This window comes from Pseudochaenichthys georgianus, chromosome 8 (assembly GCF_902827115.2).
Source record: "Pseudochaenichthys georgianus chromosome 8, fPseGeo1.2, whole genome shotgun sequence".
Classification (NCBI taxonomy): domain Eukaryota; kingdom Metazoa; phylum Chordata; class Actinopteri; order Perciformes; family Channichthyidae; genus Pseudochaenichthys; species Pseudochaenichthys georgianus.
This window is the reverse complement of record NC_047510.2, coordinates 17,843,124-17,906,263: the sequence shown is the minus strand read 5'-3', so window position 1 is coordinate 17,906,263 and position 63,140 is coordinate 17,843,124. Positions and strand designations below refer to the sequence as shown.

At 40.5% G+C, this 63,140-nt stretch overlaps 3 protein-coding genes across 4 annotated transcripts; 1 reads left to right on the top strand and 2 right to left on the bottom strand.

The window, feature by feature from the left end:
* Positions 1-3,548: 3,548 nt before the first annotated feature.
* akt1s1 (AKT1 substrate 1 (proline-rich)) lies at positions 3,549-15,323 on the top strand. Its single transcript, XM_034089398.2, has 6 exons — positions 3,549-3,690; positions 4,207-4,942; positions 7,097-7,364; positions 7,446-7,529; positions 7,613-7,785; positions 13,718-15,323. The coding sequence occupies exons 2-6, from the start codon at positions 4,550-4,552 to the stop codon at positions 13,853-13,855; spliced, it is 1,056 nt and encodes a 351-aa protein (XP_033945289.1). The 5' UTR covers positions 3,549-3,690; positions 4,207-4,549; the 3' UTR covers positions 13,856-15,323.
* A 162-nt stretch (positions 15,324-15,485) lies between these two features.
* LOC117451214 (tripartite motif-containing protein 16) lies at positions 15,486-23,077 on the bottom strand. The gene is made up of 5 exons (XM_034089402.2): positions 22,977-23,077; positions 18,315-18,341; positions 18,158-18,220; positions 17,900-18,039; positions 15,486-16,257 (listed from the first exon to the last, which is right to left on the bottom strand). Exons 1-5 carry the CDS (start codon positions 22,996-22,998, stop codon positions 15,844-15,846), a joined length of 666 nt encoding a protein of 221 aa, XP_033945293.1. The 5' UTR covers positions 22,999-23,077; the 3' UTR covers positions 15,486-15,843.
* A 17,185-nt stretch (positions 23,078-40,262) lies between these two features.
* On the bottom strand, positions 40,263-49,560 carry emc10 (ER membrane protein complex subunit 10). 2 transcript variants are annotated; one of them, XM_034089400.2, is made up of 8 exons: positions 49,425-49,560; positions 49,230-49,296; positions 48,800-48,912; positions 47,471-47,584; positions 42,532-42,716; positions 42,130-42,223; positions 41,056-41,153; positions 40,480-40,571 (listed from the first exon to the last, which is right to left on the bottom strand). In XM_034089400.2, exons 1-7 carry the CDS (start codon positions 49,515-49,517, stop codon positions 41,067-41,069), a joined length of 753 nt encoding a protein of 250 aa, XP_033945291.1. In that variant the 5' UTR covers positions 49,518-49,560; the 3' UTR covers positions 40,480-40,571; positions 41,056-41,066. The 2 variants fall into 2 exon arrangements, with proteins under 2 accessions (XP_033945290.1, XP_033945291.1); XM_034089399.2 differs by lacking the exon at positions 41,056-41,153 and having other exon boundaries at positions 40,263-40,571.
* Positions 49,561-63,140: the final 13,580 nt, after the last annotated feature.

The following is a 63,140-nucleotide window of genomic DNA, read 5'->3' as shown; positions in this document are numbered from 1 at the left end:
CCGGCCATGTCATCCAGAGAGGGGTAGGAGTCGTCCGACTCCTGCCCCCCACTCGCCTCCAGAAACAGGCTGTTGTCCCTGTTCTGGATGGGCCAGTCGTCCTCCTCACCCGCAGCAGCTAGAGCGTCCGCACTTTGCTTCCTGTCGGATGATGGGAGACGAACACAATGTGAACATGCGATCTGCTGGCTGAGAGCCGCGTCCGCGTGCTCTGGCCCCAGGCAGGATGCGCATATTGGGTGCAAATCGTAGCTCATGATGTATCCCGTATTGCACGAAGGACACATGCGGACACGATCATTGCTGCTCATGATTTCTTCTTGTGCTTCAGTACTGCTGGTTGCTGAAGAAAAGAGGGAGCAGATTGCCGGGCCTCCTTCCTATTTATACCGGAAGGAAGCCCGAGGGTGGGGCCCACCTGGCGGGTGGGCGTGGACTACAAGTGTGTCAGTGCTGCGCGGGGGCGCAGAGGGATAACCCAATAGCGATAGCCTTAGAGGGCGAAGCCATATACGAAATAGAACAATAGCCGGTGTTTCTTGTGAGGGTTTCCCCGGGAAACAAACACAATACACACAAATGCGTCACAGATTATATCATCTTCGCAGCTCGCGACGTAACTAGGAGTCTAGTGGACGGTATCAGTACTACAAGTACAACAAATAAAATATATATATATATATATTTTTTGTATTAATTACGTTGTTTATAAATTAATCTGAGGGCCGCAAAAAGAGGAGGTGGGGGCCCATCCCTGATCTAGAGAATTCGAACGGCACTTATCATGGCTGCCACTGAGGGACTTCCGGGTCATTTCACTCGGTTAGGAAGGTTCCTAAGCTAAATGGACTATTCGACTGCAGCCCTGCTTTTGTTTGTGTCTTTTTTTATTATAATAATAGTATAATAAAAGAAATTGCAAGTCATTTTATGTCAAATAGTGATACTTGTTCTTTGTAGTTTTGCTGAACCATTTACATTTTTATAAAGAATATATTTTGCAGTTAAAATTACTGCATTCAAAACCGTACTCATACTCATGTACAAAAGTAATGTCATAGTATTTCAGAATAGTATTATGGCTATTGTATAATAATTGTTGTTAGGTTATTGTATAATAATTGTTGAGACATTAATGTGTTAATTACTTGATGTTGCAAATGGTAAACATTTAGCTAATTCTACTCTATTTTTTACACACATACGGTCTAGGCATTTGCCTTGTTGTTTTGCTGTTTTGGCAAATTACAATAAACAGATCAATATAAACGCATATATAACTATGTCATCCTGATTGTTTAAACTGTAGTTTATTATATTTCATATTTAGATTTGTCGTTGCATTTCTGCTGGCCCTAGGAAAGGGATCCCTACTCACTTGCCCTTCATCAGGTTTTTCCCATTATCTCAATATAAGGGTTTTTCTTATCCAAAGCGAGGGTCTAAGTAAGACATAGGTTTTGAGGACAGGGGGTGTCCTATCCTTTACAGACTGTTAGCCACTTGAGGCAAATTCCATAATGCTAAATGTAGAGCTTATTAATCGATTACATGGACTCTGAACATGAACTCTTATAACCAGAGTTATAATTACTGCTGTTAATTACATGGTAATGAATACCATACTCATGTGACTGAACTTGTGAGCAGCTGGTAGGTGGGTTTGAGCGAGGTGGAGGTACACGTGCACAAGAACAAGGCGAGTACGAGCACGCAATCAAAGCTCTGTCACGTGTTCAACGTGCCTCCGATTGGAAGCGGAGACTCAGTAAACAGGTGATGTCAAAACTGCACCAGGCATCAAGTTATTCGCATCTAACTAACCCGGATGAGAGCAGACGGCATTCTCCTTCAAATTAAAACCATTTAATCACATTAATTGTATGATCAAGTACGTCCACTACGTGACGATTGTGGAAAGAAATCAATGGATAGTAATATTTGGTAGACTTTGTTTTGGTAGACTTTGTTTTTCCAGGTATTATGTTACACTCATTATATAATAACATAGGAAACTGTCTTTTTCTTGTCAAAAATGGAAACAACAGTGAATACAAAAGTAACGGAACATAATAAAATAATATTACTTTTATATTGTGATACTCCCAGCCTATTACCTAATGTTTTATATACTCAAATTCGTTATCATCATATGTTTACCAAATACAGAGACTTTGCTAAAACAATGCTTGTTAAACATGCATAGCCAACAAACAAAAGAAAAGCATGCCTGTAAAGGTAAAAATAAGAATCTAAGACATCAAGTCAAAGTCAGTGTTACGGATGCTGTCTGTCTGCTCTTTAATCTGCCTGTGAGTGTTTTCAGCTGTGTGTGTGTTTATGTAAATGAGCTGTGTGGTTGCGCCAACATCATTGGCTGCCCATCTCCTGGTCCGCCTCTGAAGATGGTGATTGGAGTGACGTCGGCCAATCGCAGCGCACAGCCGGCGCACACCTGCTGGGGAGGAGTACAAAGGCTGCAGACAATCATCACTCTGGAGGCTCTGTATTGTGTGACAAAGCCTTCGTTCTGTGATTCTGTAGACTGACTAGCAGTGGGTATTCTGTGCTTCTGTAGACTGACTAGCAGTGTATTCGGTAGGGTTCTGTGCGAGCACACTGGTTAGCAGTGTGTCGTGGTATTCTGTGTTTAGTGTAGGGTTTGTGTGTGTGTGTGTTGCGTAGATCCAGGTTGCTTAGCTCCTGTAGAACCGCACTTAGGATAGTTACATTGTGAAACAGCTTAGACCCAGGTGATTAGCACCTGTAGATCAGCATTCCTGTGTGTATATAGCATAGATCCAGGTGATTAGCACCTGTAGACCTGCACCAGCTGTGTGTTTCCACAGTCCCGTTTTGTTTATTGTTTGTTTAGAAGTGAGGTATTTTCTTTCCTTTGTATAGTACTGGGCTACTCTCTTTTGGAGACCCTTTTTGTGAACTAGTGACAGCTTGACCCGTTGTTGGGCCAAGCTGTTTGTGTGCTACGTTTTGCTCAGTTTGCCGTTACAAATAAAACTACCGGTAACCAATACCAATTACAAACTGGTCGTGTCGTTTCCCTTTCTTACCCCTAGCAAAGAGGGAACGTAACAGTCAGCTTTGTCAAAATTATTACATGTGTTATACATCCAGAAATCTCGAGATATCGTTTCCCGCAGTCCCACAGTGTGATATATATATATATATATACATATATATACATATATATACATATATATACATAAAACAAACAAAGGGCCTAGATAAACGGGGTAGCCTATACAATTTAAAAAAAAAAAAAAAAAAAAATATATATATATATATATTTTTTTTTAAATTGTATACCCCGTTATAATATATATAATATATAGTGCAAGTTCAAATACACACATTAATACATGTAGGCTAATATAATATGAGTGGTTGATAGTATTGCAATTGGGAAAGTGTATGTAAACCGATAAATAATACATATGGTGTAAACAGTTTTTGAAACAGTAAGTGAAGTATCACAGATGTCATTTTCACGGCTTTTATTTTGTAATTCTTAGCCGGAAAAGCCGTTGTTAATTCTTGCTAGCTTGCTGCTGGTGTAGAGCCTAGCTAGGGGAGAGAAACCGTTGGAGAATGTAGAATACGTTTGACAAAAAACAAGTAAAGTTTAGGATTGATAAACATCTGGCAACGTTGCAGAAAGAAACTGAACAGGTAAGTCCTGTAATTTATACTTGATCGTCTCGGCTCCTGCTGAAGCCTGAAAAAATTGAGGTGAAGTGTGGGTCCATCATGAGGAGGATGCACACAACACTAAACAACAAGATCCACAACAACAGCTGCAGCAGCGACACTTACTGTGCATACCAAGTCCGAAGCATGCAATCCTAAAACAGACAGAGACGATTGCACAAATGGCAATATTGGTGATCAATCGAGCCTGGTCATTTAAGAGCTACAGTTGCTAACGTTACAGTAGCATTAGTTAGCATAGATTTATTGGAAGCAGTTCACGGAGGGGTTGAGAGCATGGTTGAGAGCTGCGACAATCCGAGGACAGCTTAGGTTAAGCAGATTGTTTTTATATGCTTATCTGCACATATTCAAATGGGCAATGTCTATCAACTCATACATCTTTAGTAGGAGGAATCATCTCACTTTTACAATGAGTTATATTTATCAACATTTTACAGCTAACCTTGTTTTGTGTCTTTTTTTTTTTTTTTACAGGTATCACCAGCAACTTGGCAACATCTCTTCTCTCCCCTGGCTCTCAAGTGTTTAGTGACACTGGCCAATTGATCATATCTTAAAGACACCCAGTGCCTCTCTACCTGATAGATCATTTCTTATCCTTGCATTTGCTGAAAACTAACACCAGCAGGACAGAAAAAACACAAGTTAGGACATTTTTCATGCAAAGTCAAATACACCTCAGCTACCAAAGTTACCTGTTAATACTGTATTACGTCCAACCTTATCCAAGCTAAACCTCAAACTCTTTATTCATCAGCATTAGTTTTCTCATCAGGTCTGGCTATATTAGAAAGTTGTAACACTACTTTGCACCATTATGGCCTCCATTACCCAGTCATCTGAGCCTGAGATCCCAGACAACCACAAAGAAAGCTGGCTGGCACTTCTTTCTGCTGCAGAAACATATTGCCAAAAGTCTGGCTGTGACCTGGCCATACTTACAGCGTGTAAGAAGTTCCGGTCATTGGGTGAAGGTGAAGATGGGATGAGGAAACGGGAGAGCAGCAGTGCCTTTCCTAAGGAGTGTGATTTCTGCTACAATGTATGGGGTCAAGGGTTTCTTGCGGAGTCGGCTCGGCGCTACATGGATGACATCGGTGTGCTGCACTCCACCACCATGCTAACAGCCCAAAAGCACACACGCCAAGCGGGGGGAGAGCGAGGAACCAAACTGGTTGTTGACCTGACCTCTGACCTCGGACACAGAGGGGTGAGTTCCTGCACGTTTTGCCTATCACGATAGACTATATTTTGTCCCAGAGAGAAAAATATCCACACATCAATATACACAACCATGACAATAAATAAAACGACCTCTCGATCTCTGATTCCAAAAATAAGCAATTTCTGTGCTATGTCAATGTTTTTTTTATAAATTGGGAGACCATGCTGTTTATTCTTGCATAGTGTTTGCTTAAAGTGCAGCTATCATGCTATTTTTAGGCAATAGCATAGGTCTTAGATATATACTGTTACGCCCAGGCGAACCTAGGCGCAGCACAAAGTTTGCTCTTTTCCCACTCTCAAGACAAAGGACGCCGAGACAGAGAATGTCGTTTGGTAAATTTAATTGACCAAATCCAACAAAAATATATACAACAAAAAAACATGTTGAAAGTCTGATACAAAATAAACAGGAGTAACAAAACCACACAAACGAACTAAACTTTAACACAAAATCTTACCGAATAGAGAAAAAATAAATATACAGACTTCTTACCTACTCTAACATAAAACAGGCGAAAACGAACAGTCCAAAAAAGAAAAAGGGGTTTGCACTCCTGAGAAAAATAACCCGTCTACAAAGACAGGTAAAGTAAAATAGCTCACAGCAAGCATAGAAGGACAAGATACTCTCAAAGTGCGAACACAGCGCAACAGGACAAAAGATCTTAACACGCACAGTATTGGGAGAAGTTGAGTCAGAGAGAGCTGCGAGGAACTGCACGGCTGCAGCTTAAAAATGCCCCTGTCTCCTCAGGTGTACACACTAGGGGTGTAACGGTTCACAGAAGTCACGGTTCGGTTCATACCTCGGTTTGGGGGTCACGGTTCGGTACGGGTTCGGTACAACAAGGCAAAGCAAAAAAAAAGTCCCAAATGCATAATTTTTTTTTGCTGTTATTTATTTTTAACAGTAGTGCGAGTTTTGGTATGAAAATAAGGAACTCTAACATTTGGAATCATTAACTGTATTACACAGTTAAAAATGTTTCTGATAGCAACGTTTCTGATTGTGCCGTGAGTCCATATTTCCGATATTACGTCATATCGGAAGCAAATCTGGATCAGCTCCGTTGTACCCCCGTTTTTAGAGATTTGGGTACGGAGGAAAAGAGAGAGGGTTTTATTTTCTGACACTGCGTGAGTTCCCTGACACACCGGGGACACATATGTATCAGGGTTTCCGTTAGCCGGTAATTACCGGTTTTTAGCTGGTAAAATTTATAAAAAAACGGTAAATTCAAAACCTGACGGTCAACATGTCTGGTAATAATTAGGGAGGCTCCGATCGATCGGCCGCCGGTCATTATCGGCCGATATTCACTCTTAATAGTTTGATCGGTGCTCTCTATAAAGGCCGATCAGGAGAGCTGGGTCTGATCCATATGGACATGAACGCGAGTGAAGTGTAACCGGACGCGAGAGAGAGATCAGATCAGCTGCTGAGTCTGACCGAGACACGCAGCTCTGCATGAACACCTGAAGCCCCGCCCTCTGTTTAGCGGGCTGCAGGAGCTGCTTGAGAAACTGACGTGCTGTCAGGAGAGAGAGGGAGGGAGAGGGGAAAAGAGAGGCTCCGTTTCTCCCGTGTTATTATTCAAAGTTGATGTAAACTTCTGAATAATGTACGTTATCTACTACAAGTAGTTTGTTTGAATGTAATAATTATGTTGTTTGTTGTTTGTGGAATCATTTATTGAAAAATGAATCTGAATTTTTCGATCTGTTACGATTATAAACTGAAGCAATATAAAAATGAGCCCCGTGAACTGAGTTTTAAACTGAAGCATATCTGCTCATAGTCCGGTAATTACCTGCTAACGGAAACTCTGCTACACAACTATTATTATTATTGAAATATGACCGGTAAGTTTCAAATTAGTTTAAAAAAATCCTAGCGGAAACCCTGATATGTATGTATAAAAGACATCAAAAAGTGAATTTTGCATGATAGGTCCCCTTTAAGTATTGGTGACATTCTTATGTAAACTGACGCATGTAAACACAACGGGCATATAAAGGTCAGCAAAACTGATTGTACGAAAAGTTGATAGAGTAATTATTGTGACAGTTTTCTGCCCTGTTAAGCTCATTGAAAATGTTTATATCCATAACATGATGGATTGTTGTGTTCTTCCAGAGCTTCCAGGGAGACGGAGGGGTGGGCGGAGTCAGTCCAAACAACAGGCTTTATTCGCAGAGCTATCCGTCAATCTACAACTCAGGAGCTGCGACCGGGCAGGCGGGTGTGCAGAACGACAACGGAGAGAGGGAACGGGAGAAGTTTGAGCTGGAGGCCGAGCAGGGGAGACAGAGGTCTGTGATTGAAGATTTGGAAGAAGAGTGTGAGGACGAGGAAGATGAAGAGGAAATGGATGAGAGGAGACCATATGGGCATGAAAGCGCTGGTGAGGAGAGAGTCAGTTCATTTGTCCATCTAAATGCTCTGATGTGCATCCATTCTGAGGTTTTCTCACTTTTTGCTTCAGGTGTTTTCTCCATGGATGAGGACTCTCTTTCTCGGGATTGCGAACCATTCTTCGAGTCCGACGGGGAAGAGGAGAGCACTGATGGTAAGAGTCTGTTATGCTGACTGAAAGTAGCCACATATGCGCATAGATCCACAGATTGACATCCACTTTTCCACCTGTCCTAGGCTCTTTGAGTGAGGATGCCCCTCCACCAACGCGTGGCATGGCCATGGGTCAGTCTGCGTACTCGCTCCGCCACACCCACGCCATGGCTATGGCCCGCTCGCTGCCCGTCTCTGTGCCTGTGTGGGGCCTCAAAGGAGGCAGAGCTCAAGGAGAAAACAACAGTGGAGAACGGGTGAGTACATATAATCTTAAAAATCTGTTAGTTTGCATGCACAGATTAAATTGTTTGGGTGAAATAGTGGGTCAGGCAGCTGGCTTTGCGCTCAACTCAAGGTTCCAGATAGCATGAAGCTGGCTGACTGTTTACTGTTCAGGCCAACTTACTCTGGAGCTGGTTACCATCAGAAATTAACGGCCACAGCCTCTACTCTGCTGTAGTAGCTCGCGCTGAGACCCGCAACATGAAGAATACACGCAACAACCAGTACTTAGTAAGCAACATTTATTATTATTGAGCCGTTTTATCATAAAAGGCCAAATGAGAAAGGAAGAAGGTCTGGAGGACTGGCCAAAAAGAACAAAATGAAGAAGGGAGCCCGAGCCAGCCACACCAGGGGCCGTAGGACCCACAGCTCCCCCTACCCAAAAGTCTAGCGTAAACTAAATAAAGCCGCAAAAACTGGACTACCAGGTCCTCCAGGCTAAACATAAACACAAATCTACAACATATACAAAATAGCTCAAGCCTCACTACACAACAAAAGGGGTCAGAAAAGGCGAGAGATCCTTCTCCTCCAGCTTCTCTTTATATATATATATATATCCAGGACTGAGTGGAATTTGGAACACCTGGGCAGAGGCGGAGCCAGGGGCAGACCAGGGTTGCGGTCGAATAGTCCAAAAATCATCTCCTAAATTCTAACCCTATCTCCTATTCCTTGACCTCTGAGTGAAACGTCACGGGGTTAAGGGATAGTGGATAGGAGAATTCAAAAGGATTTAGGAGAAGAGAGTGCTGTACTTTAGAGAATCCGAATGCACTTTCACTATCCGACGTGTTTATGATGCGCCAGCGGACGTCCTGAATGTGCGTCTGCTGCTGTGGGGAAACTATGGAAACCACAGTTTTCTATACAGCGGACTACAACATGGATGTTTAATAAGAACGAGGGACTGCTGTGAACTCATCTAGAGACTCTGCACCGTGCTCTGATGCTGCTGCTTTGCTTTATGAACGTGGACAACAGAGAAACATATTCTTCATGACCAAAGTTGGAATTTAAATAAAAAAGGAAAGTGAAACTTATGCTCGTCACCCTCTCCCTCCGGTCCACATTAATACAAATGATCCCAATACCTATTATTGTATGAAAAGATCTTAAAATCAATACAAATGTATTTATTATAAACGTTAGTCCTTAACATCTATCACTGTGTATATCACCATTCAAACATCTTTTAAAAGTTGAACAAACCCCACACAGCTCAGTAAAGACTGTGAAATGTTAGCTTTATTTGATCATTTCAGTAAAAACTAACATTCATATTTCTCTTTTTCATTATAATGCTGATGAACGTTCAGAACAAAGCACTTTGGCAAGTTACCACCTACGTTTTAAAATGCTTAATAAGCACCGTAACTTTCATGATATAATTTCTCTGTCATAATCGGTTGTTTCCGTGAACGGCCGACTGTTGTGTGACGGCAAATGCTGCGGCTGCAAGGCATTGTGGGGCAGCATTCTCTCCTCTCCCTTCGTAAAGGAAGGTCCAGTGGTACCTAGGCTAAAGAAGGTTATAAAGGAAGTTTGAAACCTCCTATCATCTAGAGCAGGGGTGCCCAACCAGTCGATCGCGAGATATGTCTAAAAATAGAACAACAATATTCTGTTGTATCGTTAATGTCCTATAACATAATCTTCCTGTGCTAGAATAATGCACTTGAACGCATCAAAGCTTTGTGATTGGCCGGCGTGACCCCATGTGTCGGGGCGTGGCTGGTGGGCAGTGGGCACTATTTCGCTGAGGTTGTCCGTGTCAACCGTCAACAGGAGTGACAGTCCGCACACATACAAGACCGCAATTATGGCAGAAGCAAAAAAGCCCAAAATATATAATTTCTTTCGGAGTGGGAGGATGATTATTTTTGTATCTATTCCAATTCAAAGTCCATCTGTCTCATCTGCAATGCGAGCGTGGCTTTATCGAAGAAGGGTAATTTAGGAGCGGCATTTCAAAACAGTGCACAAACGCTACGAGACGGAATTCCCTCCTAAAATTCTGCCCTACGCTCCAAAAGGGGAGGGGCCTGAAAGGACAGCTAATTGCACAGCAGTCCATTTTCACCAGGCCCAACAACAAGAGCAGGGCTGCAGTCGGATAGTTTAAAAATCAGCTCCTAAGTTCTAACCCTATCGTCTATTCCTTGACCTCTGACTGAAACGTCACGGGGTTAAGGGATAGTGGATAGGAGAATTCAAAAGGACTTAGGAGAAGAGACTGCGGTACTTTAGAAAATCCGAATGCACTTTCACTATCCGACGTGTTTATGATGCGCCAGCGGACGTCATTGTGTGCGTCTGCTGCTGTGGGGAAACCATGGAAACCACAGTTTTCTATACAGCGGACTACAACATGGATGTTCAATAAGAACGACGGACTACTGTGAACTCATCTAGAGACTCTGCACCGTGCTCTGATGCTGCTGCTTTGCTTTATGAACGTGGACAACAGAGAAACATATTCTTCAGGACCAAAGTTGGAATTGAAATACAAAAGGAAAGTGAAACTTCTGCTCGTCACCCTCTCCCCCCGGTCCACATTAATACAAATGATCCCAATAGGCCTACGTATGATTGTATGAACTAAAGATCTTAAAATCAATACAAATGTATTTATTATAAACGTTAGTCCTTACCATCTATCACTGTGTATACCACCATTCAAACATCTTTTAAAAGTTGAACAAACCCCACACAGCTCAGTAAAGACTGTGAAATGTTGACTTTATTTGATAATTTCATATTAAACATATTTCTCTTTTTGATTATAATACTGATGAACGTTCAAAACAAAGCACTTTGGCAACTTACCACCTATGTTTTAAAAAGCTTAATAAGCACCGTAACTTTCATGATATCATTTCTCGGTCATAATTGGTTGTTTCCGTGAACGGCCGACTGTTGAGTGACGGCAAATGCTGCGGCTGCAAGGCATTGTGGGGGGGGCAGCATTTTCGCTTCTCCTGTCGGTTAGGGAGGTCCAGTGGTTCCTAAGGTAAAGGAGGTTATAAAGGAAGTTTGAAACCTCCTTTCCTATCATTCTCATCATTCTAGAGAATTCGAACGGCACTTATCATGGCTGCCACTGAGGGACTTCCGGGTCATTTCACTCCTTTAGGAAGGTTCCTAAGCTAAATGGACTATTCGACTTCAGCCCAAGGCTGCTACCAGAGCATCTTATCGTGTCAGTCATGTTCTTGCGATACACATGAAGTATTTCAAAGACGGCGAAGTTGTGAAAGAAGCATTCCTGGAGGCTGCCGACGCACTTTTGGGGGACAGTAAAAATAACAGAAGCATTTCAACAGGTTTTTGATATAATAAAAACTCAAGTTAGATACCGTTATTAATCAGCTGTAAGTTTTAGTTTGTTTGAACTTATTCATTATAATTATTGTACAAAATGGTATAAGAATGCAAACTTAAATTGATTATAGTCTATTATCAATTCAGGTTAAGAAACTAGTGTTGCTTGCATCCTATTTTAAAGGCATTTCTTTTTATAATCAACTAAAATGCTACAAAAAAGGGTTTGATTCTATTAATTTTGTCTCTTTTATTGCACTTTGGCAGCAGATTCCTGAGTAGCTTCAGATCTGAGTTGTCTTATTAGTAAGCCTAATTTATACTTTTGTAGCAACACTATTTTTATATAATGGCAAAGAAAGGGTTCAGAGTAGGGGTGGGCGATATTGAAAAATATGTTATCACGATATTTTCAGGCAGTATCACGATAGACGATATATATCACGATATTTTTTCATGTCGGTTATTATGGTTATTTTTCAAGTTACTTAACAGAACAAGCACCTACAAGGTAACAGCAACTAAAACAAAAAGGAGTAACAGACCAAAATAGCATTTCAAGCTGGTTTTATTTCAGAAATGAAACCCTGAATGAACAAGTGAGCAGTGAACATCAATAAACATGAAAAGGAGGGTAAAACATAAAACATCAATGAGGAAAAGTCAGTGCCAAACAATTAAAATGTAAACTTTAGAGTAGACTTGAAGTGTAATAAAAGACTTTAGCATAACTGAAGGGAAAAACATAAAACGCCACAGCGTCAGTTATGTCTTTCCACCGTTTGCTAGTCTTTTCATAAGGAGCCCATTTATGAAATGCCTGCCCTATGGTTGCTCGCTGCAAAGAAAGGGGGCGGGGACTTTGGGAGCGTGTCAAACAACTCGGACTGAACGAAAGCAGAGGTGCGCTGACATTATGAAATCGATCGGGCTTGATATATGGTGAAATTAAAATCAGTAGGTGAGGCTGGGGGAGCGGGAGGGGAAGAGGCTCTCCGTCCGCTGTCATAGCCCCCTGCGCCGCGCACGGAGAGCCTCTTCCCCTCCCGCTATTTTTTTTTTTTTTTTTATCACGATAGGACGATATCTCTGAAAAAGCATATCGTGGAGACCTAATATCGTCACGACGATATATATCGTCATATCGCCCACCCCTAGTTCAGAGTCTTTTCTTTTTTCCTGTGTCACATGTGGCAGCACTGTTCAATGTTTCTTGAAAACATTACCCACTGTAGTGACGTGTGAATATACTCCAACTGTATCAACAACACTGTTGTGTAACTTCAGTTAAATACTTGTATGTGTGTAGATTAGAAAGAGGTGAGATAAAGGATCTGCAGTATTTTATGAAGTATTAATCGTACAAAGGTCAGTTTTGTACAAGTAGAAGTGTGTGTTTACCTGGCAGTAGGCTGTCAGTAATGGCTACGCCTCTCTATTTGGACTGGTAGATCTCGGCAGACTGGCAACTTTAAAAGTAGCTCTCGGTTCAACAAAGGTTGGGGACCCCTGATCTCTAGAGAATATGAACGGCACTTATCATGGCTGCCACTGAGGTACTTCCGGGTAATTTCACTCCGTTAGGAAGGTTCCTAAGCTAAATGGACTCTTCGACCACAACCCAAGGGCAGACAGAAAGACAACACAGACTATTGATCAAATCACTGAAAGAATGTTTATTTTATAGCCGGTTTTTCAAAGCCAGCGAAAAATACGATGATAAAGTAATTGATAATAAAACAAGCTGGTTTTAGATTTTTATGTTTTTTTATTTCAGTTGACATATTTCATGCTATCTGAGGACAAGGTATACTGATGCGTCAACTAATGACCATGATGGCTCAATCAGTCCATGTGTCCAAATATTTTACAAACTAAAAAATATTTTCAATTTTCTAAGAGAATGAAAAGCAACCCTACTAAAGTAAGCTTAAACTATTAATTCTGTCCAGATTTTCTCTTTATTTACTAAATAATGAGAAAATCAATAATATTTACCCTAACCATACCAACTGAGGTCCCTGTAGGACTCGAGTATATACTTTCTGTCATAGCCCACATAAGCTCAATTTATCCTGACTATATCAATTTGAGTCATCATAATGACTTAATATCCTTGATTTCTGTTATAATCAGTGCTTTTTGAAGTATGAATGTATTTTCATTCAAAAGCAATAGATTAAACCATTTTTTAAAGTTCATAATTTCATAACGTTCATATTTTCCATGGTTCTAGTTTAAAGTCAGACAATCACAATCATTGATTGTTGACAAACAGACACAGATTGAGGCAGGCAACTTCCCTTGCGTGCTTGTTCTATATTTATTTCACACAATCTGCAAATCAATTGAAACTTTTATTTGACCTAAGATGAAAGAAATGACATAAATAATATTTTTTTGACAAGAACTAAGTTAATATTTAGCTTTGAATGTTGTTCTTTGCAGTGTTTGATACTCTGAGCCCCCTGTCAGGAGTTCTTGTTTGTTAAATATGTTGGTAGCACGAGGGTACCGGTGATAGTGTGCAGCCTCTTGTGCCATGTTTAACTTTCAGTCCCTGTGTTTGTCTATCAGGTGGGCTGTGCTGACCTGGAGCACATCGCTGCCAGTATGAAGGCCCTGCTGGCCCCTGGAGCCAATGATGGGACAGAAATGTTTGGAGCCCTGCCTCGGCCCCGTCTCAACACAGGGGACTTCTCCCTCAAGCACTAAGAGAGAGTGAGGCCAGTGGAGAGAAAGAGATAGAGGGGGATAAAGATAAAGGTGGTATTGACGACCGGAGTTGGGTTGGCTGGCAGATGTGACGTGCAGTATGTGAAACAATGTAAAAGCTATTACCTCCATTTATTTCTCACTAACCAAATTTGAACTGCACATGCTTTGAGGAAAATGTTGTTATGAACACTAACATTTCAACACTATACCCCCACCAACCCCGTCACTACATGTCACAACACCAGCAACTACACAACCCTCAACACTACATTAAACATTAAAACGATGTGTGTAGGAGTCCAACTGGCACGGCCAATTGGTAATTGTTCAGCACTTAGTGTGCAAGGCTTGGAAGTGTGTCCTGTGGTAAAATTACCTGCGAAGTGAAGAGAGTTTGGAGAGCAGCATCAGGCTGGTTCAACATTCACGGCTCCAGTACTACATACTAACGCCCTAGCAGACACCATTTTGAGCTATAGCTCCAATATTATAATGTGTAATAGCACTAAAGTTCAGTTTCTCAGTTTCCTTAAAAAACTACTACCAGTTTACAAAAACAAAGAGTACCAGCAGCGGAGCAGAGCATTGCACTGCTGTGGGCCGGAGCAGCAGCCAAATGTAGTTAAGCTACCTAAACGAAAGGCCCATCAACATTTAATTTGGTTCGATATCTGTTTATGTATTATTACTAGGTGTACACTATAGTTAATAACTTCAAAAAATACTGTACTCTTCAAAGCCACCAGACTTTTTGAAATATTGGTACTGGTGCAACAGGAGAATATTTATTTACTTCAGTACTGGTACTTCTATCAGTTTCTCCTAATTCAACTCCACTTAAACAAATCTGAACTATCCCTTTAAACAATTAATGCTAAGAGAGGGAGTCAGTTACTTTTCTGAAACATGATATCAAATCTGTTTACAAGTTGAACAGCTTTTATTTCACTCTTATGTCTATGCATGAAGTTTGGAGCAAGACTCGCGAGATGGTTACCAAGTTAACATCCTGTAACTATAACTGTCTCCCAGCCTAGCCCTAGCTCATGGCCCTCTGCATTTAGCCCAGTATATACTGGATTTTAGTATGAAGGACCAGAGCCAGTGATCTCCCAGACCCCATGGATGTTTTCAGGCACACATGGGAAAAAGGTTGTCTTTTCAAAATGTGAGCGGAGGACACCAGTTCCTCCTCATAACTGGCCTATTTGAACTTTTTCTTTTGCCAATGAATGACTGACTGATAGTATGATTGTAAATCAATACTGAGTTATAGGTTGTTATTTTTTCTGCTCCAGATATCTTGTTGAAATGACCGAGTGAATGAAAAAGTGACTGCGTGAGAAAGAGAGAGCTGAATGAGTGGATTTGAAAGGAAAATGTCCATCTTTGACATTTCAAAAACAAACAAATGTTCCGTTAAGTACGTTAAGTTTCAAATAAAGGAGCAACACCGAGAAAAAAAGACTCATTGTATGTTTATGTGTGAGGGTATAATTATATTAAAGGCCACTAGACGGCGTCAGCACACTACTGAAGTGAATACAAATATATGCAGTCGATGGTTAATATCTGATCTATGGTCATCCCTGATATGCAGTATCAGACAAACATAATGCAACATCAGTGTTATTACACAATAGTTTAATTTATTACTACATTCAGCACATACAAAATATGCAGACTCCTAAGTTAAACAAGCACTCAGTACAGTCCTGCATGTTACACAAACATACAAGACCTAGACTAAAATACTAAGTTAAATAAAATACAGAAAAAGATACACAATAGTAAATTAAACAAGTAGCCATCTTGGATATAATATGAGATGAATAATTGTTCGTCATGCAACCAGAGAAAGCAAACTACAGAGATGTCACAACGTTCTGCTTTTACAACTCCAACATTTGTTCCCCAAACATTGTCGCCCCCCCACCCCCTCTCAACCCCCCCTCATTACTATTCATGCTCAATCCTCTTCTGTGTCACTGATCCTTTTTCCGGATAAGGCAGAATGAATTTGTGCCAACCCAGAACGCGGGGTAAATCTTCTCTGTGATGTTGGCCTTGAACTTGTGAATCAGCCGCACCTCCTTGTTCTCCCCCTCTCCTTCCACGGTGAGCAACTTGATAATGCCGGCGGGCTGGTCGACGTACATGCCCATGGTGGAGGTCAGGGGGAGGGAGACATCCACGTTATCGCTGTTGTGCCACACTTGGTAACAGGATCCAGACCAGCCGGCCCCCCAGGAGACACTGTTCTCCCCGAGGCCGCAGGGGCCACGGCCGTCCTGGACCTTCCGGGGCGCGCTCTCAAACACGGCCCCAATGACCACCCAGCCATCGTAGTCCACCTCCCAGTACGCTCTGTAGCCCATCACACCCTCCTTACATAGCACCTGATGAGGAAGGAGGCACACAGAAGGAAATGAGGCGGGCTACAGTCCAAAGTTTAGAAAAACGTGTCCCTTCTGAATGTATCAACCTTCACATTACAAACATGTTGCTTTTAATGGTTATATATGCTAGCGAACTGAATATGTTCGGTTTTTAGACTGGCTAGATATTTTACGTGCATTTTTCAGTTATTTCACAGAACAAAAATAATTAATTAGTATATATTTATAACGTGACTATTCTCAAACAAGCCCCTAAAATATTTAGTAAAGACTGAAGTAAATACATTACATTTATTTAAGTACTGTATCACTTTGAAGATGGGTGATGCGAGTATTTCTATTTAAAGCAGGGTTTCCGCTAGGATTTTTTCTCGACGGTCAAATGTCCGGGCAGATTTTATTTTACCGGACAAATTTGAAACTTACCGGTCATATTTCAATAATAATAATAATAGTTGTGTAGCAGAGTTTCCGTTAGCAGGTAATTACCGGACTATGAGCAGATATGCTTCAGTTTAAAACTCAGTTCACGGGGCTCATTTTGATATTGCTTCAGTTTATAATCGTAACAGATCGAAAAAAATTCAGATTAATTTTTCAATAAATGATTCCACAAACAACAAACAACATAATTATTACATTCAAACAAACTACTTGTAGTAGATAACGTACATTATTCAGAAGTTTACATCAACTTTGAATAATAACACGGGAGAAACGGAGCCTCTCTTTTCCCCTCTCCCTCCCTCTCTCTCCTGACAGCAGTCAGTTTCTCAAGCAGCTCCTGCAGCCCGCTAAACAGAGGGCGGGGCTTCAGGTGATCCTGCAGAGCTGCGTGTCTCGGTCAGACTCAGCAGCTGATCTGATCTCTCTCTCGCGTCCGGTTACACTTCACTCGCGTTTATGTCCATATGGATCAGACCCAGCTCTCCTGATCGGCCTTTATAGAGAGCACCGATCAAACTATTAAGAGTGAATATCGGCCGATAATGACCGGCGGCCGATCGATCGGAGCCTCCCTAATTATTACCAGACATTTTGACCGTCAGGTTTTGAATTTACCGGTTTTTTATAAATTTTACCAGCTAAAAACCGGTAATTACCGGCTAACGGAAACCCTGATTTAAAGGTCTCCTATACTGTGTTTCATCAATATATTATAGGTCTCGCCATCTCGGATATATACAAAACATGTCTCTGTTTGGAAATACCAAACAGATCTTTGTAGCATCCCGTAAACCCCTCTGTTTCAGCCCTGTTTAAAAAGTGCTGATTCTCTGTCTGTTACTTTAGATGAAAATAAGGAGCCACTCCCCTCGCCCCTCTGTGATATTTGGTTAAAAATAACACAATGGTGCTCTAGGAGAAGATTCAGGTGATAAGGTGGCGGGGGTTGGTTATTGGCTAATGGTTACACAAGCCAAAAAATCGGTATGACATCATAAAGTGGCAAAAATCCGATCAGCTCATTTTCAGACAGGTTATTATAAAAATGGAGTGAAAAGTGAGAGAATATTTTTTCCTGAAACTTTCAGAATCTCTTTACACAGAGGGGACACCTGTTTATGTATAAAATACATCAAAAAGTGAATTTTGCATAATAGGTGACCTTTAAATACTTAAATATAGTTAACAGGCCTACCTGTGGAGAGTGTTCATATCTCTCAGGCCTGTTGGGATACGGGCAGACGGCCTCTGAAGTACGGGCCACCTTGGACCCTGCCTCTGAGATCCACAACAGTTTCTGTGCCGTTTTATCATCGAGAGAGATGGGCAAAAAATCTGAGAGAAACAAATACAAGCAGAAAGTGGGAGACACAAGGTGAAGAAGCAGCAAGACAGGTTTGTTTCTTATAGATACAACATGTTAAATGGTTATAATACATTTAAGAAGACTTACGTTGGAGGAAGTCAGCCCTGGTTGTGGGCTCAGCAAGATTTGGATCATATGGCGGCAGCTTCTCTGAGGTGTCAGACAGGAGAGAATTATTAGGAAATGCATACAACTGGATCATAAGTGTATTATCGCATTAAGATGACACTATGTAGCCCTTTACCTTCTGGAGCATTGTTGTTTTTTCTTCCTGCAAAAGAAGAAAATAGCTTGTCATTTCACTGCAAAAATAATATATAAGACATTGAGATGTATACAGTGGTGGAAAGTCCACTCAGTTTTGAGGTACTTCTACTTCAATGTGTGCTCTTTGAATGGTCCTTAACTACATTTCAGAGGGAAAGTATGTTGTGCTCTTACTCCACTACATTCATCTCACACTTTTAGTTATACAATATATATATATATTTATTTATATCAGGATTTCACAAACAAAACATATAGCTTTACTATGGAAGTCAATAGAGGACTCAAATAAAATGATGTAAAACTGTAATTTCAAAATGTCAGTATACTGTATAATATAAAGCACTTCAATGACTAATGCCCTTTTGATTTCTAAAGGTTAGAAATGTCATCATAATTTCATCTGTGGATTAGATAATGCTTGCACAGATGTGACTTCTACATAACAAGTAGCCTATTTTTACTTTCATTATTTTCTAGAAATACTAAATACTTTTTTTGAGGCAGGGCTTTTACTTTTATTGGAGTGTTTTTATACTATAATACTTCTACGTGTGTGAAGGTTCTGATTTCTTTGTCCAGCACTGTTTAATATGTTTGATGGCCTCTCCTTGCATGACAATCTTTTGTGTGACACAAACTGATAAACTGCATCCAGCATCTTTAAAGCTTCTCATCTTCATCAATGCTTCTTTTAGGCTGCCATTCACGGACGGTAAATCAGCTTTAACTCTCAATATACAGTTCATCACACGCAGGAGCCCTCAGCCCTGATTCATGAAGTTTAAGGTTTCGACATAAGGAATCTGGAGGCCAGAGCATACATCCGAGGACACGCATCATGGCCACTGACAACATGGAGTTTCATTCTATGAATATTTCGGTAAGATGATGTTACTTCAAACCGCCAAGGGCATGTTTGTCACTGTGGGCGGGTGTATAATCTCTGTTTGTTCCTCCTCCAGTTTGTCATTCAATGTGTCTTCTGACATTCGGAGAAAACTGCTATCCAATTCTGGCTAGTCAGGTCATCATCATCATTCCATCTAAGTCAGCCACGCTCAAATTACTGTTCCTCATATTTCACACGGACAACTCATTCCTCATCCTTCTTACTCACCTGTCAGACTGGGACATCACCACATCACATTATTTTGTGTGTCCTTTGCTTTTGCCATAATTAGACAGAACATCATCTATGTTTCTGATTCCATATATGAGGATGCAATTTCCATACAGCTCATGGCTCTTACCGTATACGCCATGTTGACCTCCAGGGTTTCTAATTGATGTTCCCTTTAATGTTCAAAAATAGCACTGTTCTGCTGAGTTTGAGAATATCACATTCTGTATAAGCAAGTTTCAACTAATTCAATTGCGAGAAATATTTAAACCCAAGATTACATAGCTGTATCATACTGGCAAATGGAAAATAAAATAGTAATAATCAAGTACTAGTAAATATTTAACACTAGAAATGGGTCATTTTAAGTTTTGCATTTTTATTTTGTCTTGTGCTTCATCTTTTTAAAGTACAACTTGTTTATAGGCTATTTATAGTTCTATTTTGTATTTTATTTGATTGTTTCATGAAAAACTTGAACCCAACCAAACCAAGAAGATCTTTAAAGTTAATGTTAGCATATGTTAAACCTATTGTGTTCATGAATCATTACCTTAAAAGTAAATGCACTGAATGCCCTTTTTAAACATGGCGGTTGGTCTTTGATCAAAGCAGTGACAGTGCTCATTATGTCCGAAGAGGGAGCCAGATCTTTAAGGTGCAATGGTTTGTCCCGGGACATGTCTTAGGAAACATAACCTCTCCGGCTTGCGTTACTATGCTGAGGGCGGACATATTGAGTCTGGTGTAAAATCTGCAGTCATTAGATGTGATGGAGGGGCTTGCATTGCTTTGCATGAACCTGCTGTTCCTCTAAGTGTGCCTCATGTGTTCTGAGAGGGGCGCCTTTAAAACGGTTGGCTTTGAAGAAAGAGATCCCACCGATCCTTTAAAGTCAGAAATCTAAATATATATACAGTATTAGTGTATTGTTATGCTGGAGAACATAGTGTTGAAGACAATTACTGGACTGAAGCCACTAAGACCGGAAAATGTGATAATTGACTTGGCATGCAGAAATATTAAGCCTACTGAGGCTTGGGGTCCAATAACACAGCATACTTCAGTGTTGATAATGTCCGCCATGTGACCTTACTGACTTCGGCAGCAAGCCTGCTCGAGTATCGTCGATCTGACCTTCAGATGTGCAGAGCAGACAGCGAGAGAGGAGAGCGTTGGCCATGTTGCCTTCTTTTGATATTGGTGTTGTGAAAGACGCTGGTGACAGATCACTTCATTCATCTTGCCTCCCCTACGTTCCCTGATCTCATCTCAGAGGAACACAGCAGGTGAGCAAGGAACCCGATGAAAGCAAAGCCAAGTGGAATAGTGCTGGGTTTGTCCAAGCATTAAGAGGAATGACTGAGAATAGATTTGAGGACAGACGTATAACATTGCCAACTTGAAATCTGCGTGATGTTTCTGGCTTGTATTCAAGGGGAGTTAGGCGAACAACTCAGTAACGTTGGAGTAAGATATCAGGCTGGCACAAAGTGTGTTGGGATTGGAGATGTGCCAGCTCTCTGGCTGCTCTGTCGAGGTTAAACCCTGCGGATGCTCAGCTGGATCAACAGGAAAGCCCCGAAGAGATAAACAGATAGCTAAACAGATTGATGGCTTGACATCGCAGCTACAGAGACATGAAGGAGATGGAATGGGAGGAGGTGTGAGACATTGAAATATTTTAGGTCAGTGGGACCATAAAATAAGACACCTCATAAATCAAGAAATATTGGCTGAATATCTGGATGAAGCTGTTGTGGTTGAGCAAAGGAGCTGAGCTGGAGTTGTCTAAAACATCAAGCAGATGACAGGTGGATTTGGGTATGGATTCACCCCAACAACAAAGACAAAGTTTCGTCCTCATGTTTAAAGGAGTGCACAGTTCAGCAAGACCCCACCAAAAGGTCAACATTGGATCTTTTCCACCCAGATTCCCATCACAGTGGGATAGAGCTACATTATCTGTGTAGATCAAGTTCTAAACATCCCACTGAGGCAGCAAGATTGAAATATAGTGGGATGAGGTTGAGGGAATGGGATGAGCATGGTTGGCTCCGTGCCAGGCTCATCCCTCTTCCCTGTCAAGACTGACTGGCTGAAAGCCCAGTGCACATGTGAGGTGGAGACGGTAAGGAAATAACACGGAAAGACAGATGCATGAAGGATTCTGGAATAATGGAAGCCATTTAAAGAGCTGGTACAAAAACAAGAGGGACCCATATTTAAATAGTGTATCCTCCTTCCCAGAATTACCACTTTGAATAGGTAATTCACTCGTGTTTAGTTCGGTCTTTTTATGGCGACAAAGTCAACTTTTGATACATCAAAGCTCAGAGGACAGGGTGCCGTATGTCACATATTGGCTGATTTATATAGCCAGGGCTTTCACATTTTCAACTGGAATAACTGTAACTGCAGCAATTCACAACTGTGACCGACCGCCGGAGGAGGAATTAATAACATTTGGGCTCAGAGCTAGAAGGGAGAGTTGGTGGGTGTTGTGGAAGCTTGTATGGAATAGGGAAACACTCTGCATAGATTATAAATATCCCCAAAAAGCAGGAAAGAGACTGGAGATGTTTTTACGAAGAACTACCAGTAGTGACAGAGTGGAGACAGGTGTGTCATTTTAGAAGGGAAAGAAATACAATCTCTGAAATTGTAGATTAGGCTTTGACATTAAGGGGAATTTGATAAGCAACGACACAAGTGCAGAAGAAACCATAACCGCCATGGGAGAGGATCATTCGTGCACTTGAGACATGAGTAATGGTCCGAAGGAAACACGCCGAATCCAAGGTGAGGGAAGGTTTTGATATATGCTGACATACTGGGAGGGTCAGCACGAGGTAACTTGACAACTTTAAATCAAACATCATATGATACACACACTTAATTGATAATAAAACAATGTGCCAAGTAATAAATACATTTGATCTGCTTGATGACATATTTTGAATAAACTAGAACTTTGCTAGATTAACAATATAGTACATCTCTGTGTTCTCTGGTTTTTATAGGGTTGCATTGCAAAAAGAGAGTGAAAACTTATTTAGAACTTAATAGATAATTACGATTTTGATATAACATTTGAAACCCTGAAGCTCTGATTCTCCTTCAACTAAGGAATAGTTTGTCTTTTGCAAATGACTTTCAGTGCAAAATAGAAAGAGAAAAAGCTCTGAAAGGTTACTTAGATTGGAAACAGAGATGTGTGTTTAGACGTCACACGGTATTATGCAATATAAATCAGAAAATATCACACATTTAAATCAGATTAAAATGTCCAAAATCTGAGTGACAAATTATAAAAACCCTCTTTAAAGGTATAAGCCATTTTAACTTCCACGTTTGCTTAGAACTATTAGTCCTACTTATACCTGAATTTTAATTGATGAAATAGCAAAGGCACATTTAAATAAATCAAAACAGGTAAACAGGAGCTGCTTTCACTCTAACGGCACATGGTGTTTGCCCTCAAGTCCCCGTAGGAACTCAGGTATGGTTTCTTACCTGCTTTCCTGGGGGCAGGCATGATTCCCTTGGTGCTCACGGCGCTGATTGGGATCAAACGGGGAGGTCTTGTGATAGTGTGCCTGTGCGTCTCTGGGGGTCTCTTTTATTGACTTCAAATGAGGTAGGGGGGGGGGGGGGTGGAGAGGGGTTGCATACACTTTGGTTGGATGTAACCGTGACCCAAAGGGATGGTCCACCTGTCCTCGTGTCACATGAAACTCACGATCCTTTCCAGGGATCAGATAGAAAGAGACAAGCAAATACCCAGTATATTCCATGCTCACTTGCGCACACATGGACTGAGCATGTGCGTGAGGCACACGCCCCAGATGTATCAAACACAATTACGTGACATAATGACAGAAACGTAATAATTAAACTCAAGAAAATGTTGCATTGGGGGACAAAGGTGATGCACACATGTCTAGAATATGGTCACACATGCAGAGCACACAGTGAAATGTGTTCTCTGCATTTAACCCATCCTAGCACCAGGAGTCTAGTACTAGGAGCAGTGGGCAGCTATTGCACAGCGCCCGGGGAGCAATGGTAGTGAGGGGGGAACGGGGGTGTCCGGTGCTTCGCTCAAGGGCACCACGGCAGGGCAGGAGGTGAATTGGGACCTCTCCAAGTAGCAGTCCACACTCCACATTTTAGGTCTGGTCCGGGACTTGAACCGGCGACCCTACAGCTCCCAGTCCCAGCCCCTACTGACTGAGCCACTGTCGGACTTATTTGGAGATGTTGGTGCCTGAATTGACATGTGCACTTTATTTCTTGTGCTTAGTATGAAGCCTTACCAACACGATGACATGAATGGCCACTAATGCAAAACTACCTCTTAAAACTGACACTGACACAAGCTGTAGGAGTTTGTGTCTGTGTGGGGCGCAATGGGGGCCGTCAGTATTTAAGATGGCAACTAGCTTCTCACTGGTGAGCTGTCGTCAATCTCAGCTCTCATCAGTCAGCAGCTGCTGTAAAGGCACTCTGGGAGAGAAGTAGGGCTAAGTGTACTTAAGTGCTGGTGTGGTCATAGCTTGAAAATAACAGGAGCTTTTGTACACAGATGGATTACATTCTTTTAATTGAATACAAAGTACAGGACAGGCAGGCCCTAAAGATATGATTGAGCGACTCACAGTCCAGCCACATATTTTCTTCTGATTCTTTGTCTGAATATTTGAGTTTGGGATGTAGACAGCATTTTAACATTTAGAACTTTGATATTACCCATCACGAATCTTAGCAAGAGTAGGCGTACTGCAGCCCGGACAAGATAATATTTAAAACATGTTTACTTTCCGTGCTGTCCAAAAATAGAGAATCATTAGTAAGACAGGAGCATGTCTGGGTTAAAGTTCAGGTTCAGGTGCAGGTTATAGAAGCTTGAAAGCAATAGCAGGCAGCTAGAAAGCAACATTGATACTTACAAACGGACAATGAATGTGAATGAATAAGGTGGGGAGAAAAGGAAGCTCAGGTGAGGAGAATGAGGTGATGCAGAGCAAATGGGAATGTCAGGATCTGGGGTGTAGGGGGAGAAAAGTCTAAGGCCATCTGATGGATAGTAAAGATTAATGTTGGAGTTTGGAGTAGTGGGAATGTGGCTGGAAGGATGGACAGAGTGGTAGAGTGAAAGGAATACACACAACAATAGTATGTACTGTGAGCAGCATTTTATTTTTGAAAATGGTAGTTTAATTATACCTTATTTTTATATTGTTTGCTATTTTAATCAACAATTATTTAAAAGAAAACACAAAGACACAATACGCACATCAAATGTTTATTCCAATAATAATCTAATTAAAAAAAATAAAGTAATTTAAAAGCAGATATAATTTCTTTATATGATTTGATATAATATGAAGCTATTCACCATAATTTATAAAAAATAGTATTATAGTGATAACATACAAATCTGTAATAAAGTAAGTGATAACTATAACAAATATACAAGTACAAATATGTTACATTGTACTTAAGTACAGTACTTCAGTGATTGTCTTGTTCCTTTGTTATTAGCAATAGCAACCACAGTAATACATATTCACCAAATGAAAAGCAATACATTATCAGACAATGTTTGGAATATTTCTTTTACTGGCACATTTTAATTGACTTAAAGGGATAGTGGAAATCCGCGAATTTTGGGTTTAACTTATGTATTTTTATTAAAAATAAGCATAATAATTTTTTTTAATTTCATGCGCCTAGTTTCATTTTATTTTCAATTTTACTGCTCCCGACCACGCCCTCTCAATGAAACGAAATACTTCGGGAATCTTCGGGTGATGACGAAAACAAAGGAAGACGGGCACAAACATTGGACGAGGCACGAGTATTTTTATTATGTTTTCTGGCTGATTTAATGCATCATTAGCCTGTACCATTGTGTACAACGCCATTTATTGCCTGTCGATTAAGCGACCGGAGGCCTCGTCATCCGATAATCCGGTACACAGTGTCGAATGTGTACACTACAGTCATCATATAGACATGATAGACTAACAGTACTGTGAGTACAGCCTACACTTGACAGGCAGCCTGGCTAGCCTAGGATTAGGACCATACTACGTCAAAAGACCGATTGGCTCTAGCTGTATATCATGCTAGTATACAATTCATTTAAATGTATTCATGTAATTAATGCCCATAAGGCTGTTACATATACAATAATAAATGTGACAAGATAATTTATGTGAACCTGACCCTGGTATGTTATGAAATGTACCCTACATGCAGTCATCCTCGCGCATAGCCATAGGCCTACAGTGCATGCATGCCAACTTTTGCAATATATAATATAGCGCCTAGCGTGAGCTATGCTTGGGGACCTACCAGTCAAGATTATTTGTGCGTAGGGGTGCATCATCTGGCGCCTGGTCCTGGTCATCCTCGCCATGGCCCATGCCGTGAACTAACTCCATCTCCTCGGGCTCGAACAAATAAGGACGTAATGGTCCATCGTCTGGCTCAATATTCTCACCATCGTCGCTTACTGAACCGGATTCAGATTCAGTTCCTAAAACTACATTTTCGCAGGAAAGCCGAGAGGATGTTTCTGACTCGCTATCATCACTGGATACCTCGTACAATCCTTCTTCTTTGTCTGGTATATTTGCCCTTCCACGTTCATTCTGCATAGACGCCATGGTTTGTTATCGTTTCGTCTTCCTGAGTTTTCCTCACTTCCGGTTTGGCTGAATCGATCATTTCGTTTCTAAAAAAGTTCGGGGAAGCTGCAATAAAGTGCTTCTAACATGCGTAAGGCAATTATTATATTTTTTTAATTAGGTGTGATTGTTTTGGTACGTAATTATGCTTGTATATAAGTTAAAACGAAACTATTTGTGGTTCAATTTCCACTATCCCTTTAAGTTAATAGGAAATAACTCCCTGTCACAAGACAGTATCTCAATGCTATTAGAAGAATACTTTAAATGAAGTGTAACTACCCGCTTAACGCCCGCTCCTTTAAACCTGTTAAGCCCTGAGCCTGTTGTTCAGGTCTCAGGCTCGAAAATGACATTCCAAGAACAAATGACCATATCTTCCCTTCTAAAAGGGTTAAATTAATAATCTTTTTTCTCAAAGTAATGATAAACCTGTGAGTTGGATGTAGAGAAGTCAGAATCAATATAGATTTTTTTTATTTTAAAGAAAATTCAGATTGAACATGGTAAAAAACTGTAAATTATAGAGTCCGTCCAAAAAATATTTTGTACTTATAGTGAAAACTAACCTTGGATGATGGGTTAGTAGACTAAAAGCTTTAGGAATCCAAAGTACAACATATAATAAGTACCCTGTATCAAGATTGATGCAAAACAAGTTATATTTGACCTTTTTAGACAGATTTAGCAAAAACAACCTCTCCTGGGGCCATTTGGGTGGATGTTCCTTATCTCTGGCCCCCCTTCTTCGATTTTGACATGTGACATCTCTTTCTGACCGTGGCACCTGTCGCAAAAGTAGAGCAATGTTCTACTTTTGCCGCCTCGACGGAGGCGTCAGCCAATCAAATCCCGCGTATGCAAATCTGACAGTACAAGCACTAGCCAATCAAACCGCGTGTATGTTGGGAGAGCCATAGATAAATAGATACATCTCAGTGCGCTGTGATAGGCATCTAACTTGTTCAGGCAATAGGCAGGTGCATTCATAACAAATCACCATAGTCCAGCACAGGTAAACAGGTCACAGTGACTAGCCTTTTCCTGGCTTCAAATGAGAAACAGGACTTGTTTCTGTAAAAGAAACCTAGTCTAACCCTCAGCTTTTTAAGCAGGTTATTGACATGAAGTTTAAAAGTAAGACAATCATCAAGCCAGATACCTAGGTATTTATAACAGGTAACCACTTCAAGTACTTGTCCTTGCATAGTAACAATATCTAAAACAGGCTCTGGTGTCTTTTTAGCTTTTGAAAATAGCATTACCTTGGTTTTATAAACATTTAAAAGAAGCTTAAGCTCAGCGAGCTGAGTCTGAATAGTGTTAAAAACAGCCTGTAATTTAACACCAGCCTCCTTAATGGAGGGACCTGCACAGTACATAACGGTATCGTCCGCATTAAAAATGTAAAGTAGCTTCATCCACATTTTCACCTAAACTGTTGATATATATGGAGAATAAAAGTGGACCTAAAACAGAATCTTGAGGAACACCATTCGCAATGTTTAACCACTCAGAAGACAGCCCATCAAAGTGAACACATTGGGACCTTTCAGATAGGTTGTTCACAAACCACCCCACTGCATATGCCAATACTGAGTAGCCTCTGCTTTAAGATGCGATGATCGACGGTATCAAACGCTTTGGAAAGGTCAATAAATAGAGCTGCACAACTCTGCTTATTATCTAAAATACTCGTAATGTCATTCACCACTTTCATTGTGGCAGTGATGGTGCTGTGTTGCTTTCTGAAGCCTGACTGATGTTTTACATAAAAACTCCTTTATTTGTTCACTCACTAGGCGTTCGAGCCAGGGCTGGAGTTTAAGGACGTCCCGTCGTCCCGGGGCCGAACAAATAGTGTCAGGGAGGATACAAAATAATTTTGGGACGAATTTGGGACGAGAGTTAAAATAAAAATACCCTACTAACTCTACTACAAACGGCGATGAAAATGAAACTGACTGCACGTTTTGTGTAGCACATTAAACCTCCTTGTCAACATAAACACACACGCACAAAACATTTAGAAACCCGCGAAATACACACATGTAGCTACAGTTGTGCCGCAGGCTGTCAGCCAGCCGCCCAGCTGGCTGTTCCCGCGAATTCCTACTGAGTGTGTGTATTTCGCGGGCTGAGTGATGTACAATGGCATCCCGTGGAGGAATTCTGAAATGTTTTACCGTTACATCACAAAAACGCACAGCAGAACCTGACCCTGGAGCGCCGGCCGCTTTATTTACTTACTCCTCTTCATCCCCTATGGGTAATAAGGCTGAGATGAGAACTCTCCATGTATTTAGTCCTTAGCAATATGCTGCGCCTCTCCCAATGTAGGGATGGGTACCGAGCCCCGGTATTAAACGGGCCGGAATTATTAAAGACAGTGGTAACGTTAAGCTCCGACTTTATCAGACTTTTTATCGGTACTGGAGACATTTAAAAAATATATGTCATGTGTTTTAGTTTCACCAACTCCGTTTCTAATATGCAATAAGACTACAACATGCGTCTATGATGTATTTTCGAGCTTTCCAATCCAGACGAGATCTCTCTATCCCGTCTGTGTGCGAGGGGGCGGGGCCGTTTGTAAAGGTCTCCTGACTGTGTTACAGACTGTCATCCTAGTTAGTGGTTACTCTGGGTCCTGTCTTCAGGACAGAGGCTGCTTCTCAGGTCGACTATTTTCCTTTCCTCGCTCCTCGGTCCTCGGTCTCACCGGAAGTTGATTTGCCTGCGCCATCTTGAGTACCGTACCATGGCTCTTATTTCTGCCGGAGGACCGAGGATCGAGGAGCGATCATGGAGGAGCGATAACCGAGGAACCACCAGACCATCCTCCGATGAAATCCTCAGATACTCACCCCGCCCCCCTTACTGTGTATCACTCACTGATTGGACGAGGCAGTGCATGCACTGATCTGATGCTTCTTGACATGAGAGCAATACCCCAGCGGAGTGAAGAAAATACATGAACCTCACAGGACGGGAATTTTATTCCTATTGTGCACTCTAATCAATATTAATCAAACTATTGTTCGTTTAAATACATTTTAAGAATGGCGTTTATCTTTTTTGAGAATGACCTCTTATTTTATTTCATGTATTTGGATCTACAACAGATGATACTAATGTTTATGTCAGTAAATGTGCACTAACAGAGGCGGGGGTGTTTGTGGAAATAATGGGTACGGAGCTGGCTGCTGCCAGACGAACAGCTGTGCAGCGTCATCACAAACGGACGTCGCTTCACGTGACGCTCAGGAGGAAAGGACGTCCCATTGCTCTTAAAACTCATTTCCCTGCTTCTCGTGGTTTCCTTGTGTCCCTCCATGCTTCCCTGGTGGTAGGGACTAAACGCAGGGAAACGACGAAAGTGAGGGAAGCAAGGATTTCATTTAATCGACCTGAGAAGCAGCCAGAGTGTTGGATTTTTTTGTTAATTGGATGGGACTTGATTGGATTCAATATTAGAGTAATTTTCTCGTTTGTGTGTTTGTTTAAATATATTTGGCCTTTGTTTATGTGATTGAATGATTTACTCAAATAAAAAGGTTGATGAATTATCATCTAATGATTTGTATGATGTTTTATTTATGTTAAAGGTCACTTTGAATGATTTTAACTAATGATAATGTAGAGAAAAAACATTTTAAATTCGGGACGGTCCACATTAATTTCGGGACGCCGCAGTACATTTGCCTAATCCTCCCCCAGGGACTTATTCCGGTGTGAACGCGATCTGTTCATGAGAACTCTTTAGTTCTCATGAACTAAGTTCTGATGAACCTTTGTGGGAAACAAAAGGTTCCCACTTTAGTTCCGATATAGTTCCGAAATGTTGCGTTCACACCAAAAAGAGCCGGAACTAAAATTAGTTCATGAGAACCTTTTCACCCCCTTTTTTCGTGGGAGAAAAAGGTTCCTATGTCTGATTGGCTGGGCGGATTGCAAACCACGCCCCGTAAAACTCCCAAAAAGTTTTGTGAAGCCGCCATTTTATTATCCTCGCATTAGCATTAGCATTAGCCCAGCGCAGAAACGCAGAGAAACTAACTTATGGCAACACAAAATAAAACATGGGAGCGGTGGAGATGAGGAGGTGTCGGGGTTCTGGCGATTTACTCGGAAGGTTTCAGTAGAACCTGCTGGGAGTCCGAGCAGCTTCTACTCAGATCTATTTAATAGAAGAGTTACGACATCTCCGTTCACTCCAATGGACCACTTTTTTACAGCAATGGCGGATCGTGGAGCCTCTCAATCGTTCCCTGGAAGTTAGCGCCAAGGCTGGCAGAGCTGTGGAGTTGCAGCATAATAGACCGTTCGTGACGGACTTTTAAAGGTAAGAAGAAGTTTAAAGATTTATATTGCGGATATTATCAGTACATCTGATTCAAATGAACATGTGTATTAAAGGATGTCAGTGGATTATCCCTAAATTAGTAGATTTAGGGAACGTTTACAGATAACAGATTAAGCTAGCATACCGAAGCAAGTTAGCAACACACGTTGAACAGCCTTTTAATTGTAAATTCCGTTCTCTTAATGTCATTTCGTCCAACATGTTGAATTAGAGAAGAGGGGCTTCTAAACGGGATTGTATGCGGGGGTGGAGGGAGTTAAATATTAGATAAATATAACTTTGGTGCGTGTAAGAGTGAGTGTTTTTAGCAGAGCCATATTGTGTCCTTGTGATTCTGTTGATTATTACCTGTCTGTATAATGTTGCAGCCCAGCTGATTCTGGATTGGTGGCAAAGGGAGAGGGACTTAAGTGAGAGTGAAAACACAAGGTACGTTTAATACTGTTTTATATAAGTAAACACCTTATCTCCCCAAGGCATTTCCCATCCAATAGGTTTGCTGTGTGTGTATAACCCTTTCTCCTGTCTGTTACTCCCTCTTTCAGCACAAGAACCAGAGGGGGATTCAATGGAGCCTGAATACCTGCACTGAGACCCTCACCCTGCACCATGAGTCTCAATTCTCAGTGTTTTTCAAGCCTTTCCCTGTTTTTTTGTATTAAACAAAACATTAAGCTTTCCCAATGGTGTGGTTTTCGTTTTGTGAAAAAGTGCAAATGCAGTGTTTGTATATAATTACATCACATATTTTGTTGCTGTTGGTCGCTCCTGCTGACTTGAGCCAGCCATTTTTTCCTCCGCTCTGTGTCAGTGGGGAAGCCGTACATTCGTACTCCTTTCTCTGAGCGATTTGAGCATCCCCAGGCAGCACAGCAAACCATGGTGGCGACTAGGAGGCAGCACAGCAAACCAGGACAACACGGAGGAAAAGGCACAGACAAACTGCATGATATGCTATTCAATGTTTATTGAATTCCATGTATTTGCAATGGATGTTCCTAAAACAACACATTTAACATCATCATATGCTGCTAGTCCTGCTGCTGCTGCTAGTCCTTTGATAGTCACCTGTCGGTCTCCTGTCCTTTCTGAAAGCCATACAGATGACATTAGTCATTTAGATAACTTGTGTCCTCAATTACCAGGGGATTACTGAAACTACCATGAATTTAAGAAAATGGTAGAAATGAATCCAATCTGAATTTTAAAGCATTACTTTAGATCCCCTCCCTCTAAATGTATCAATAAACATTAGAAAGTGATGCTCCTGACTACCATACAAGTTTAAGAAGATAATATTCGTTTGAAAGAATTCAAAGCTATAAATAAACAGCAACAGGCTCTTTAACAAGGCACTGTTAGTAACATGTAAACTAGTTGTTCACACTAATCCTAATATTATCACTTAATATTAGCAAATTCGATTTTATTTTTTAAAACATATTGATGTAAATACATACATATCGATTTGTTGTATAAATATTGCAAATCAAAACCTTTATTCACTAATAATTAACAACAATCGTAGTTCTATCTCCTGTTATCAATGCATTCACATTGCCCGCCATGAACTTCCGGGGAACGATCCTCGTCTACATGAACCACGTGACGATAACCGTTTTTGGACTTCCGGTGTCGTAACTCTTCTATCTATTCTAGAGGCTTCTCAATACTCAAATTTCCCCTCCTCAACTCCTCGACTCCTCGGTCCTCCGGTAGTGACCCGGAAATGAATTTCAGCGCGCCATTTTGAAGGACGTCTCATTTCTCTAAATGCACACCGAGGATCGAGAGTCGAGGAGGCTCTCTGGAGGAGCTATAACCGAGGATACACTGATGGTTCCTCCGCGGATGCATTTCCGGGAACGGTGGAGGCGTGACGCACGGCCGGACTTATCTCAGCCAATGACAGCTCTGCATGCATCCCCTGGATATTATTTTAGAAACTGCTCTCATCGCAACGCGATGTTTACAGTGAGAACAGCTGTGAGGCCCTGCAGAAAGCAAAGCAGAGCAGTGTGTAAAATATATATCACTCAGTATAACAGACCTACTCTCTTTATTTGCTTTAGTTTAGTAGATATCTACAAAGAGTCGATATTTTTCTAAGACCATTTAGTGCTTCACATAATAAAATACACAACGGCTGTAGCCTGATTATGCGTTAGGAGCTGTAAGTGTGTGTGGTACAGTGTGTAGGTGTGTGTGTGGTACAGTGTGTAGGTGCGTGTTGTACAGTGTGTAGGCAGTGTTGGGAAAGTTCACTTTCTACATGAACTAGTTCAGTTCACAGTTCACACATTTTAAAATGAACTAGTTCAGTTCATAGTTCATAATTCAAAATGTTGAACTAAAGTTCATGGTTTCAAAAATGAACTAATTTATAGTTCATAGTTCTTTTTTCAATACGTTGCTGCGAGCTATTATTTGTCTCCTGTACGATGTTAATGGGCCATTTCAATGTTTACAATATCCTCAGAGGGCCGTACAAGTTATTGACCTCTGCTTAAAAAAACTAAAATCACAACTCATTCATTTCATTCTGTGCAAAGAAAAAGCAACCTCTTAATCCAGATATCTCACCATGACTCGCGTATGCATGCACGTGCAGGGTGTGACCACCAAAACAGAAAGATATGGACACAAGATGTGTGCAAATGTATTTAGTTTCCTATCCATGTGAACATGGTTTAAGTGTGGGGGACCTAACCTCCTCTAGGGGGGTCCGGGGGGCATGCTCCCCTGGAAGATTTGTTGCACTTTGAGAGCAACATTAGGAGATCTATGGACACATCTCTCAACACCCAAACACAACTGTAAGCAGATTTTCTTTTAATTTATGGATATTTGACAAATCACTCCCCTTTCAAACTGTATTCTTCTTTATTAATAACTGTCATATAGTATTTTATACCTGTTTACTTTATTCTCTTGTTTTTTTTATAACTATAATGATCATATAAAGATGTGCCTTTACCTCACTGGTTGTAGACAAAGCTTCTTATATTCGTTAGCATTGCTAGCTAACCAGATGCTAATGATAACAACACAGTTATTGACTGTATGACAGATGAGCAGATCGCCACTGGGCTTTCAACTAAAGACACAGACACGCAGAAACTGCGGCATGTGTATGGATGGACTTATCGGTAATGCAATTTCTGAAGTGCTGGAGTGGCGTTCTGGTGCTCTCCGTCAGAACTGCACCCCTGTCAGTCGAGACATATACCACGTGATGACACGTTAGGCTCGTGTTGTGTTCAAGGACCCTGACCTTGGCCAGGAAAAACAGGCACTCGCTTGTTTAATTTTTTTGCGGTCTAGATTTCTTTCATTTTTTTATTTTTTGCGTGTGTTTATAAATTACCTCGAGGGCCGTACCAAATTGTCTCGCGGGCCGTATACGGCCGGAGGCCGGAGGTTCCCCACCCCTGCCGTAGAGTCTCACTCTGAGCGAGTGCTGCTGCAGCTGCTCTCGGCTTCATCCATACTAATTCATTCATTCATTCAATGCTCGCCGGTTCCGCGGTTCCACATTGTTTGTTGTGAGGAGTCTGATATATTTAGTATATTTATATTTTAGTGCGACAGCCAGGGGTGACAGGCGCGTACGCGTCACAGGCAGCTTGCTGTTGCCAGATTGGGTGGTTTTCCGCATTATTTTGAAGCCTGTTTACGGTGTGTTTTAACTGGGTTTTCGGCTGAAAGGCATATGAAATCTGGCACACTTTTGAACGCCGTTATAATACAGTGCTGAGAATGAACGCAGTTTTGAACGCCGTTATACAGCGCTGAGAATGAACGCGTTCTCAATTACGTTCATCTAGCGGAAATACAGTACGTTCAGTTCACGTTCGCCCAAAATATGAACGCGTTCATGAACGATCGTTCATTGAACGCGTTCAGGTACATCACTGTGTGTAGGTGTGTGTTGTACAGTGCGCAGATGCGGCGGACAGACAGGTCTCAGTTGGTTTGGTGTCCTCTGCTTACTTTTAATACTTGCAAATACAACTTTTGGCCCGTAATTTCAATTCCCCATTTCAGCGACCAGAGAGAGGGGGGGATATATCCAGTCTCTGATTGTGTTACGTTATTATGAGAGTGCTCTCATACTTTAAATTGCATATATTTATATAAATATATTTGTGTGTGTGTGTCCGCATCTGTAGCCTGTTATTGTCTCATTATACCGCACTCTCAATTAATTAAAAGTACATATGTGGGGGAACAATGTTCAGCTGATCTAACAGAGATTATAAAATATGACAAAACACTCGACAGCTGATGCAGCTGTTGCCAGTAAAATGAACGGACGTCGCTTTAATATGACCGCTCAGAGGAGAGGAGTTCTCATTTCTTTAAACGTCTGCTGCTTCCCCTCCTCTCTCCTCGGTTCCCCTCCTCGGTCCTCCGCTCGCATCTCCTGTGGGCGGGTCTAAGTATCGAGGAGGGGAGTCGGAGGGAAAATTTGAGTATTGAGAAGCCTCTTCAATATGGCGCTGCTTCTACTGAAGCCAGTCCCCAACTCCGGGGACTTCCGGCCGAGGACTTTGGGCAGCAGTATACGCCCTGAAGTGGTTTGCGGCCTGCCAGTAAACCCAAAGCAGAAGAAGAAGAAGTGACGTCAGCGGCTTCATTTGCCTAATCCTCCCCCAGGGATTTATTCCGGTGTGAACGCGATCTGTATTTAGTTCATGAGAACTCTTTAGTTCTCATGAACTAAGTTCTGATGAACCTTTGTGGGAAAAGTACTGCGGTGTGAATGCGCCTTTTGATACTGGATAGTTTTTGTTTTATTCTTATCTAAAAACAGAGGAATGATAGCTCATACATGAGACTTCAAAGGTCTTTTATTTTGAAACTCTACATCAGATTGTCCTGATTTTATCTGATTGACTAGATGGGGTCTCCTGCTATCACCCTGAAGTGAAATAAGTATTTAATTGACTTCGAATGACTCTTTGATTATGGATGGTTTCCATTAAATAATAATCAAATATAGATGGACAATAGATCTAATTTGAGATTTTAAACAGCATACATTTTAAATTGTGCTTCAGAAAGTAATATTATTTTAGGAGTGTTGTGAGATGGTGTCAACATCAATTGAAATTAGTCACCCAGTGGATATGTCTTCATAACTGTATCCTTACATTTGACATTCACTCATATATAATGTAGTAGTTATACATAGTTTGTTTTAAATTATTATTGATCACATTATATAGTACATATTTCTTAATTTAAGCGCCTCCAGTATATATGAATATGTTTGGTGTGTTTTGTAGGTATATTTGTTATTGACCGAGTAAACGCTTTTATTTTGAAGGCAGTTTTTACAGGCCTCTACCGTAATCATGCATAGGATATTCGCGCACTGCAATAAAAAAACAAAACACCTGCTTCTTACTGCTGTCAGTGAGAGGGCTTAAATAGTATTGTACCCTGACCTTTGGGTGTGTTTAGGGTTGCTATGTTATACAGTCAAGGATATTATGTAATATTCAAGTGTATATTACCTTCTATTGTAGCTTGGCCATTAAAAATGTCCTACACGCTAACATGGTGGTGCTATGGTGACATGTATAACATGATTGGGTGTGGGGGATATCATAAGTGTGAGCCTGAAATCTGCGAAGGCCTGCTGGGATCCTTTCAGAGACTTCGTGAAGTCTTCTTGGCTCTCTGATTGACAAAGCAGGTGCTTCCTCCTCTCACTTCTGGCTCACTGCTTGTTATCCTTGTGTGCTCAGTGGCTCTCAGTTTGAACACCGTGGGGTGTTTTTATTTTAGAGTAAAGGACACAACTGTTGTTTGATACCAACTTATTGTGAATAATGCATTGGTGGAATACATTATATAATTGACTTGAGTTACAAAAGATACAACATTGTAAATATTAAATTACGATTAAAAGTCTGTGATTTTAAATCCAGCTAAAGTACTCTCAGCCAAAGTGAAAGTACAAATTGTCCCCAATAATTGATTGGTTATATTTTATGGCATTTTAGATTGTTAATCCTGATAAATGTATAAGCAGCATGTTTTTATTGTAGTGACTTATATTGAGCAAATGTTAACTTATATACAGACAGGTCGTTTATTGAGAGCATCAGATAAATCTGAGGATCATAATGATTAATGGTGGAGAAAATAATAAGAATAAAACTTGTATATGTTTTATGGACTTTTCTGGAATATGTATTCTATGATGAGTGGGGCTTTTAGTAATATATCAGTTATAATGAGACACGCATAGTAAAAATGTCCAGATTTACAGTGTGATAATGACAGGCTAAAATCAACTCTCCCCCCAACACTTTAGTGCAACATAAACTGCTTCTAAATCATAGCATGTCAAGAGAGGGGGGGGGGCTGTCCTGCCGATCATATGGTGTCATGCTGACATTGGTGGTGTCCAGGCGACAGAGCCATGAGATCTATGGGTAACTGCTGCTAAGCAAGCGGCTGTTTCATGTATGAAGCCTCCCCTCTACTCCTCACCCTGCCCCCCCCCCCCCCCACTCTCTGCCATCATGTGTACTCCTGCTAAATTGCTCTGCATTACATCATTTACCTTCTAACCTCTCTCTATGTTATTAAAACCACACGAGCAATTGGATAGCTTGTCAATTAACTGTTGAAAGTGCTAGTACATCATATTAATAAATCATCACATTTGAAATGATTTACAGCCACTACTGGCCTCTTCTGCATTTTAGTTTGTATATCACACTATGAATTCCTTTATGACACAACAGGAAGTGTGCTCTTAACACATTGATGCACTTACCAATGACAGGTGCCTGGAGTGAAGGGCAAAGCATCAATTGATGTTCATTTAGATTAGAGAGTAGATAAGTAGTCTTATCTGTTTTGTGAGAGGAGTAATACCAATACTGATGCAGCTGGTACTGTATGGTCAAAGCTACCAGTTATGTTAATAACCACAATCTCGTTTGAAGTCTGATTTAACAGAGGTTTCACAATAACCTAAAGCCAAATGTTAGTTTTTAGCTTGTCCTGGTTATGTTATGTTAGCTATGTAAGATTTTTTGTGGGCGGCCACACAAATGGAGTAAAGAGCCAGACTTCGTAGAGAGGTGCAACATGTGACAGTCGTTTGAATATGCTTATTTAGGGACCATCCAATAAGAAAGGAACTTTATCCAGAGTTTACTAAACAGGCGGATAAATACACAGCTTCAATAAAAGTGTGAATGACTCAAACTGGCTCTAAACTGACCTGGAACAGACATGTTTAAAGAGATTTATCAAGGTCTTTGAAGACAGTATTGAAGCACAACAAGAAGCGGAGGTTTCTCGATACTGGAAAGGTTATGCTCTGCATCTTCCTTATTAAATTAAACAACATTAAAAAAAAAAAGGAACAATAGCAATCTCATCCACTAGGATGTACTGTGTGTGAGTCTTTTACTTTCTAAATGTTTCATGTGATTACTACGATTTTAAGCTGGTCCATTTGACTTGGATATGACTTTGTTATTTTTAGTCGTATGATGATTTTTGCCTGTAGTCTGTGATACACTTGTTGAAAGCAACATGTGTTCCCAGAATGTGTGGTCTTAGTGTATTTGCAAACACACATGCTTCCATTCCTAATGATCACCACAATCATGTGTCTCAGTGTCCCCCAGCTTCTTGGTAGATGGACATACATCACAGACCCTGCTGATAGGCCTCCCATGACTCATTAGTGTTTTTGCTGAAAGTAGAATAGCTGAGATTGTTGAGTTTTCAAAGTGGAATGAGGAGCTAGACTGCAAACACTTTAAAACAAGTTTGAACTTAGATCATTGTGTAACCCTGATGATATCACATGAGAACACACAGCTTCTCTCTCGCTGTAACCTCTGCCCCCATCCGACAGAAGCAGATCTCTTTACAAATAGATTACTTGTGTCGTTCGGCTCACTTCCTTCTATTTCTCCAGTTTCCCTCAGCTGTTGTTATCACCTTATTTCACAGCCAAAGAACGTGAAGAGCAGTCACAGGAGAGGGCGGTGCGCTGTGTGACTCTGTGTGGCATTCTGAGAAAGGCATGGCTGCCGATTGGACGAGGCCAGAGGGCACTGAAGTGTTGAAGCTCAATGCTAAGCCTCCAAAAATAAGAGGATGTTCCTCACAGTTTGACACAGGACTAAAAGCAGCCAGACTGACTGACTGACTGACATGAGGAAAAGGGTGGGCAATGTTTCCACAAGTATTTCTGGTATATTCTGTTTCTACAGCTGTGATGGTTTGAGTCCGTGATCCGTCTTCTTGACTCCTGATGAATATAAATACTCAGTTAGGTGTCAGGAGGATGAAGCTTGGATGTTCACTTTGGCTCCCCACGATGTGATCCCAGTACGCCCAGTGTTTTCCCTAAAAATGTAGACTGGACTGTCCTTAACATGTTGAGCTGTATCCTGGCTTTTAACATGGCTTTTGTAGGATTTCAAATTGTAGTGCTAGCATTTATTTAAATCACCAATGTCAACACAGTTGCCGTCTTAAAGTATGAGGCTCAATGCTAATTTGTATTGTTTTTGTTAAGGTAAAACTGCACACAATGGTTTAGATTTCTTTGTTTTACATTGGTTAAACAAACTGGAAGACTGGCAGGTTTAAATACGGACAGGTACGTTTTTCAGTGTGAAGTGCACAACAATGCCTCTAACAAGCTGGAACTAACATGTGAGTTGTTATAGTAAAGCTATTCTTCCAACTTCACAATTTATAGAAGGCTGGTCTAGTCACCACTGGCATATCAGCTTAACATAAAACATCTTAAATCTAACCACAGCAAAAGGCCAAAAACTGTTTAAGGCTCCTGCATTTTTATACTACAATTATGATTTAAAGTCGTTTGCACTTTGTTGGATTGAGAAACAGATCCTATATCCACTGTGGGGAATTTCTGTACCGCCTGTCTATATTAACAGCATTAAGTGAATACCGCCACAACCGTGGACACTTATTGGGGAAGAGCTTAGCTCTATCCTTGATAGACCCCCGGCTGCATTAAAAAGGAATAAACAGCTGAGTGGAGGATTTCCCGTTCAAATGTGGCAAACAAACAGAAGTGGTTTACCCCCCCTCACCCACAGTGGAGAAACCATTCACACAGGCTTAACCATCTTCAAATAAATGTTCAACCCACTGACTTTCTTGAATTCGGCAACCCGTTTTCAAAACGTGCCATTATAGCGTACATTTTTAACGCAATTAAATACATGAGTGCTGATTTAAAGGGGCCATGTAATGCCACTTTTCAGGATCATAGTTAATATGTTTGGTTTGTACAAGAGAGTGTTTCTATGCTTTGATGTTCAATAAGCACTGATAAAGCGAGTTTTTCCCATTATGTCCCCTTTAATAATAAATGTTTTCATTTAACCCCTAGGTGGGAAGTGTGCAGCAGAAAGATTCATTACATTTAATAATACTAAAACAGCCACAAAAGTATCTTTACTTAATTTTTGTTTAATTCGTGACATTATTTTCTAAAACCATGAATAATATTCATTATTTTAAAGGCATCTAGTAAATAACATTTTACTTCACTAAGAGATTACTGTTACGACTGCATATCTATCTCAGTTAATGTTTAATAATACATTATACACTATACTATTGTTACAACTAAATCTGAGCCTCAAAGAGTAAAACCGCCCTGTATCGCAACATTAAAACTCTTTAGTCCGAGTGACAGACGAGAAAAAGACAGGCCAAGTAATAAATACTTTATTTTCACGTTAGTATTAAAATGCAGTCGTCTGCAGGGCACAATATCTCCTTTATGCTGTACAAGTTTAAGCTGCGCGTGTGACAAACATTTATCATTCTTAAATAGCATTATGTACAGCAATTAAAATATGTGTAAGAGAGTTATTGTTCAGGAAATGTTGAGCAAAAAAGACAAAAAAAAGAAGCTCATCGGCCACCTCCATTGGCTGCTCCGCCTCCGGCGCCTCCACCTGATTGGTCCTGAGCACCAGACATCATGAGGAAGAGAACGAGCGGCACGATGTACATCCACTAGAGAGGACAGATGAAATACATTGATGTTAGTAACATAACATTTGTACGTTTTTTTTTTAAAATGTCAAATGATCAATCCCCGATTGGCATCCCAGATTAGGTTCAGTTATTTTCTGAACAGAAGAAAAGTTAAAATAGGGTGATAGAGTTAAGAATAAAGAATTCATTCTCAGGATCAAGCCCAAACACATGTCAAACATTCACACTGAGAATGTAGTTTTAGGATTTCTTAATGATTATAGCATGGAGCTTTCCCCCTGCAAAGTACTTTCAAATCCTGAAAATGTGACTTTATTCAGTAATTTCTTTAAACATGTATTTGACATTGAAACTGGAAAAAACCTCAGAGTGGAAAAGAGGGAACAACAGGGAACAAACAATGGGATGGTGATTCAGTTAGTTGTGTTGCTCAGAAGTTTAACAGATAGGTTGACAACAGGCGGAAGGCAGACAGAAAGAGCCACGAGTAAGAACACAGTACTTCAGTGGGAATCAGCTCTGCTCACTGCCTCCCCCTGCTGGGGGCTGTGCTGCACTGGAGACCACGAGGAAGATAGCTCCTCCAAGAATCAAATACCACTGGAACACATCACAGCACCAAGTCAACACACTATCACTGAACACAGCAAGATACACTCAGCAGCACAGAGATCATAAAGCAGCTTAGAGGATCCAAGCAACAGGACACACGCCCGGTTCTCTGTGGGAATGTTAAATAAACATGGCGTCTTCTCAAACTGACAGCTCAAAATGTCAGTAGAAAAACACATTCTCAGCGCTGACTGATTGTCATGTTGCAAATGTTCTAATTTAACTTTGTGGGCAGAATTATCTTGGATGACAAAGACTGTATGGCAGTACAGAGCCAGGTGTTAAACCCCAATAAGGACAGGATGCTTTCACACAATCACTAATCTGGCAATTGGTAAACAAGCTATGTGCTTGGTGTGAAAGCTGTCAAACTGACTCCAATGAGGACCCCCCTTTTAAAGACTGCCTGAAAAGAGGGAGTCTTGGACCAGTTCCAAACAACTTCTGGTCTGCTTTGTTTATGATGTGAAAGCAAAGCAAAGTAACCAGAGTACTGTGTAATAATAGATATATCATATAATAGATAAACAGTATCATTTAAAACATAAAACTAGAAAACTATTAAATCAATCCTTTGGTTGTGAACCTTTCAGAAAGCGATCTCACAATCTATCAAGAGAGGGAAAGCCTGTATTCATCATATGATAACCATGGTAACGCACACAACATGAGCGTGGGGATTTCTTCCCCTGATGAACCACATTTGCTAGTTTTTTATGTAACAATTTTTGGCAAATGAAAGAGAAATAAATGATTGCACTTCAGTACTGATGTCCCCATATTCTGTGTAAAACATGCTGCATGCATAGAAAACGTTAAGGTGGGTCTGATAGAGAAACAAATGTGCTTAATTTGCATTTTTTCATATGGGTCATTAAAAATCATCAGAGCCCAATTACTGAAGGCAGATAATAAATCTTTAGGCCCTGCCTGCTGGCCTTATCAGCTCAGTAGGAATACTTACATATTTAGCAAAGAAAGATTTCTGCTCTTGTGGATTCTTCCCTTTCTTCTCAGTTTCCATTTCCATTCTTTCAAGGAACAGAGCCGTCTCAGGTCTGGAAGAAAGTTGGCAATTAGTATTCAAACGAACCCCAAAACAGAAAGTGTGTCGAAAGGCAGAGCAGCGCAGGGAGAATTGTTCTACCTATTGGGAAATGATGTAAAGTTCCTACGCCAAGGCAAATAGAGCTGAATCAAAGGCTTCTGAAAAAGCTACCCAAGAGGATTTCTCTCATGCACAGAAAGCTACAGATACAGGGCCAGGAATGTTCTAACAAAAGCACTCGGGCTTTATCTAGCAGTCGAGATTGGAAGGAAGAAAACTGAGAATGAAAATAAAACAAATACATGAAATAAGACTGACCCCGGTGCGTTGACAGGACCCATGACACTGAGTGTGGTGTTGAAAACCTCAAGGTCAACCTCATCCTCAACCTCAGTGCCTCTGCAGGCTCCAGGGAGCGTCACTATGGAGACCCCGATGAGGTACCCGGAGACGTCAGTGTGGAGGGAGATGACGTCGCTCAGATGGGACTCAACCATGGCACACTGAGGATCAGAGCAAAATGAAGGTTCATGTTTTCATATTCATTGGCTGGGTGTGGAAAAGAATACAACTCTGGGAAAAAGTACTCTTCTCATTGTACTTTTATAAATGACAATAAATGCTTCTGATCTAATCTAAAGGCTGGTAGCAGATCAATCATATTGTTGTTTATGTAAAAGACAACAATTTTAAATGTCCCCTATGAATGATGCCATTTTTACAAGACGAATATAAATGTATAGCATAAAACAGGGTTTGTACGGGTGCTTGAAATCCTTGAAAATGCTTGAAATTTGATGTGGTGTTTTCAAGGTTGGGAAAGTGCTTGAATTTTGGGAATGGTGCTTGAAATTGAGATAAAGTGCTTGACAAATGTAAATGCTTTACTTTTACAATAAATTGCTGTCTGACTGAATAGTTCGCTTTTTAGATTAAAAGAAAATAATTGCTTCGCTTCTACATAAAACAGCTCCGCTGCGGCCTTCCCGCGCTATGCGCGCGACCTGCAGGTGTTTGTGTCACGTGTGACCTGGGCATTCTGATGAGAGTGATAGATGACTGTGTGCCAGGAGGTTGCCGTTTCAACGAGCGTTGGCTAGCAGAAGACAAATGCAAGCCATGGCTAAGACGAGGGTCAAGCCCACGAGTAGCCTCCTGCAAAGTTTGCAAAAATAACGATGCGAGAGTCTGCGCTGACGAGCCACATGAAAGGTACGCCGTAGTAGAGCATTTTAGATTAGGCTAACGTTGCACGATACGTTTGTTTAAGCCAGTGGTTCTCAAAGTGGGGGGGCGCGAAAGACCAGGAGAAAAAATGTCTAATTTTTAAAAAAAAAAAAAAATCACATTTTTAAAAATTATTGATTCGAAAATAATATGATACAGTACAGTACTATTACGTCTGGGTCTCTGTGTTTCATTAAAGCTCGGCTCTGTGTGTGTGTGGAACGAGCCATTTTGTGTGCGTGTGCGAGAGAGAGAGCGCACCGGTACCGGAGATCGTTGATGTTAGCTTCTGGTGCTAGCGAGCTACGCTAACGGATATAAGGAGTCTTTTCAACAACAAGGTGGAGGAGAGCCCTCTCCTGTCAGACTGAGGGACTCAGTGAGCTAAAGGACTCTCAGTGTTATCTCAGTGGGTCTCAAACGTTTTGGTCACCATTAATGTAAACAATTATTTCCGAGGCACACATTTATATGATCATTATAGTTATAAAAAAATAAGAGAATAAATTAAAAACAAGTATGAAATACTATATGACAGTAAAAAAAAGAATAAAGTTTAAAAGGGAGTGATTTGGAAAATATCCATAAAGAAATAGTAAATCTGTTTACCGTTCTGTTTCAAATGGATGTTGAGAGATGTATCCATAGATCTCTTCATTTTGCTCTCAAAGTGCACCAGATTGATGCTTTTAACTTCAATATTTAGAAATCTTCCCGGGGGAGCTTGCCCCCGGACCCCCCTATGTGACGTCCACACACCACCTATAAAAATAGCACTTTACCCCTGCTTACACCTATATGCCGTGAGCTGATTATCGAGCCTTCATTGTAACAGTTGCGGGAACACTGTGTATATGTGTGGGGAGTGTTGCAGTGGAACATTCCACTGTCGCGCCCGGTACATTAATGGGAAACCCTAAATGTTTGAGCACCCTCTATGAAACGTCAAGCTACCCCACAGCACCCCCAAAAGAAATCTCTGGCGCCGCCACTGAGACTGACTATTTGTGTTGGGGGGGCCCGACTTTTTATTTTCTCCAAAGGGGGGGCCTGACAGAAAAAGTTTGAGAACCACTGGTTTAAGCTAACGTCAGCGAGCTGAATAGCGAACTCGATTGAGGGATAATAATAATTGCAGGGGACAATCATTTCAGAGGAGCGTACCTATGTTATGTGCGTTACAGTCGCCATCCTGTGGTGTTCAGAGGATGAAGCACTCGCGGCATTTCGTGTTATAGTCACGAAATATAATCTATTGATTCGACACAGAGCGTTTTTGAAAGCAATGTGGTAACTGGTAGTATGTTTCGTGCCTAAACCAAATGTGACTTGCTCTATCGAAATCAGTCACATTGACCCGAAGACACATTTTCGTTTGTATTACTGGTCTGGGGGAAGCTCGCGAGTGTTTGTGTATTTTTGCGTTTGTGTTTATTGCGTTTGTGTACCGGGGAAACACTCACAAGAAACACCGGCTGTTCTTATGCTTGCTGTGATGTTACATTAGTCCGTTCTCTGCTTGTAATTATGCCGAAGCTTCAAAGTTGTATTTATCATCTGAATTTGCCGAAACAAGTTTAATATTCTGAAAGCCAATACTTTGTTTATTTGAAAACAGATGAAAACAAACCGTCTTTTATATAAAATTGAAGTAGTATACAAGTAAAACTATATGTTGCTTTAAGTCAGGTGTCTGTAGTCAGAATTACCTACAAAACATTGTGCACATTTGTAAATATTATTTTCCACTTGTTACCATTGTGAGTCTATATTTATGCAGCTCTGTGTGATTTTGTGGCTACAATTCAGACTAATACACTACCAGAGGTGGAATAAGTACTCAGATATTGTACTTGAGTAAAAGTACAAGTACTCAGATATTGTACTTAGTAAAAGTAGAACCAGTACCAGAGTGTAGGAATACTCTGTTACAGTAAAAGTCCTGCATTCAAAATGTTCCTCAAGTAAAAGTAGAAAAGTATTATCATCAAAATATAGTGAAAGTAGCGACAGTAAAAGTAGTCACTGTGCAGATTGGTCCATTTCAGAATAATATGATATGTTTTATAATGATTGATCATGAAAGTGTTCTCAAAGCTGGTAAAGGTACAGCTAGTTTGAATGACTTTGTAGACTGCAGGGTAGCTTGTGGATTTACTCCAGGTGGAACTAAAGTCTGATTCAACACTCGATTATATTTCACATCATTCATCCAGATCTGTGAAGGTATTACATACATGTAGTGGAGTAAAAGTACAAGATTTACCTCTGACTTATGTTTACTGCCAACCTAAAAGTACCTCAACAATAGTAATCAAAAATGTATTGAAAAGTTATTTGGCTGATTGTTTTATATTGGCTCAGCCAGGTTATATGGGATGCCCAGTCTACGTACAGATCACTAATTTTGAAATATTAAACTTAGTTTTCTTTTCTTTAATTTTTCATCCTCATGTAGAATGCTATCACGAAACACACATTTGGTTGTTTATAGCATAAAGAACATCTGATGGTATGGAAATAATCATTTGAGTATGTGTATATAAATATGTAATTTACAACAGCTGTAAGATGCTTGAAAAGCTGGAAAATGCACCTTGAAAATGCTTGAAAAGTGCTTGAATTTGACTTTGGAAAAGGTGTAAGAACCCTGATAAAAAATCCACAACAACACTTTTACTTAAATATAAATGATAGAAAATTGTCAAAACAGAATACACTATCACAAAATGAGAGACAACTACTAAACAGTCAAAAACCATCTGCAGTTATGGGCTGAACGTTTGTTGTTGAGGCCAAGAAACCCTTTATAGTTAGTTTAAAAATCAATTGATTAATATCATTAATGGCACATACCTTGCACAGAGAAATCTCAAACACTGATCCGGCTCTAAATAAATTAAAACTGTTACAGTTCCCTCATACAGTCTTACTGTTGATGTAGCACGTTTTTGTGAAGATTATTTCCTGGTCATGATAATATCAATTAGGGATGCTCCGATCGATCGGTCACCGATCGAGATCGGCTGATACTCACTCTCTACCGATCGATCGGTGCTCTCTAAAACATGCCGATCGCGAGAGCCGATCGCATGACGTAAAATACATGACACTTTTCTCTGTGTGCGGCAAAACAAGCTTGCCAAAATGGCTTCACCGTAAGCGCAGCGAAACACACACACACACAGGGAGAACCAGACCACAGTTCAATTCCTCATATTCCAAACTAGAAATGACGGTAGCAAATCACCCTGTTCTTTACGACCAGAACTATTAACGGGATACAAACCGGAGGAACCAGGCATGGAGGGAGGTGGCAGAGACAGTGGGTGAAACTGGTAGGTTTTACCTGTTCGGGTTTTCGCCTGTTCGGGGAGTTTATATATATATATATATTGCTCGCATAAAATCCCCGGGGTTTTTTGATTTGTATGTTGGGGGCGGGAGATTCATGTGATTGGTTGTTGGTCGCGTTGCTCGTAAAAAATCCCCAAGCTTTCAGACACGTCCAGCTCCGAGATTTTCAAGATTTTTGAAAAGCTGCTGTGTGGACGTACCGTAAGAGTTAGACCTAACACACTTAGCTATTTTAACTACCTCTGGAACAAGCTAAACTAGTTATTATAAATATATGTATTCTTCATTGTCGGGTCACTCATTACTGGATCAGTGAGCTGCATGAGATACTGACAGGCTGTCAGGAGAGGGAGAGAGAGGGGAGAGAGAGAGGGAGAGAGGAAAAGAGAGCGCTTCCGCTAATTTCGCCTGTGTTATTATCCAAAGTGAATGTAAACTTGAATAATGTACATCATTTCAATATAATAATTAAGTTGATTGTTGTTTGTGGAAGCTCCAGTGAATGAACCCCATTAACTGAGTTTTAAACATCACTTTAAATGGAAGATTTAAAGTGATGTTTAAATCTTCCATTTAGGCCCCGCCCACTCAATCGGATCGGCGATCGGTATCGGCCGATACTGATTCCGGCCCCGAAATTGGCGATCGGAGCATCCCTAATATCAATACATACCGCTCTGACAAATGCTGTGAGGTAACCTTCCAGCTGCCGCTCTGTCTGTCTGTCTGCCTGCAGGAGAACACGAGGCACTCTGATCCTGTACAGACCGTCCACTGCAGCCACTTCCTGAAGTATAACAAACAAACACAGTTGTTAGGGATGCACGTTCAAACCATGCTGATCACACTTAAATCTGACCTCCAGCTCTCTGACCAGAGGTTTTATGTCTGAAGCCATTTGGTCTGTAGATAAAAAAAAAGTTCTTTGTTGGATTCAGGGATTTGGTTTGGACACATCCTTCATCCCCTATTATACTGTTTTTCATCAATATATTATAGGTCTCAGATATATACAAAACATGTCTCTGAAGTGTTTGGCCCCAAATACCAAACAGATCTTTGTAGCATCCCACAATCCCCTCTGTTTCAGCCCTGTTTCAAAAGTGCCGATTCTCCGTCTGTTACTTTAGATGAAAATAAGGAGCCCCTCCCCACGCCCCTCTGAGAGATATTTGGTTAAAGAGAAAACAATGGTGCTCTAGTGCCCCTTTCACACCAGCGCCTTTTCAGAGCCTGAAAAGCGCCGGGTTTTCCTGTTCACACCGCAGCGGCGCCGGCTCTTAGCTCCGGAATCCGCTTTATTTCCAGCTCCAAAAAATTGTCGGTCCAGAGGCAAGAGCTTTGGAGCTAAGAGGTGACGTCGCTTACGTCTCTCTTACGTCGAGGCGTGCAGGAAACTAAACCCACCTCCCCTGAACATGGGTCGACTGTTATGCCTGCCTACAAGCAGTGTGCTTATAAACACACTTTATAAAGTCAGGCAACACTAACCAGGCTTCGTGTGATTCTGTTTATTTGTACCTTACTTTGACCATCCGTTCACTGTTATCGATCATTGTGGAGAGAGGCAGACGTTTTGTTTTGTATTATTGCAGCTATCGGATGCAAGTAGTCAGTTTAGCTTCGGTTGCTATGCTAACATCACCCGTTTTATACCAGAGACATTTTCATAACAGCGTTGTGATACCAAACAGCGTCAATTCAGACTGACACACATTCACTTAGGCTAAGGGGAACTGGGGATATGCATCAGCTGCTTGTGTGAGTCGGCTAATGGTTACACAAGCCAAAAAAACGTTATGACATCAAACTGGCCAAAATCTGATCAGCTCATTTTAAGACAGGTTTTTATATAAATGTATCAGGACAAAAAGTGAGAGAATCTTTTTTCCTGAAACTTTCAGAATCTCTTTACACAGAGGGGGACACATGTTGATGTATAACATAAATGAAAAAGTGGATTTTGCATACTAGGTGACCTTTAAATCACATCCTATCTCACCTTCAGTTTGGCCCTGTCTTCCTCTGACAGCTGGTTCTGAGTCAGTGCGACGCTGGGCTCCCTTCCAGCTTTCAGCAGCAGAGCACCACGCACACGAAACTGTGCTACATCATCTGGAAGACAAGGGACACAAGACAGTAAGAGCAGAACAAAACACATGGCTGAATGACAGATAATATACTGTAGGTTATGTCATTTACATGCCGAGTTTCACCTACACAGTTATGAAAATATCCACACTTTCTTTGAAACAACTGAAGAAACTCATTCATACATCACAATAGATTAAGCAGGTGCATGAGGTGTGGTGTGAAGGTTTCTCCATTCATATATGGCGTTAGCATTGGCAGCACAGGGCTGCTCGGTTAGCTTAACATTGCAATTACGTGCTATAGAACATCATAATAAAATAATAGAAACACTTTCTTACCAACTTCAAATGAGTGTTCAAGTGGTACAGAGAACCCCCCGAATTCAGTGTCCATGACATCGCCAACCTGTTAATAAAGGTAGAAATTATACCGTTAGCCTTCACCGGCTCGTAGCTAATGCTAACAGTAACAGGTGTAGCCTCCGTTTAACCACAGTAAAATAATATGGGTAATCAATGCAATTCAACTCTTACCCTTCTGCCGTTATTACAAAATACAACATCAGTGAACAAGACAAAAAAAAGAGTGGAAAACAATGCAATGTTAAATGTTAGCGGAAGAGCCATTTTGACAGAGTCACCGGAAGACTTTGTCAAGCTTACTATAACATTATTTCCACTTCCGGTAGGTTATTTCACAACAAAGTATCATAAATATTTGTATTTTGAAAGTAAGATTTTCTAATGTCTATTAATATGAATGACTTTGTTGCAGTACTTTGCGAGTATTTATATTTAACTCAATATGGTAATGTGGTACCAACATCAAGGCACATTCCTTTTAAGTAAAAAATCTAATTGGTCACCCTAAAGCTGATACAGTTTTAAAATGCTATTTTAGGCCAATTTAGCAAACCCAGTTTAGTTTATCTTAAATATCACCACAGCTTTACATTGTCATCTTAAGATTTCGCAACATTTCATTTACGTTGTTCTATATGTAGGCTGAAGTAAAACAGAATGAATAATGTATCTTAAAGTCAAGCTGAGTTTTTAAATGTAAAAAAATGTGTGTTCTAATCTATTAGACCTAATAAGATCATTTCGTTTTTGGACAGCTCAGTAACCATTTTATATTTGGAACAATAGTTAAAAAAATAGTTTTGCTTAATATATTAGCCCAAACACAATATGTCAAACACACCGCTTTCCTCCTTGTCATTATACAAAGCAGGTGAACTGGATATAATGTTTGATGCACTGACACATAAGGCCAGCAGAGACTGCTAACAGACCAGAAAAGACCCTCAACCTTCTTCTAACCCCCACCCCTCTTCAAATGCCTCTTAAAGTGTCATTTCATCAGCTTAATAATACATAATAATGCCCTCCTCTGATGAAAAGTGTTGTTTTTAAATTCCTAAGTCAGCATTCCATGTCAGTCCACCTCAGCTGAGCTTTGTTTACCTAAAAGTCATTTTTACGAGTAAATCTGTTCTGAGTCACATAGAGCAGAAAACTGCAGTTTCACTTATCTTAAGACTAAGATCAGCGTCTTATATTCAGATCGTGTCGCATCCAGCTGGGATGGACTGCAGCTACAAGAATGACCTCTTGTGATAAGATCTGATTTCCCTGTACACATGTTGGGTGTTATCTGTGGGTAACTGTTACCACTACTGAGAGAATATACTTGGTTAGTGCGGGCTGCAAAGCTGGAGAGGAGGATTGCATTGGCTTTTTGATCTCTTGCCCAAAAACGTGACTGAGGCATTTAACATAGGCGCATCTACTGTAACCAAGTGTGTCCGGAAAGCTTGTAATGTTAGCAGCTACCTCCTGGTGGCCTAAAGGTTTAAGATACTGACCATGCAATCACCATGGGCCTCTCTCCTCTTTACTTGTCGTTTCTCTGATACAACAATACAATGATAAGAAATACCCTATATGAGATAATATATTGACTGGTTTGCTGTTTGTCATAGGGAATGCACACTTATCTCTTACATACAGTATCTGATATGAAGCATTAGGAATTCAAACACAATGTATTCCCAGTGTTTTTATGGCCATTCAGAAGTTATTTTATTTTATGCAATGTGTAGCACCTCCAGACCAGAATTTATGAATCATTATTCTACATATTTGGGTCTGCTTCTTATCCTGGCTCTATTTACTCATTTGCTTTAGGCCAAAACTCTGTTTAAGAGCCTATTGATGGGAATAATGTCTCTAACTCCACTTATCTAATGGTGTTTCCAGAAGGGACCCAAAACATAAAAGTATCAAACCAGAGAGAAAAGAGCAGCAGCAGCTTCAAATGTGATTGATGTGATTTATTTCTCAATGCCTATTCCTGGCTGAGGAGTTCTGCTGACTTGTTAGAAACCCTCTGTGAATATAAGTGAAAGGCATCCATCATTTTTAGCTTCAACATTTATGCTTCGAAAGTGCTACAAAATAAGTTTGTAACCCAGTTTTAATCCTTTAAAGTTTAGAGTATCAAGAAGCCAAGTCTTTATTTGAATAAGGCCTGCTTGGAGGGTGAAGGACCATCTTCACTCATTTCTGTCCCAACATTTGTGAGAATGACAATCTGACTCACATCAGAATCGCTGACAAAAATATCAAACATAATTGACAATAGCAGGATTTTCCTCAATGTGGTCAAGAACATGGGCACAGAAATGTTTTGTCACAAAGGTCTTGCTTGGCACAACAGATTATAGATCATCCTTAAACTAAACCTTAAAAAGTCCACCAATACATAAGTTCAACTCCCATCTCCTCTTGAGACGCTACAATAAAAACAATAATAAAAGAAAAACATTATTAAAAACAACAAGTAAACAACATCTTGTGATATTTACAAAAAGCAGCAGTCTTTCTGATTTAATATAAACTATACTTGCATGGATATCTCTTGTAATTATAATAGTTTTTGATATGCACATCATTGTTATCATATTACTGTCTGTATGAAACAGCCTGTCTGATGGAGCATATGGTGACTGAGGCATATGATTCCCCCGGGCGCTGCCTTTGAACCTATGCAGGCCTTTACAGTATATATTCCCCCCTTACTGGCCATGCCATAACTCTCTGTCATCGCCTTAAACAACGGTGTCACTATTCTTAGTCAAATAAGAAAGCATGTATATTTTTATGAAATCCCATCAGGACTTTCACTTTGAAGGAAGACACTGTCATGTCCCGTATGCCTGTGGTGTTTAAAATGGAGCATTATGAAAAATGAAAAAGAACATGTTTTGAAATATGATCTAAAGTTTAAATAAGAGGCACAGTTTCGGGATCATCACTGAACTGAATTTTTTTTTTTCCTCAGCCTGATGTATATCGACAGAGGTCTCTGTTAATACGTGTTATAGTACATGCTGAAATGTTGATGATCTGATGAATCAACTCATTTCAGCAATAAACAAGATTATTTGAATGCTTTCATGTTTTTTATCATAGTGCTAAATCTCTTCAACTTTATTTTCTTTTCCCAAAATGAACCCGTTCAAGGGTATCGGAAATAGAAAGCACTGTGCTATTATCAAGGCTCCTTTGGAGTCGCACCTTTTTAAAACGTAATTCATTTAGTTTCTATTTAGACACATTCTTTCTTAATGTGTCTCTATTTTATATTGTTCTTTTGTCTTTTATTGAAAAGCATTGTGTAATGTCTAATCTAGATAAGCGCTACATTAATATACTTGCTTGAAGCAAACTTGGGAGAAGCTTCAGGGCTTTCAGCCAGAATTAATTAGTTAGGTTTAAAAAAAAAAAAAAAAGCACAGGTTTAAAATAGACCCTTTCTGGCAAAAAGCCCTGAAGGCAAACTTCTTCCATTTGGACGTGCCCCAAATCAGGCCTATACGAGAAAACTTGCCTTATGTTTTTGCACAAAATAGTGATATTTTCTCTTACTTTTAACAACCACAGTATACTAACAGGACACCATCTTGTCATGGGATCAAACCAGCCAAATCAGGCTAGGGGCGTCATGTTAGGGGGGCTCCTCCCCCACATCATATCCTCCTAATTCTGGCCCCATCCATCCGATGACACCTATCTTCAAACTAAGTTTGATCTCAACTACGCACCTGTAAAGTGTAGTCACTTTTAGGCACCTTGCAAATATCAACACACACACACACACACACACACACACACACACACACACACACACACACACACACACACACACACACACACACACACACACACACACAAACACACAAACACACACACACCACACACACACACACACACACACACACACACACACACACACACACACACACACACACACACACACACACACACACACACACACACACACACACACACACACACACACACACACACACAGACTCACACACAGACATGCAAATACGTCTAAAACAATACCAGTCACATGTTGTCACTGCTGGGAGTAAAATACATTTAGTGTACATTTTTTTTACAATTATTTGATTTTGATACAAAATACTACTTACTGGCTGCTTTCATCTCTAAACGGATGACAGTCATGGGAAAGCCGCTGTGAAGATGGAGAGGACGAGCTTCAGTTGGCTTAACTTGTACTCCAGTGAAGCTTTACTAATACAAACGTTGAATAACTTTGGTGTCATCCTCTACAGCGGATCAATGGATCATCGAGGACACCTATAGTTAGTCTCCTATATCTGCTTTAAATCCACGATATACATATGATTTCAACCTTCACAGAGTTAAGTCACAGAATACATCACCCCTGATGAGCTGTGAGCACATCAAAAAGACTTAATAAAAACAATTCTGCTTAAAATTCATGTAGTGTAAAGTTGGAATATACAGTAGGCCTCAGGGACCTTTAATGTCCTATTCAAACAGCCCTCTATAATCTTTCTCGAGGGTATTTGGTTCTCCTTGAATATCTGAATCTCAAGTTGCACTTGCCTCAAATAGCAGTTCTTCAATCTATGTGTCTCCGTCTGACTTAACTTCTCTCTCCGATATTAAAGTCTCAAAGATTGTTTATTGTTATAGCCAAGGTTTTAGCAGGCTCGGCAATTTGGACAGCCAGAAAACAAATGGCGAATTCATAAAAGGGGCTGCTGTATACAAGCGAAATAATGGAAAGTGAAACACTTCTTAAATGCATAATTTAACACCAATGTTTTTAGTTCCCATTTGGGTTGGCATTGCCATGGAATTTAAGAAAGAATGACCTACTTCTATCACTCGTATGAGTACAATACTATTTATCCTGTTTGTTTATACCACAACACATGATAAATATATGACAAATTCTTAGCATGTGTCTCTATAGTCATGTCTTTGGGTTGGGGACTTTATACCTCTCCAGGAATTCATAAGGTCGGTGACCTCCTCCGACTGTCTTTGACCTTGTTCCTCACATCCCTGTGGAGGGCTTGCAGTAAAATACATCCTGTTGACAGCTATGGCTACTGGAGAACACATGGGATTGTCAGAGCCTATAGGAACACAAGGCTGCTGCTGCTTTTTTACTCTTCAAATAGGGACGGTGTGAAAGTTATTGAGGTTGGGGCCTTATTTCACTTGTAAGGTCACTCTTGTAAACACAAGATCCTCCTCAGGGTTATTGATAGTTGATTTTGACACAGAAAAACATTGCAAAACACTTTTCACTGATTTTCTATTCAACTCTGAAGCTTCATGTCTTAATGGGATAATCATTTTCTGCCCAAATTGATCATAAAATGTGCCATTAATTGATCACCTGCTCTGTTCTTTTAGACAAAGAGCTACTAAATGAACAGTTATCACCTTCTGTCGCTGTAATGTTTTTCTCTGCATACATTAGTAGAATAGGTGCTGCACTTGCATCGTGATATAAGTGGAATCTACATGACCCATTTAACTTTAGGTCATCTGTAACGCTGGGTAGAGTAGGGAAAATTATGCTTTCTTAAGCGAGATTATGTTCAATCTTTACTAACTATTAATTTAAACGTCTACAGTTTCTTAAACTGAGATGTCGGCCATTCTTTAAACAAGAAATGAAAGCTCCAATGCAGTGAATTGATTGCCGGCATTTTCATCTAATCCAAGTTTTTGTTGACTCAAGTAGTTTGATGTGTCTGTTCAATCTTTTAGTCCTTCAAGAAATTGATAAATAAAAGCTTCTTTTCTCCCCAAAAATGTCAGGCCACCCTTTGACTCCGTCTGCACCTTACCATTGTAGTGGACTCCACTACAGTATTTTCAATTCAAATTTGTTTAGCAGTGCACGCCGCTGCTGAATCACTCCATTGTCTGGTGGATCGGATTGGCATCAGACAGCTTGTGAACATCCTGGCTCCAGAGCCTAACAAGTTAATCCTCTGGCAGTTTTCCTCGAGGGCTGGACTTTTCTTTATGACTCTGCTTTTACCCATCATGGTGTCTACCTTCTGCTCCTCAAAGCCCTGCAGTTCCTGCCAAGGTTTCAAGTGACAGCCATTCTGTCGCTCTCTTCCTTCCTTGTTCCACTTGTTGGGGGGAGGATGACGTCACTGACAGTTGTAGTGTGTGTGTGTTTGAGGGGGAGGGGGTGTTGAGGTGATAAAAAGGGATGAAGGTGGAAATTCAGGCAGATCCACAGACAAGGAGGGAGGAAGACACTATCAGAGGAATCACTATAAAACGAAAGAGACATGCCTGAGCCCCAGAAGCCAGGTAAGACGGTCCAACCTGTAGGATTATAACAGGAAAGCTGGAAGCTGGGGATACACTGAGATGTTAAGATGAGTTAAAAAAGAATTAGAAAGAAAAAATGAACCCATCATTTCAAACTCTTTATTTGGACAAGTGAGACTGGACATTTAAGTATTTATGTGACAATAATTAAATGGCATGTGAAAGCTCTTAAACATGAGCGTGATCACTCTGTAATCTATGCCATTTATTTTTGCTTTCATTAGTTAGTGACAAGTTCATCTTTTTGTCAATTCATCCTCAGTGTCTTAGGCTGCTTTCTCTTTTAACAAAGTTCTAAAGCTGCCGTCTTGCTGTGTATCGTTCTTTTAGGCGGACAAATGCGCTTTTCTTTTTTACAAATAGGGATAGAAATGCAAAGAATGAAAGCATGTAATGTCAAATATTTACAATGTTTAGAGAGTAAAGTGTTATGTGTTGGTTTAATATTTGCTTAGTGTTAAATACAATTTGATATAATATTGCTCTTCAAACAGTAATAGATAGAAGAGCAATTTGGATACGATAAGGGATCTTATTGACTCTTATAGGGACAAGTGTGTTGTGTGAGGGGGAATCCTCTCAGGTACTCGAGGTTCATTAAGCTTAGGAAGGCAGGAATGGTGAAGATGCAAAAGTCAGCAACAGTGATGTGTGATGTTAGGTTTAAGTTAGAAATGAAGAAATGTATTGCTATAGGTAATTTCTTTCCAGGATTCTCTTAAAGAATGCCAACAATTGAACCCTGTGAGTTTTCTGTTCACATATAGTGATGAAATGTTTCAAATAAATGAAATATGATGTCACACAAAAAACGAAACATCTATGAACAGCATAACCTAAGCTTATATCTTCCATTGATACAAAAGGATAATATGTGACATGAAATTGCACAGGCTGTAGTGCATGTCATAATGTTTTTGTCAGTCTAAAATATGCTCTGCTGCCTTTGTCAACAAGTAAACAGCTGATTTATGGTGCATTGAGGTAATGCACCATAAATCAGCTGTTTACTTGAAACCTGAGAAACGAGTGCATGCATGAGAAGAGGAGGGAATGAAGGCAGGAGGAGAGGAGAAGGTAGCAGATAAAAGCGGAGAGATGATTTGTTAGAGGGATCTCTGCCAAGTCAGGTGTAACATACCTTGCGTCATATCTCTGCACGTCAGACACCTAATCTATCTGACCCCGATTGCCTCCCTCATTCTGTTACGCTGTCTCCCCCGCTGGCATCCATCTCCCCTCGCCAATCTCTGGGAAGTTCACCATATCACTGTTATTGTGTGGAAACAGTCGGATCTCCCTTTTTTCTTGTGGATTTTAGTCAAGGTGTCACATTCCCCGTCATGGGCCGATAGGAATGCAGTGATCTTTTTTGCTTAAAGTGCAATTTTATACTCTACTATAGATGAAATCAAAAGTATTTTTTACTCAAAACAAATAGGTGCAGATTGTATACGCATATCTGTGCGGATGTGTGATTAAAATGCATAAACTAAAATCGTTCCACTCCAGAGCGCTTAATAGCCTTTATCGTTTTTATTCTCCATCATGCAGTAATTCGATGCCTACATTTCATTATATCTTACCAATGTGTTGCCAATCCAGCATCCAGACATCACACATATCACCTTCCCAACACCACATGAGTGCCTGCTGTTGTTCTTGTGTTTCCACCCATCACAGATCGTTTCCCCTCTCTTGAACTTCATACACTCTGCAGCCCCTCTCTGTGTCTATCTGGTTACAGCACATATAACCCCCCCCTCATGGCGTCTTTCTCTCCGCGGTTAATGTGGCACCAGGAATCAAGAAGCTGTGGGATCATGAAAAAGCACGCATGCCTATAAACAGCAACGAGAATAGTTCTTCAGTATAGGAGCTGTGGCCTTCTGGATCCGCTAAGCTAAAGACACCCCTGGGAATGGAAGTAGATACGGTTAGCCCCTTTTGACCCAATAAAGAAGGCAAAACAGCCCAGCGGGATCTTTGTTTCTCACATAAGTATGGATTATTGACCTGTTTCGTGTCATGGCCCATGACTCTATGTAACACGCCAGTTACATCATAATTAGACATTGTGCACCAGTGTTGATGCTGATAGTTGCCTTGTGCCAGGGTGGAGGTTTACTGGTGCTGCTCCATTAGTGAGTGTGTGCCCTCCTCCTCCTCCTCCTCCTCCTCCTCCTCCTCCTCCTCCTCTTAGGACGGGGCATAGCAGTCGCCAGGTTCATAGCTATGGCAAACCGTCAGACTTCAGATCATCAATCACTACTGTTTATTTTGAGTATGTAATTTCTTTAAAACTTATTTTTCTTCTCATTATTGGCTCCACCAATTGTGGGGCCAATAATGGTGTCACTTGTCAGCACTGATTTTGATATAGAATATTCAAAACCAAATATAACATTAAGTGGATTTACATTTAAAACAATTTGTCCACAAAATTGACTGGCCTGTTTCACAAAGATATAGTGGAATTTAGACTAGATTTAAGACTGTATTAAAGTGTTGGACCGGTTTTACGTTGTTTAATTTACATCAGGGATTTAAAATGTTTACAGCAATAACGTTTGTCTTTAGATCCTTGCAATGGATGGTCAAAATTCCCTGTTGAATTCTTCCAGTTGAAATTGTTGTTCTGCTGGAGCGAATGGAGCTGAGCTCTGTAACATTTGGAAAAACACAGAACTCATGGCAAATAAGACCTCCTCTAAGATCTAAAAGAACTTGGCAGTTTGCAACAGATGAGTTTAGACGTCTGAAGTTAAGTGAGTGAGTCTGTCTTTGTGAAACCCAATAGACCTATCTAAAATATGTTTGTGAAACCAAGCCCACTGGACGTCTTAGTCCATCTTCTTGTTTTTGTTGAGTAGCAGTTGTTCAGTGGAAGGTTAAACCACCCGTCATCCTAATGGCTGCAGGCTAGAAAGAGTCTAGCATCCTGTCAGCCCTCCTACCCCTCAATCCCCCAAACTACACGTCTGCAACCGCTCAGTGTAGCATTTCTTCATACTGAGACTATCATCGAGTTCCCACAGGTATGCCCATGCTGCTTGATGAATTACAGACAGATGCAGAGTGAAGCGACTGCACTATAAGGTCCTACAGAGAGTGTGACAAAAGTGAATTGAGCCCTGATATTATATAATTAACAAAGTCTCTCTAAACACAGCCCAACACCAAGAATGTATTATTTTTTATGAAATGTTCCTCTGTGATTTGAGAGAAGCCTTGGTCTATTTGGAACGCAGGCTGTGCTTAGCTGGAAGACAAAAGGGAATGAATGGAAAGCTAAAGTGGATGACGGCTTAATACAGTATTTAAATCCGCCTTTGTTTACCAAACACCATACATTCCGCGTCCCTAAATTAGAGTTTAATTTAGCAAATGTTTTCTCATGTTGAGACTGCTTCATTCACATACAGTAATAGCATTCAACTCATAAGGAAGTGTACTCTATTAAACGTAATCTTTAGTTTCGCACCTCGTTTTTTTTCTTTTATCAAATCATTTCTTTCTCCTCACTTGTTCGTCCATAAATCTTCTTCCTCACATGTGGCAGAGAGGGGAAGGGGAGACATCACTAGGATAGAAACATCACAGGTGGAATCCAAACACGCCATATTTCTTATCATCATCACCACTCACTGTAACCCTGTGTTATAAACAGACGTCCCATCCTTCACACTCCCTCCACCGGCTTGCGTGTCTAATCCCTCAGCCCTCAGCCACAACAGGCTTAATGCATGACCGTTACAGCACGCATAGACTAAATAACACACTTATTTCAACACCTTTAAAAGGTTTATCAACTTGCCCAGTGGGACAATCATTATTAATGACCTTTCTCTGATGTGTAAGAAGGACACTGCAGAGGTCAGTGATTGCTTCTGATATCAACATGCATGGTGACAAATACATGTGGAGTTGCATCCCTAAAGTAAGAATAATAAAAACACAGACCATTTTTACTAAATATGTTAGTTTTATAAAAAAAGACATCAAAACAATAATCTAGCAATTAAACCAGACAGTTTGGTTCTTCACATTTTATTTCTTCAACCCAATACATTTAAACACAAGTGTTATAAGATTATAAATCCCACTGACAAACACTGCATTTTCTCAATTGTAACATGTAATGAAAAAAATTATGATTTTAGACTCAAATCTAATTTAAATAATAATATTTATGTTGGGGCAAACAAAACTGTTTCCAGACAGCATGTCAGGACCTCGACACAAATTGATGAACTCAAATGCACGACCCAGAGACAAAGTCTTGAATATATAAAAAAAGGCATACTTATTTTCAAAGTTCAGGTAATCCCTCTTAACAAAGTAAGGCAAGGCAAGTTTATTTATATAGCACCTTTCAACACAAGGCAATTCAAGGTGCTTTAGAAAAATGAAAGACATTCAGACAAAGGCATTTAAAAACAGTAAAAGATAATAAAAGAAACATTAAAAGAAAAAATGCATGAATAAAAAGTACATGAATAAAAAGTTACAGTGTATTAAGATATGAATAGTTCACACAGAAGTTCCACTTTACTGATGAACACAACGGCTCAGTTTCAATTAAAATTAAAAGCAGCGACAAAAAGAAAAGTCTTCAGCCTGGATTTAAAAGTAGTCAGAGTTGCAGCGGACCTGCAGGTTTCTGGGAGTTTGTTCCAGATGTTTGGAGCATAATAACTGAACGCTGCTTCTCCATGTTTAGTTCTGACTCTGGGGACAGAAAGCTGACCAGTCCCTGAAGACCTGAGAGATCTGGATGGTTCATAGTTTAGCAGGAGGTCAGAAATGTATTTTGGGCCTAAACCATTCAGTGCTTTATAAACCAGCAGCAGTATTTTGAAATCTATTCTTTGACACACAGGAAGCCAGTGTAAAGACTTCAGACAGAACAGGAGTGATGTGATGCACTTTCTTAGTGTTAGTGAGGACTCGAGCAGCGGCGTTCTGAATCAGCTGCAGCTTTCTAATAGCTAAAGTAGGTGGTGGAAAGTAGTGATGTTACGTATTGCGCCGAGGCTTCGGAGCGTGTGTCGAGTAATCCCCGAAGCTTTTTGTGAAGCACGTACCGAGGCTCGTATCGCTTTGGGCCAGTGACGTCACCGATGACAAACGAAGCCTCGCTGCCTGTCGATACCACGTGACTGCTTCAGGAAGCGATTCAGATCGGTTGAACCACAACGCTCATAATACCCATAGATGGATTATAATAATAACGATATTACCCCTCCTGTACCCGGGCCCGGTGACACGATGGAATCAAGAGAGCTCAGACCCTCACTCATATAGAGGTCGGAACATGTCATAAGTATAAATAGATACAAGCATAAATAAATGTAGGAATAAAAACATGAATACATACAGGAATAAATATGTTGCAGTGTTTTCAGTGAGATTCAGTGTGTGTACTGCTGGAAAGCAGTTGACTCATGACCACAGGGTCCCTGGTTCAACGACAGAACAATACGTATTTTTTGTTGTTTATAAAAGCTACAGCTAAATGAGATAATGTAGTTAATATATGTATTCTTTGATCTGGTTTAGCCTTTCTCAGGCTACAACATGGTTAAGTTTACGAATATTATTAAGGAATTCAAATCCCTCTTTGCAATGTTTACCAGCCTCCTTAGGCTTTTCAATCACAATCATTAAACTGGAATAAATACAATATTGTTAACATGAAAATAGGATTTTATGTTCGTTGTTTAGAGTTATTCTAAGGCTTTACTCATTGGGAACTCGGTATGAGATGGAGCACACTGTTGAGATGTCCAATCTGCCTGTTTTACACACTTTGACCAACAGGGGGGTTTGTGTTCAAATGAAGCCCATGATGAAGCCTCATGAGATGAACCCTTTTGCGAACCAATTGGCTGGAAAGCTTCAAGGCTTCATAAGGCTTCATCTCGCCATCACTAGTGGAAAGTAACAAAAGGCGCTCACAAGGAGGAAAAAACTAGAAAAAGAAAAAGAGGACTTAATAAAAACTTAAGCCAACAAAATAAACAAAATAACAAAACCTGACATGAGTGAACGCAATCCTTTCTGAGCTGAGGCTTGGCACGACCATTCAGGGAAACAAACTGACACAGGACAGGGGAGAGACAGGACTATTTAAACATGAGGTGAGTGGGAACAGGTGGAAACAATCAGGGGCGGGGCAGACACTGATGATGGTGGGACAAACACCCAAGGGGAGGAAGAAAACAGGGCCTGACATGAAAGACAAGAGGTAACAAAACAGGAAATGACAGACAAAATACATAACTAACACATTTGACGAAACACAACACAGCACATCATTTGGATTGGAGTGTAATACAGTTGTTCATTGACTTTTGTAAAGTAATTGTAAAGTAGCTCTCAATTATGTTTATGAGAGAAGAATTCCATTACAAGATTACACTTATTTGAAGCCTGAAGCTCAGCCGCCAAAAACAAGCAGGGCATCCAAAACGGCCGTTCCCTTCATGGTCAATATATCTAAAACGGGGAGGCCCTACAGTATTTAGTAGAGTAACCAGCTCCCTGACACTTTCACAGGCAGTCGTTTATTATTTTTTATATTACAGCCTTGACAGTAACTGGAATCACTGATATGTTTCATCTGACGACGGTTTTACAACAACCATGACTAATCTGAATGTCAAGCTACTATTTAGACGTTACTCTGAACGTATCCCCTTACCTTGTCCTGCTAGGGGTGACGCTGTAAGTCAGATCATCTTGACTGCTGAATTAACTTGGCAAATGATTGAGAGATTGAGAGGGCAGAGGCTTAAGTGTACCTCGATTCTGCCGACAGCATCAGTCTCCATCCTCATCTGAAATGGTGAAACTCCATCAGTCTTGCTCTGCCCCCGGCATGGACGCCATCCAAATGCCAATAATACCATTCATACCCATCCATACACTGAGGCTTAAAAATAGATTGTTTGAATATTAACATTTTCTTTGCTGTACTGCCAATATTCCCCATTTCAATTTACATTTGAATATTATGCAAATACGAGTCACACCGTCGTGGGGTTTGAGTACAGTAACATCCGCTTGGTTTAGTGTGATCACGGGCATAATAATAAATGAGTTGCTTTTAAAGCTGGATTAAGGTGCTTTAAAGCATTGAGGGATTCTCTGTTGAATAGCTGTGCCAAATCTGCATTTAAATTGGAGTGGATTAGAGTTTTACTCACTAAGAAACATCACCCAGAAGCAGAGCTGCTCTTAAAGCAGGAGCAATCTGATTGGTTGAGCTCAATCTTAGTGTGGAGAGAGTTACAGTATAACATCTGAGGTTCATGTTTGAAATTAAATTCCAGTATACAAATCAGTACAATTTACAATCATGTTGCCAGACCATTTGTAGACAGGTTGGCCTAAAAAGGCATTCTAGCAATTTACTATTGCACTTCCATAATTTTGGACACTTGGAGCTATAAAAAAAAGAAAAACCAATGCAGACCTATTTTAGTTCCAAAAATCCCCTACACATCCCATAATGCAACTTGATAGCAGGCTTTC

Bases quoted from the DNA above. Each gene is read 5' to 3' on its own strand.
- LOC117451214 (XM_034089402.2), bottom strand. From the start codon at position 22,998: ATGCCTGCCCCCAGGAAAGCAG. The intron at 18,221-18,314 runs GTAAAGGGCTAC...CTGACACCTCAG, and splicing joins AAACAACAATGCTCCAGAAG to AGAAGCTGCCGCCATATGAT. The intron at 18,040-18,157 runs GTAAGTCTTCTT...TGTTTCTCTCAG, and splicing joins CAGGGCTGACTTCCTCCAAC to ATTTTTTGCCCATCTCTCTC.
- akt1s1 (XM_034089398.2), top strand. From the start codon at position 4,550: ATGGCCTCCATTACCCAGTCATCTGAGCCTGAGATCCCAGACAACCAC. The intron at 7,365-7,445 runs GTGAGGAGAGAG...TTTTTGCTTCAG, and splicing joins ATATGGGCATGAAAGCGCTG to GTGTTTTCTCCATGGATGAG. The intron at 7,786-13,717 runs GTGAGTACATAT...TTTGTCTATCAG, and splicing joins AAAACAACAGTGGAGAACGG to GTGGGCTGTGCTGACCTGGA.
- emc10 (XM_034089399.2), bottom strand. From the start codon at position 49,517: ATGGCTCTTCCGCTAACATTTAACATTGCATTGTTTTCCACTCTTTTT. The intron at 42,224-42,531 runs GTCAGTCTTATT...ACTTTCTTCCAG, and splicing joins GGTCCTGTCAACGCACCGGG to ACCTGAGACGGCTCTGTTCC. The intron at 40,572-42,129 runs GTAAGTATTCCT...TGTCCTCTCTAG, and splicing joins AATCTTTCTTTGCTAAATAT to TGGATGTACATCGTGCCGCT.